We start from the raw sequence: 72,089 nt of genomic DNA on the forward strand, positions 1-72,089 counted from the left end.
TGAAGATTATGACAAAAAATTTTCCTTCACATAAACTTCACTACACCAATTCTCCAGTATTAAAATGAACTGCAAGTACAAATATCTGAAATCAGATCAGTTTAAAGAATAACACAATAGCTAAAAGTACATACATTAGAGACAGACTCCTTGGATTCAAATCCCAGTTAAGACTTTATTATCTGTGTAACTTTTAACAAATAATGTAATTTCCCTATTCCTTAATTTCTTTATATATAAAATGGTAAAAAAATATAGAATCTATCTTAATTGCTGTGAGAATTTAATTCATTAATTAGATACTTAAAGTTTTTCCTACCACTGAATGTTAGCTTTTATCAGCATCACATTCAACATTGTTATTTTTTTTTATTGAAGTTTAAAAAATAAAAATGGACATTTAAATTCTCATTTTTAAAAATGTAAAATTTTGACATGACCATTACATTCAAATTTTTGCTAATATAAAAGTAATTAACAAACTATGACCTGGATCACTTTGCATTTTATTTTTTTATTTTGCATTTTAATTACTTCAGTATTAATAAAACATATATTTCTATTGTTCATTTTAATTTGAGAAAGACAAAAATCATAGTCTCCTTCATATCAACAAGAATATAAACCACAAATTAATATTCCAGACCAAAATGGTTTATGGTCATTCAGTTTACAGGATTTTGTCCAAGTGTGCATGAAATAGAGAGAACAGAGTATTTGAATAGTGAGTGACCAAACCTTACAGTATTTTCTGAATTAACTTTGTCACTTAGCATTGCTAAGAGGACACAGCTCTCAAACTGCGCTGATAAAAATAATATCAAAACTTAAGGATAATTTTTGTATCTGCTGAAAAGTGTTACCCGAGATATATCCTAATCCCTGGAACCTATGATTATTACTGTACCTGGCAACAGAATGAATTTAAATGATATTGTAAAAGAAGTGATTAAGTTAAAGATCTTGAGAGGACAGTTTATTCTAGATTTTCTAGGTAGGTCCTAAAGACAATGACATGCATTTTATAAAAAAAAAAAAAAAAAAAAAAGGACGCTGAGTGAGCTTTGGAGAGAGTAGAGGAGAGGCAATGTAGCCATGGGAACAGAGGTTTCAGTGATGTGGCCACAAGGCAAGAAATACCTATACACAACAGATGCTAGAAGATCGGAAATTGCCTCTTGGAGTCTATGGAGGGAGTATGGCTCTCCTGGCACCTTGATCCCAGACATCCAGGATCCAGAACTATGAAAGAATGGTTCTGTTGTTTTAAGGCATCTGGTTTATGGTTATTTGCCACAGCAGCCTCAGGAAACCAATGGACCGTTCTTCAACAATAGTGATCGCTGTTAACATTATAGATGTGAAAGTAGCGTGATTACAGACAGAATCCAACCTTACTTTAACATACCTAGATTTATTCTTTGATAGAAGGTATGCATGCAACCATTGCCACTATCATAGTTTATTTATATGTAAAATCTACCTTTGCACTAAAATATCATATTTTAAGCTGATAACGTTTAATGATGCACTCACTATGGGATGCATTGTTTTGTAGAGCTGTTTTGGTAACAAGGGAGACAGACTACTAAAATAACCAAAATTAACAGGGCATTTATTGAAAAGATACACACTGATATACTGAAAAATGGAATCTTAACACATGGGGACAGGCATAAAGTGAAAAACTGAACCACTAGATCCTTGTGGAGATTACAACACTGCTTCTAGCATTGCAACTAGAAAACAATTCACCAGCAAGGCCAGTTCTAGTGAACAACACTGGTGCGAATTAGTCATTTACATTGGCTCCTTTGTCTCTTTTTAGTATGTTTCTGTCTCAAAATCTGAGAACTCAAACTTGCACTCAAATTCTCTTTAAAAAATAGTTTTATTTATAGTTAAAGTTTACTTTAGAGTCAAATAATAGTTGTTTTTTCTTCCATAATACCTTCAATTAACCAGCCACTATATATTGTGAGTAGTAGTCAATCATTCAGAAAAAACAATTAATGACACTTTTATGTAATTATTTTTTTTTTTAAATCTTATTTCAGGGGGCACTGTGGTGGCACAGTCTATTAAATATGTAGGACTCTTGATTTTGGCTCATGACCTCAGGGTCATGGGATCAAGTCCCGTATTGGCTCTGTGCTCAGTGCAGAGTCTGCTTGATATTCTCTTTCCCTCTACCTCTTCCCCCTTTCTCTAAAATAAATAAAAAAAGAATTTCCTCATAAAAAAGGCTTATCATGAAATTAGTATATTGCCAAGTTATGTAGACTAACTTATCATTATATTTTTCCATAAAATAATATTTTTGAAAAATACTGTTGGAAAAGATGGTAATTATATTCTAAGTATCTTCAAAACAAAATTTGGAGGCAAATAAATTGACAATATGTAAGGCATAATTTTCTAAAATCTGTTATAATAATAATTTGCCTAAAAAGGAAAAAAGAACAGAAGAGCAAGTGTAAGATATTTTATAGTAAGGACATGATTTTTAAAATTTTGAAGCCTTGGAGCACCTGGGTGGCTCAGTGGGTTAAGCCTCTGCCTTCGTCTCAGGTCATGATCTCAGGGTCCTGGGATCCAGCTCCGCATCAGACTCTCTACTCAGCGGGGAGCCTGCTTCCCTCTCTCTCTCTGCCTGCCTCTCTGCCTACTTGTGATCTTTCTCTGTCAAATAAATAAATAAAATCTTTAAAATTTTGAAGCCTTATTAGTTAATATAGTGCCTGGTGATCTCCAGACTCCTGCAGTCTATGTGTTGTATGGTTGAGCTAAAAAACAAAAGCTGAAAGTGGACATGATCAAAGTATATGAAGTGAAAAATGGTAAGATATATGTACACATATTTCATAAAGGAGTCTAGATTGAAACTGGAGAGTGGAAAGTTTAAGAAAGAGGGGATATTAATCTATACAAAACTTAGCAACATAATAAAAGTTACTATCCATAAAATTTCTTCAGCCATAAAACAGCTACACTTTTTATCTGAGATGGGATCATGAAAGAATGATTATTTAACAGCCTGTTCCCTGGTGGCCAAATCAGATAGAGGTCTGTTTATACTAGACTACATGCCTCCTCCAGCATGAATAAATCTAACTGACTATGAGCCAATGCATTCACTCATTTATTCACATGCAGTTATCTTACAGAGCTCCCTTATGTACCAGGTGTGATGTTACTAACTACCCTATGGAACTGGAGAGGTGGTGAGAGTGGCAGATGGGTAAATAAAGAATTAGCTATTAATCAAAGTGGGAGATGTAAAGGCTAGCGAGCCTCTAAATCAGCCTGGAGGACATGGAGTACAAACATTACTCACTGGTCATAATGCCTTCAGGTTATTAATTTGTGTAGCTGAGCCTGAGTCTGGAGGAAGTATATTACATAGTGCAGAACATGGGCTTGGAGTGTAATCTACAGTTTTGGATGATTTAAATACTGTTTGAGATTCCTTAAATATTGTGAAGGATTTCTTTTAGTTTTGAATCCTGGCTCCAACAGCTGGAAGACATGTCCTCAGGCAAGCTATTTAAATAGCTGGAGATTATTTTGCCTGTAAATTGAATATAATAATTATATCACCTATTTCGTGGAGTCATTTAATTGAGAAAACGGATGTGAAGCACAACACTGTACCTGTTACATGGTCCTTATTGCAGGCTGGGCTCCCAGAAAGCCAGCTCTGAGAGAGATTAGCATTTAGGAAGCACATTAGGAACTGTTTTTAGGATGAAAACCTGTGGGAGAAACAAAAGATGGGTAATAGAGAAGGTCCTCAACCTACCACATGAGCAGGGAGTTGGCATTTGATATGCCAATATCAGCTTTTCACCAGATGCAGGCTACTCCTGTGACATAGACACACCAGCTCATTGGGCAAATGGGTCTCCTGCCACCAACGATTCCCTGAATGGATTAATAGCTACAAGGTCTTGCTGGCAATATTCCCAGCAGCTGGGGACTTAGTCCTGGAGGGAAGTCCTGGAGAGAAAATCTGAGAGGCTCCACATGGGACCCACCACAGAATTCAGTGGATGTTAATTATTGAGCATTAGGTATTGCTATTATACTACGAGTTTAAGTGGACTTCAACTAGATGAGAGTAAGTAAAAATGATGATAGAAATGTAGGTCACGCTCAAATTTTACCAATAATATCAGCAACTGAAAAGTTAAAAAGAAGTCCTGAAAACATTGATTCACTTTTACTCAACAATTACATTCCTATGAATGTATCCTAAGGAAATAATATGGAGGCACAAAAATCTTTAACTTTAAAATTGCTTGTAAAAACATTATAGTAGAAATTTAAAAAAATACAACAGTAGTGAATGCATAAATCGTACATCCATTTTTTGATATATTATGGCAAATTCAAGGTCATTAAGATAATACTTTATCAAATGCTTATTGACATAGTATAGGGAAAAACCTAAGGGTTGCTGGAGGGGCAGTGGATGGGGGGATGGGATAAATGGGTAATGGGCGTTAAGGAGGGCATGTGATGTAATAAGCACTGGGTGTTATAAGCAAGTGATCAATCACTAAATTCTACCCCTGAAACTAACATTACATTATGTGTTTACTATTTTGAATTTAAAGAAAATCTTGGAAGAAAAAAAGAAAAAAGAACAGTTTCATGTCATGCAAGGTGGGAAAAAAATCAATTTACAAAGTCTATATACTACATAATATTTTTTATGTACACCCAAAGATTTATTCCAAGTGTCTGTGAGGATTATCTCTGAAAACAGGGGTTGTGGAAAATTTTATTTTCTTTGTTTTACTGATTTGCATTTTATTTTCTTTCCTTTATTATGAAACATAGTATTCACATGAGAGAGCATTTATAATGTATGTATACAGTCTACAAGAAATTGATAAAAGGAAAACACACACACTTATATCCAAACAAATATAAAAATAATAATAACATAATATGATATATTCTACATAACATACTAGAGTAGCAGAATAATGATTATAATATAAAATAAAACTATTATAATCACATTATACTTAAAATGCCTAGATTGTCTCATCAAAATAAGAAATATGATCATGGAAGAATACAAGCAAAAATTTTAGGAAAGCTCCTAGATCAGTCCAGAGGTGATTTAGTTAAGGTTATATCCACTAAAGGTATAGATTTGGATGGTTCAAATTTAGAGGCAGTATGATCTAGTGTTGAGAATGCAGGCTCTAAAGTCACTATTGTAATTTTAGATTTTATTCCTTCCAAACTGAAGGGGTATTCCATAAGTGCTCTGAGTAGAAGTATATAAAGAGAGAAGTGTTCTTTAATATGAATGTTACATTGTTATAAAGCAGGGTAAATTTGTAATCCAGATGTTGGCATCCAGTACTTATACAGGATTTTGTTTTGTTTTATATTCTGCAATTAAACTAACTTATTTTTGCAATTTAGCTTTTCAAATGATGTATTACACTTTGCATTCACATTTATTAATTTCCCTCTTACTGTTTTTAGCAGCTAACTATAAAGATAATCATTTTTTGTATTAGTATCTAGACTGCCTTTGATTGATTGATTGATTAATTGATTATCTGAACTCTTTGCAATCTGAACTTTTTACAAATGAGGTGCTGGAAAAAGGCCAGGACAGAGCCATGGAGACCATATGGAGGATGTTGTGAGACTGTCTCTACTAGCTGCTCCTTAAAATCTCTTCCATCAAGGGTGCCTGGGTGGCTCAGTGGGTTAAGCCTCTGCCTTCGGCTCAGGTCATGATCTCAGGGTCCTGGGATTGAGCCCTGCATTGGGCTCTTTGCTCAGTGGGGAGCCTGCTTCCTCCTCTCTGCCTGCCTCTCTGCCTACTTGTGATCTCTGTCAAATAAATAAATAAAATATTTTAAAAAAAATTAAAAAAAAAATCTCTTCCATCAAACCCCAGAGTCTCACCTTCCAAGGTTCCAGAGGTTCTCACCTTCCAGAGGTTCAGAGGGAGCTGAGTCTGTATCTACGAATTACCTTTGTCTAATGGAGCTGCTGGTCCCAAGGTTACGACCTCTTCTCTGAAGCAGCCCACAACTATGACTGGTTGAAGTGGGATTAAAAAGCCCTGACCCCCTTGTCTCAATTCAGACCAGCCCTGAATAGCCATCCTAGATGCAGAACTCCTAGTGGAATCAGCCAGAGGCCTTGAATGCAACTGTATCACAGGAGTTCTATTTCCTCCTCTACTCAACCCAGCTACCCTCACTCCTTACAGCTGTCATTCCCCCTACATAATCTCCAGAAAATTACCTTCACCGAAATGTGTCTCAGATTGCTTCTCAGATGATCCAACCAAAGACAACCCTATCTATCAGTCTACTCATAGGCTCACATTTTTCATTTATAAAGATAACAGTCTTTAATTACTTTTGTTAAATACATCCATAAAATTAAGATATGCACTGCTTATAGCATCTCTCAAAACTTTTTGTTTAATAACTCCATTACATGGTTCATTTAGCATGGCTTGTTCTTACTCAACCCTTGCTATTGCCTAGGAATCATAATTTTCCCTTTCAAAAGCCTATAACTGCTGTGCATCACCAATATGCTTCCCAGGGTGTAGTTAATGAGATCCAAATGTTTTTGTTTTAATTTTTTTTTCTGAATATCAATAAAATATTTGCATTAGTGGCTTACAACATTACCATTTTTTAAAACTCTCAGAAATCACCCAAATGAATTCTGTAACCATAAAGTTACTCGAACTGCTACTCTATTATTACTACTTTTAAAATTCTAAAATAATACCAGATCTGAAATATTTTTTAGAGCATTTATTTACCAGACATTGTGTTGAGAGCTTTATGTAAATATTTCATTTAATTCTCCAACAATTCATGAGGCACAGTCATTGTTCCCATTTTGGAACTGAGAAAAAACAAAACAAAGAAAAATTAAAGTACTTACGCATGGTCATACATCTACCAGTTACATGCCTGGGATATCAAAGTTTGTAATCTTGACCACCAGTGCAGCTCTGCCACTTCAAATTTCTTCTTGTTTCCTGGTATCCATTTGGACCCCAAAAGTGGCACTTTGGAAAACAAATAGGTGTTCCCTTTTGTAAAAGCTTAAGCATATTAAATTGTCCATTCTTTTGAAATTCCCAAATCAGTAACTGGCATAAGAGCATAATCACTAGTCAGCCCTGTGTTCTATTTTGCCCGTTTTCATTCTAGTCTAGCCACAGGAATTTTCTAGCTGATCCGTGGACACACCACCCATGTTTATGCTTGAGAATTTGATATTTTTCTGTTTCTCTCTATCTGGAATACTCTTTGCCAAGTTATCACTATGGATCAATCTATTTCATATCTGTCAACTTCTTAGTGATTTCATCACACCTTGCAAAACGATTCTTCCTTGAAATCTGTTCCCAGCACTCCCTTTCTCTAATTTATTTTTCTTCCTAGATAGAGCATCACTGTGTTCTGTTTTGTTTTGTTTTTGTCTGTGCTCCTGAAATAGATTTTAAACGCTATGAGGTGCTTGTCGATTTAAATCAGCATTAAATCTCCAGGAATGACAATTGTGTGTTACATAAAGTGAAGACTCAATATATTTGCTTAAAAATGCATGAATGGAAGGGGAAAAAAGTAATGGGTCTAAAGTCATTTGGTTAGAATCACTTTTAGAAGAAGATGTATCAAGTAGTATTAATCAAGAATATACTTGAATGCATCGTTTCAAAGAAATAATAAACCAGTCGCATTTATTTGGCACTTATTATATTTAAGGCAGTATTTTAGATATTAGGGGTACCACAATGCAAAAACTAGGTAAAGTCCCTGCTCTCACAGTGAAGGCATTTAAGCTCACTTTCCTGCACAGGCTTTTATCACTCTGATGTCTAAACAGGTTTTGGGGACGGGAATGAAGCAGATAATATACAAACATCACTACAAAAGAAAATCTTTATTGCAGCTATTTTTTCTTTAAAACTATTTCTTCTTGGCAATAAGTTTGGTACAGGAAACCCACATTACCAGTTACTTTCAAGACTTAAATGATAATATTTATTGACCATCTAAACTACACAACTGCAAAAGAAAACAATTATATTGTGGATATATTATTACTATTTGAAAATGCCTCCAAATCTGAGAAACTTTCCCTTATGCCTTGTGATAAAATATAACATTAAATGAAGCATTTAGTATATGTATGTAATATATTCCTGCATTATCTCAAAATAACAATATTAAATGGAGTATTCTTAGAGGAATATGCCTGCTGATGAAATGAACATTTCAAAGGAAATATTTTAAAAATTATTATTTTAACTAGCAATATTCATATTTGCATAAACTTAGCATAATAGCTTAATTTAAAAATGTCTTGCATTTTTCACCCCATTTAACAATTTCTCATATTTTTAAAGGATAGTGTGGTGAATTAATGTGGGAATATTTGCATTATCTTATAAATAACATAAGCATTGTTAAACAGGAAGGAAGCCAAGTTCTTTAAAAATTTTGCACATATCTATTAATCATTTGATTATGTGTCTTTTCATGCTCTTGCTGCATTGCTTCTTTGTACTTGTAGAAAATGACTACTACATGGATACATATTAAATTATTGCTACCAAAAATGAAATATGAATTTTCTTAACACAATGTTTTTATTATCATATTTAATAACACTTTAAATTTTTAAAGCATTAAGAATGCACTCTAATCTTGATATATTTAATAAATAGATATATAACATTATATATATGCATATATTTTATATACTCATACACTTTGGAATCACTGAGTTGAATGAAAACTACTATTAAAAAACATGTAATCCAATATGTACAAAATTGAAAAAATTGTGGTAGATATAAAAATATTAGAAAAATTTGTAGTGAGGGTCACCTGGGTGGCTCAGTTGGGTAAGCAGCTGCCTTGAGCTCTGGTATTGTTCTTGGAGTCCCAGGATCAAGTCCCACGTCTGGGTCCTTCCTTGCTCAGTGAAAAGCCTGGTTCTTCCTCTGCCCTGTACCTTACTCATTCTCTCTCTCTCTCAAGTAAAAAAACTTAAAACAAAAAAGAAAAAAATAATGAAAATGATCTATAAAATATTTAGATGGAATTTTTCAGTAATATATAAAAGGTGAAATCATATTATCAATATCATAGAGCAATGTCATAGAAAATAAATATACACTAAATTTTATATTATCAATAATTTGGAGAAAATTGTCATTTGTCCAAGGAAGTTGCAATTTAAGTGGACAAAACTAAGACTGATAAACTTATTCTGGAAATAGAGGAAAGAGTAAATCACCTGATGGATCATATGCACAGTTATGAATTAATAAAACTGGTGGTACTTTCTTATGATTCCAGTAAAGATCTGAAGCTCATTAGGAAAAGCAGTGCATAGTGAAAAGTGTTGAAATATTAGCATATAGTTGACAAACAGATATGAGTTTAAATTTTGAAAGTTAACCTTAAGTTTGAACAAGTAACTCAATATCTGCAAATGTTGTGAAATGGGGATTATGATCACAGCCTCACAGTTTTCTATGATATTAAATTAACTAATGCATGTAAGTGTACCTAACTCAGAGCCAAATAAAGATTAACTACTAACTAAACTTAGCATTACTATCATTATATCCGCTCGATGGATAAGAATCCCTGTTCTTGCCGCCTGTCTGGAAAACCACAGAAGAACACAACCTATGCTAATCCTCAAAGTCCTTCCCTCTGATTAATAAATACCAGTTGCAAACAATGATAATTTGCTTGCTAATGCACACTTTATTGAATACATTCCATTTTGTCCCACTTTTCATTCTCTGCTGTTGTTTCATTGATCACTTCCCAAATATTGCACTACAATCTTTACTATAAAGTTTTCTTCTGATTAAACCAAATAAGAAAAATTGGAAATAGAGTTTTAATAAAAGTTACATAAATGAGAGGCTGGACTTCATTTAATGTTGAAGTATAAAGGAATTTTATATTCTTTGGGGTGATATAATACGAGTAGCATTGGAAAAGGTGAACTAGGGGATAGACTGGTAGGTGGAATGAAAATATGAAATACTAGAGAAAGGAAGGTCACTTAGGAATTCAGTATAAGTGGGTAAAATTATTAGGATAAGGATTTGAATAAAACTTTAAATAACAAGAGTAAAGAAAGGAAAAATAAGAAAAAAAATAGCTAATAGGAAAGAATAAAAAATTAGTGGTAAGATGGTAGGGTAAGGGATCAGGCAATAGTTACTATTCAAGGATTGAGTATATTAATATATGTTTAAAAAATGACAGAAGAGAGAAGAGTCATATTTTATGATGACTCATGTGTCTGAATTATTTATTTCTAAGAAAACAGTGAAGGCATTTTTTACTGGATTAAAAAATGGAGAAAGAAAAAAAAAATACCAGCATACAAATTTTCAAAATTACATAAAAGAGCAGGAAATTAATGGGTGTAAAACTTCTCAGTCATATGTGATCACATAAAATAAATTATTTTGCCTTTATTCTGCTACATCGTTTGAGGTTTTAAAGTCTTCCTCTACTCATTAACTGCTTTCATGCAATTCTGTTCAAACATTCTGTCATTTCTAAGTAATTTATGTTATGGTATTAAGTGCATTAAAAGGCACAGATAAGTTTGTAATAATTACATTAAGATAAATGAGAAAGAGAAAAATAAATGCCGTGATAGTTGAAGCCTGGTCAATATATCTGATTTTGCCTGAAATAATACTCATATATAGGAAACAAAGAAGCAGATATTTATCATATGGCATAATTTCAGTGATACAAAGGATTTATTATTCAAAGTATCTTTCAAAATTAGAGATAGCAGTGAAAATTTTAAAACCCAGTTGTTAATAATTAATCTCTTTGGTTATTATTTTTTTACTTTATTGTTTAAAAACTGAGTACCTTATTATAAGTGTACATGTCATCAACTGCTGGACTTTGCAGTGGGCAGGGGAACACAGGAATAAAAATAGTACTGTAAATTGCATTCTAGACAAACTAACATAGGAAGATAATCTGAAGCCCAACTGCAGGGTTCTATAGCATTAAAAAACTGTAACAGAATGAGATAAATATAGCAGCATGTGGCAGGGGAAGAGCTCACATTTATGAAAGAGACATAAAATTTGCCAGAATGTTTTGGAACAAAAAATAAATAGCAAATGAAAAGATGAGAAAATAATATCTCAAAATCTCCCTGTGTCTTAGAACCTGATAGCTTTTTCTTTCTCATGCGAAGAGCAGCGTTTTCTATATTTTGTGCGTTCTCCGAAAGTCAAGGAAGGACCCTGTGTTTCCCCTTTTCTAGGCCACTCTTTATCTCCTGCTTCTAAGCAAAGATAACTCATGCCCCTAAAATTGTAAAGGATTGGTGCTACTTTCTTTTATTGTTAATAAGAAAGAAAAAAGAGAAAAATGTTAGGTTTGGGGGAGGTGGAGAGATAAACCAAAGCAAGAGAAAAAGAGGATGAGGAAAGAATAAAGCAGTGAGGAGAAAAAATAATGGGCAACAAAAAAGAACATTTAACACTGTTTTGTTAGCTAAAACATAGAATATAGGATGTAGCAGAGACATTAGAACTCTTTGAATTGACCACCTCACTTTAGAAAAGGAGATGGAAGGCTTGAAATGTTAACCATTGTGGTTGGTATCCATGAGTCCTTTCACTAGGATTTATTTAGTGCTTAATACCAGCTAGCTTTTGGTCTAAGTGCTATGACAGAGCAGCTAATTAAAAAAAAAAAAAAAATCCCTGTTTTCAGGAATCATCTTTACAGAAGTAACATTCCAGTGCAGACCTTCCTATTCCCAAATATCCCATTTAACTCATTATACTCCTGCCCTCATGAAAATAACTTCACTGATGCCATGAGCCTAGGTATATTCTTGGAAGAAGTGGCTGTATTTAGTATCTCTTCATGCTAAGAATGGCTGGTCCTAAAAGTAGTTGTTAAAAGCATCAAAGTATTAACTAGATATGTATACATTTTGGTTCATAATGTATATTGAAGGTGTGATTTACTCATCAAAAAAAGGATAGATGACTTGTGGTTGTTGGATCACAATAGCAAAGGCATCATTCTTAGGAAGTTATATTCTTCCTTGTTTATTCTTTCAATCTTTTAGAGTGTCCTCATTATTCTGAAACACACACAAAAAATGCCCTTAAAATAGTTACAACATATAAAAAGTGCTAGGATAAGATAAAGGCCAAATGAGAGAGCACTTCAGAATACTTGGAAATAATGTATATGCAAAAGAGATGGGAGGGTTGCAGAAGATGCTGCGTTTTTACCTGTCTTGATGGGCATACATGGAGGAAAGCAAGTTGCTTGGGGCTCATCCAACCATGGTGTGCAACTCAAAGGTATTCCAAGTGTTATTCTATAAGCTAGACATCTTGTCACTAGAAACCTCTGTTAATTGTTGAGTATGTCTGTTTAAGATTACATTTTTGAAATATCACTTTTTATAATGCATTAATTTAGTACATTTTTTGGGGTGAACAAATCATTCTGGGGAAAAAAAAAAGATAATCATTGCCTGCAAAGAGATTAAAAGCAAAAGACATAGGAGCAGTTTAGCAAAAAAGCATGAACTGCACAGACATATGTCAAGGAAGTCCAATCATTCTCTTGATTTCACTTTTGTTTTCTTTTTTTAACCAGTGTTCCTACATATTCCTTCCTCTTCGACCTTGAGTGAGTGTCTGTCTATTCATCAAGGTCAAATTCAAATGCTTGCATATTGTGAGGCTGCTCTTATTTTCAATTCTGCCTTACATTGAAACTCTTCCTCTCCTGCCTCCCAAATCTTTCATGTTTATGTTTTTGTTTTATTTATTTATTTATTTATTTCATTTATTTTTTACAGTTCTTAAGAAGATGTGTTTTTGAAAGTCTAGTCTTGGCAAGTATGCGTTATTGATTGGATCAAAGTGGTGAGGTGGGGAGGCAGGGACACTAGGTTAAAAATCTGATTGTATAATCCAAGCAAGAAATGACAAAATCCTGACATAAAGTAAAACAGTTGAGATGGACAGAGAGAAAAATGATAGGTATTAGGAAATATAAAATAAAACAAGTAAAACTAAAAAGTTAAATAAACAAAACAAAACAAACAAACAAAAAAAACAGCAAGCCAAATCAAACAGGAAAACTTTTTTCATCAGACTGAAGAAAAATAGAAAAATTTGGATGGATATATAATATCATCATCCAAACTAGGAAACATTTTAAAGGTGTGATAAAAAGAAAAGAGAGAGAGAGAGACAATAGGCCCCAAATGGACTTAGTTGGTCTAAGCCCCACATTAGCAAACCACACTTTCAGCCTCTCCTGGGAACATATAACCTTTACCAGTCAGTCTGGAATTACCTCGTCAGCACTAGTGAGGTAATCCACTCAATAGTTTCCTTCTAACCCCAAAGGAAGGTGACTATGGCTAAACCATTTCACTCTTTTCCTTTTCTTACTCCCTTTCTGCTTATAAACATTTTCCATTTTCTACAGCTCTTCAGATCTGCTTTCTATTTGCTAGAAGGGATGCTGCCCAATACATGAATTGTTGAATAAAGCCAATAAAATTTTCAAAATTTTCCAGCTGAATTTTGCTGTTTAATAGGAGATACTACTGATAATTAAATCAGAATAAGAAGCTGCTGACCATGGCAAGTTCAAGCAAACCAGGGCATCTAATCACCCCAAGTGCAGTGGAATAAGTGCTAAGTTATGTGTTGAAATGTATATAAATCGTAATCTAAATGCAATGCTACTCATCTGGGAAACTTTTGGAAAATTAGCTAAGTGATTTGGGGCTTTGTTTCAATTTGTCAAAATTGGTTTAGATATATTGATGGGAGAAGATAAGAAGGACTGAAATACAGATATCTTGCTACTTTTTAAAAATTATATGAAAACAAAAAAGACAAAAATTCATTTTTCTCCCCTCTTTGCTCTCCACTGCCCAATCCCCAGATACAAATAAACAGTCAAACCTCATCCAAAGAAGCCAGGTGCTTTTCATGATCTGATTGCCAATACACATGAAGATATTGCTCTTTGCTAATGAAAATTATTCTCTAATAGATTCAGTCCCAAATCTTTAGCACCATACTTTTACTGATATCTTCAAAATGTATATCTCCCATGTCAATTTCTTTACTGAACTCAGACTTAATATATCCTATAGTCTACTCAACTAAAGTCTTTAAACTCATGTGTATTTTACACATAAAAGACATCTCAATCAGATACTAAATGTTAATTACTTCATTTGCATTTTATTTCCATAAAATTTATAGTTAAAAATGTAGACGCACAAACCAAGTTCATCTAAACATACCTAAAAGTTTGTTTTTATTATTATTAATGAATTGATTAGCAGTTTTTAAAGTTAAATTTAGTGCAGGCTACCACAATAGACAGTTCAGGAATAACAGGTGTTTCAAATTCAAAAAGTCCCAAATTAAACGTTTACCCTATCTCGTAATCTGCTCCTCCCCTACCTAGGCTCTTCCCCCATAGCACCTATCACCTATCACAGTAATCTGCTTGTGGGCCAAGATAAAAGCAAACAAACAAAAACCTCAAAATTGGAAGTCAGCCTGGATTCCATGCTATCTCCACTCCTCATATCTAAGGGAACCCTTAGTTTGTATACTTAAGTATCTGACCACCATTGACCACTTCTATTGTCAAAACCCTAGGTATCCTTTCACATCTTTGTTGGTTCTTATTTCATTTTTGGTGCCATTATGTTATTTTATAGACTATTAGTCCAACTAATCCTTTTAATCTAAATGTGTCATTTCTTTGCTCAAATTTTCTCCAAGGTTTTTCATCGCACATAAAAAATACATTAAAATCCATAATCCAACCGACCTTGTTTTCACCCATTCTGTTAACTCATCAACCATTTGCCTCTCACTGCAGATCATTCCGGTTGTTTTCTTTATTGTTCTCTAAACCCAGGAAGCACAGCCCTGATTCAAGGCTTTATTTTTCCCGATCCCTCAAAGTTCTTTCTTATCTGATTGCATAGCTAGCCCCCTCACTTTCTTATTGAGGCTCTCTCTGATCCCCTTAATGAAAATATCCCCCTGTACATATTCACCACTATTTTCTATTAACAAGTTCTGCTTTTATGCTTTTCAGAACTCTTATCACACCAAGAACTACCATGGCATTGTGATCAAGAATACAAATTTCGGAGCCATATTTCCTAAGTATCATTATTTACTAGTTGTGTGACCTTGAACAATTTTATCTTACCTTTGTTCCCTCCATCATAAAAATAATAATAGTACCTGATAGTAATGATGTTACTTTATTTACAGTATTTGGAATAGCACCTGGCTCATTAAGAATGCCTAACATTGTTATATATTTATTGGTTATTATTTATTTTTCTTAGGGTAAAAGATGCATGAGAAAGAATAATTTGTCAATTTACTCTTATCTTCCTAAGTCTTAGAACAACGTCTGACCTATATATTTTTTAAATTAGTACAGGAATAGAAAGAACAAAGTTAAAGAAATAGAAATAGACACAAGAGGAACAATTCGAATTAAGTAAGGTAACACTGAGAGGAAATATGGAAATAAAATTGCGAGAAGTGTAGATTAGAGAACATTCACCTGCACTGTTTTGAGTTAAATGAAATTGATCTTTGAGTGTCACTCCTTTTGTATCACATTTATGCATCCAGTGCTTCATTTAGTATTTCACTTGGTTAAGGCTAATTTGCTTTGTCTTATCAACAAGGCGAAACAACAGACAACCAAGATACTCTGTTTGAAAGCATGCCATATAATGCAATGTAGACAGGACCATATCAATACTTAAGAACCAGGATTGATTTCTTGGCCTTACTAGTAACAGTTAATGACATCACGACCTTTCTCATCCTTAGTCTTCTCATGAATGGAATAAGGGAATTGTGGTAAGTGGTTCTTATTAATTTTCTAGTTTGATAAATTGCATTTTTGTGATATGCTCTGGTTTTCCTTTGAATATTTTTTAGGTACCTCTGTCTTCTCTCTGTCCTCAACTGCACAGGCAGAAGGGATCTAAATGATGTTAATATTGTGGTAAATATACCATAATAGCAAAGATAAATATAATTCACAAAATTGTATGCCATACATGTGTATTCAAAGGATAGTTGAATTTTCTGCTATTTGGCTTAGAGTTGGTAGTTATTTGTTATCTTGTACAACCAAATACGGTGATATAAATTCCTGTATTTGATAGGAAAGACAAATGGCATGAAAATGAAGCAATAAAAGTAAATGAAGTAAAGAAAAGAAGGGTACAAGATAAGATTAAAAATGGGCAAACAAGAGAAAGGAAACACTATACCCATAATTTATATATAACATACAGCTTCAAAGTCTTTCTGATTTTATGGATAAATAAGAGCTGCTTCCAATGGAATGAGGGAATGGAGGATAACAAACTTAATCTTGAACTGACTTAAAGTGGACAGCTGATTCAGTTAAGATGTACAGATGTATAAGTTACAATATATCTGAATAATGTTGGCTTAAATAGTAGGCAGTTGTATGTTTTCCTTAACAGAAATTCTAGAAGTGGGAAATAATACAAAGGGTGCTCCAGTGATGTAGTGAAGACTTCTCAATAATTCTGCCCAGTACGCTGGCTATTCTCCTGTTCATAAAACATCATCAGAGTTTCAACATTTTGTCCTCAACATCTGAGAGCAGCAAGGAAGAAATACTAGGAGATTTTTTTTTTTCCTACCTTCTATTTTCATCAGGAGGGATATTTTTTTCCTACCTTCTATTTTCATCAGGAGGGATATTACTTCTCAAGGCCTATAGTATTTTCTAAGCCAATCACTGGCAAAGTAAGCAATTTTGATGAGTAGGCTTCACTCACTGTGTTTAGGATGTCATCCTCCCTAAGCACATTGGTACTCCTTATTACAATATTTGGGGCTTTCTTAGCAGAGAACTGGGGTGAGAGACAGGATGTTGGGAGATAGTCCAAGTGTTTTTATTTGCTTTTGTTTTCCATACATCCTTAAAAGCTCTAAATAAGGCCTGTATTACCCTTGGTTTTCACGTGAGATTATGGTCTATTTCTAATCATCTTCACCACTCATTTTTATACTATTTTTTCCCAGTCCTCTCTCCTTGCAGGGGTTGGGGTTGGGAAGATAGAGCCCTTTCTCTGGAATGGTTTTGCTTCAGGTTTTTGTATGAATAAATCTGATGACCACACACAGAAACTCATTTTTGGACTCACTGTGTAGTTGTGTACTTAATGATTTTTATGACTTTTAATTACTATAACTGGTGAGTTTTGTTGGTCAGGACAAAATAAAGAACAAGAACAAGTGCTTAAAAATCACTTATAGAGGGGCACCTGGGTGGCTCAGTGGGTTAAAGCCTCTGCCTTCAGCTCAGGTCATGATCCCAGGATCCTGGGATTGAGCCCGGATTGGGCTTTCTGCTCAGCAGGGAGCCTGCTTCCTCCTCTCTCTCTGCCTGCTTCTCTGCCTACTTGTGATCTCTGTCTGTCAAATAAATAAATAAAATATTTTTTAAAAATCACTTACAGAGAATTTTAGGGGGAAAAAAGTCCTGCTTTTTAGCCATAGGTTTATCAATCATTTTCCTTATGAAAGTGTTTGGGGTAAATATGGGGCCTTCATTGCCTTTGGTCCAACAGTGATACTCATCACTTCCTCCAAAGAATATCATTAGCATTTAATAAGATGATTTTATACACACACACAAACACACACATACACACAGAGTTATATATAGCATATACATACAGCAAAAAATATAGCTCTGTAGTGGTCTATGGTGAGTCCTACAATATTTTACATGCCATATTATTATTGTGATGTTTTATTAATGTAAGCTAAATGTTTTCTACATTTTAACATCTCTCCAATTGGGATGTTTCCTTTACTTGATAATGTTTTACAACAGTTCTTGCTTATTAAAAATTATTGATGTCATTCCTTATCACCTGTGCATGGGTAAATCAAGTTGTTATTTCTAGTGTTACGAGTGGACATCTACAACTGTTCCAAGTTTCATGAACAAACAAACTGCTTAAAGACCATTTGAGAAAGAAATATGACTCCTGGTTGTTTTTATCTGAAAATCCTACACTGATGCTCTTTGGTAAAATACAGAAATTTTCAGCATCAATACTAGAAGAATGAGAGTCATCACAGTTTAAGAAAATGTGGAGACACCTTCCTGATGGAACTGAGGAACATATCATGAGGAAAAAAAAAAAAAAAACCTGAACCTAGGCCATTCTTCATCAAAAAGAGCTCAACTAGTTGAGCTTTGAATATGAAGAACATTTAGGAATACTTTAACCAATGTGCTCTTCTTGTATTTTTATTTTGTGTGCACATATGAATAATATATGACATCACTAAATACATCTAAAGAATTCTTTTGCACGTGTTGTGATGAGCATTGGGTGTTATAAGTAACTAATGAATTGTTGAACACTACCTCAAATACTAATGATGTACTATAAGTTGGCTAAGTGACATAAAAAAAAGAAAATATTAAAAAGAATTCTTTCAACAAATATAAAAAAGTGTGGTGAGATTTCTTAGTTTTTTTTAAATGTCTTTTTATTTAAAACAGTTTATAGAAAATAACTATTAAATTATTGAATATCAAGAACAGTTATAAGCCCTGAAGTTAGCATAGAGAACAAGACAGATAATAGAAAATTCATACTCTTATGGAACTTACACTGTAATAAAGAACATAAAAAATTAAAAAAATATATGTAATATAATTACTGGAAGTCATAAATGTAAAATATAAGAGCATGTGGATAAAAACTGATGAAAGTAATATAAAAATGTAGTTTGGGAAGGTCTTTCTGAAGAGGTGACATTTGTACCAAGAGCTTAAATGAAGATGTGTATTAACATGAATGTTAAAATTCAGATTTACCAGATTTTTTAAGGCCAAGGATCCCTTCTTAATTTTTTCTTAGTTAATTATTAAGTGTATGAATTTAGTCAGATTTACACTATTTTTAAAATAAACTCATAGAAGATTTGATTTTTAAACTAAAGAATCGATAGTGAAATCTTTTTGAAATTCTTCTCTTATGCTGAAATCAAACTTTTGAAAGACTGAAACAGTTTAAATTTAAGGTAACACAATGTTAATTTGTTGATAATGTTGTTCTACTTCTCTAATATTTTACATTAATTGGAATATATGCTAATGTCAATCATAATATAAATGTACAAATAATGATGTATTTCTAGATATGCCATTTTCTTTTTAAGGAGTACTTAATGGTGCCAAATTTGTTTTGTTTCATGTGTATGTGTGTGTCTGTTGTGTGTGGGGGCTAAATTATTAAATATCTGGGACTATTTTTAACTATTAGAATTATGTATACTACTAATAATACAGAAGTATTCTAAAAGTAAAATATTAATTATATTTTTTATTAAAGCATAATAATTTATCAGATAAATAATATAACAACTAGATATTCTGTTAACTACATAATTTCTTATAACTATATAACCATACTATATAATTTATTAACAATTTTATTTTTTAGATTTAAATTTTAAATAATTTTTAAAAGTTTTGTTTGAAATATAGAAAGATTATTTAGAAGTTAATAAATTTATTATATATGTAATATATAAATATATTAATAAATTAATATAGAAAGATATTTGGAAAAGGCACATAAGGGTAAAAAAATTAATTCTTAACTATGAAGTAGTACACAAATTGCTTGCTGTCATGGTAACCCAGAATATCAGAGATACTGGAATATCTTACAGAATGGCAGACACAGCTTTAATACATATGTTTTAGGATTTTTTGCTTTATGTGTTGATATTTTATGGATTCAACTACAATATCATTCCTGTCTTACTAATGAGTGATGCAGATGATTGATAATGAATCAAATAATTTATAGTCATATAATCTCTATCAGTATTCTAATAGTTTTTGTTTTGTTTTGTCTTTTGTTTGTTTTTTGTTTTGTTTTGTTTTGTTTTGTTTTTACAGCAGTGGAAAAAAGCCTCCTAAAATTTATATGGAAACACGGAAAGCCCTGAGTACCCAAGAAAATCATAATTTTAAGACATGAAATAAAACTGTATATTATATTACTACCATAAATGCAGACTTCCTGTCATCACATATTAAATAATCATTCTAAAAATTCCATCAGTACAGTGATTTTAAAACAGAAAAACTCATATTCAGCTCTTAAAATCACCCTCATATGGGAATGGTATCTTATTTATTGTACAATTTCCAGATAAGTGATCATTTCTTCCTTTACTTATAGTTGTCAGTCAGGAACATATTTGAAATGTATAGCCTAAACCGTCAAGAGTTCTTCAAATCAACAGCCCACTGAAACTAAAACAGACAAACAAAAATAATGATCACTGACCTGCTTTTTTTTAAAGAAAATCAGTACAAAATATGTGAAATTATTTAATTCTAAAGATACCGTTAAATATAATTTTGGTGTTTCAAAAGTTAAATAATGGCTCAATTTCAATTTTCTCGTATGCCCTTAGTTAAGCTTTTTAATCTATGTACATTTAACTAAAATGACAATTATAATGGATAACAAACAATCCTCTTTCTCATGATTATTAGTTTGTGCTACCATTGTTTGAAAAACAGTATTTTATTAATATTTTCTAAATAACCAAAAAGAATGCCAAATAAATGCAAGGTATTCTTTTTACTACTATGTTTTCTATCTCATAAATGTTATGTTCCCTGTGAGAGCAAAATTCTTTTTGAAATCTACTATACAATTTCAGTATTATTGAAAGCTTCATATTGATTCTAGATACCTGTGATTTTTTTTTTTAAGATTTTATTTATTTATTTGACAGACAGAGATCAGAAGCAGGCAGAGAAGTAGACAGAGAAGCAGGCAGAGAGAGCGGAGGAAGCAGGCTTCCTCCTGAGCAGTGAGCCTGATGATGCGGGGCTCAATCCCAGGACCCTGGGATCATGACCTGAGCCGAAGGCAGAGGCTTTAACACACTGAGCCACCCAGGCACCCCTAGATACCTGTGATTTTAAATCAATCTGATACATGCCTGTGGGGGGAGGAAAATAAGCATATCTCCCTTTCAAGGTCCTCAGGGTGACTATAATTGCTAAGATGACAAAAAGCAGAACTCATTGTCCTAGATGAACATACCAGTAATTTGCTATATGACAATCTGTTTTGAACCACTTGTTTGGGATATTGAGACTGAATGGTACTGCATTTCTACATGAATAGAATTTTATTAACTTTTATTCTCTATCCCCCATATTCACAAACAAATGACAGAGAAAATACTGAATCAATCAGTGGTTATAGATTATCTCATTTATATTGCATTAATGGATTTCAAAAAAACACATAATTCTGATACTCCTTGCAATTAAGTCCTGATAAATGTTATATCCTTGGCCACACTCTGGAAAAAAAAAAATTACCAAATTATTGTGAGACAAATCATTGGTATTTACTCAGACTTGTTTTGCTTTGCAATTTGTAGCCTAAATGTCAGTGTTTGTATTTTTATACCAGTTTATAAGCTGTAAGGCCTTAAGAAATATCCTAAAATTTAAGTTTCATAATTTGTAAAATGGTTAATTTATTTGTCCTCAACTACGCAAATATGTGCCCATGAATCTTTCAACTTTATCTCAGAATTAGAGAATCTTACCTTTCAACCTAATTAAATATGATTTTTAAAAATAACAAAAAGTAAGTTTTTAGGTTTATCCAATTTTCTATAACTCATAGGTTATTAAATGTGGGTTATTTTGGAGAAGTATAAAAGTTATTTCATCTGGGTTATTTATATCTATTCAAGAAATGTGCCATTAACCCTTTAAAATAATAGCAACATTTTAGAGAGCCCAAAAGTAAACCCATGCTTATATGATCGCTTAACCTACAACAAAAGAGGAAAGACAAGACAGTCCCTTCAATAAATGATGCTGGGAACACTGGACATCTGCATGCCGAAGAATGAAATGGGACCACTAACACCATACACACACACACACACCACATGCATACACACATATACACAAAATTCAAAATGGAGTAAAGACCTAAATATGAGATAGGAAAATATAAAGCTCCTAGAAGACAACAGACAGTAATCTCTTAGAGTTTGGCCTTAACAAAGTTTTTCTAGCTATGTTTCCTCAGGCACAGGAAATAAACACAAAAATAAACTAGTGGAACTACATCAAAATTTAAAGCTGCCTTTTATTTTTTTTAAGATTTTATTTATTTATTTATTTGATAGAGATCACAAGTAGGCAGAGAAGCAGACAAAGAGAGAGGAAGCAGGCTGCTTGCTGAGCAGAGAGCACTATGCGGGGGCTTATTCCCAGGACCCTGGGATCATGACCCCAGCCCAAGGCAGAGGCTTTAACCTACTGAGCCACCCAGGTGCCCCAAAATTAAAAGCTTTTACATGGCACAAAAAAACATCAACAAAACAGAAAGGGCACCAACTAAATGGGAGAAAATATTTGAATGTTATATCCAATCAGAAGTTAATTTCCAAAATATATTAATAACTTAGATAATTCAACATGAAAAACACAACCATATTGAGAAATGGGCAGAAGACCTATATAGACATTTTTCCAAAGAAGACATACTCAGATGGCCAAAAGACATATGAAAAGATGCTCTGTATCACTGATCATCAGGGAACTGCAAATCAAAACCACAATGAAGTATCACCTTACATCTGTCAGAATGGCTAGAATGAAGTGTTGGCGAGATTGTGGAGAAAAAGAAACCCTTATGCACTGTTCATAGAAATGTAAACTCTTATAGTCACTGTGGAAAACAATACAGAGGTTCTTCAAAAAATTTAAAAATAGAAATGCCATGTGTTCCACTAATTTCACTACTGGGTATTTACCCAAAGGAAATGAAAACACTAATTAGAAAAGATAAATGTATCTCTATATTTATTATAGCAATATTTACATTAATCAGGACATGGAAGCAACCCAAGTGACCATTGATAGATGAATGAATGAAGGAATGGTGTGCATGTGTGTGTGTGTGTGTGTGTACCACCCCCCCACACAAATAAGATTTATTTATATACATAATTAAATATTACTCAGCTATTAAAAGGATGAATTCTCTTTGTGATAACATGGATAAACCTAAAGGATATTATCCTAAGTGAAATAAGTCAGAAAAAGACAAATATTTTATGATTTCAGTCATTTGTGGAATCTAAAAGAAATAAAGCAAATGAATATGCAAATAAACAGCAGAAACAAACACATAAATATAGACAACTGTTGATTGCCAGAGGGCAGGGGGCTAGGAGGAATGAGTAAAAATATGTGAAAAGGAGTAGGAGATATAGGCTTCCAGTTATGGAATTAATGTCATAAGAATAAAAGGTACAGCATAACCAATGATATTGTAATTATAATAGTGTTGTATGCTGACCAATGGTAGACACACTTTTGAGGAGCATAGCATAGACTTGTTGAAGCACTGTTGTACATCTGGAAAAAATGTATGTCAACCGTACTTCAATTAAAAACAGAAATGAAAGGATCACAAAATTTTAGTCTTTATGTTCAAAAGACAACTAAAATAAGCATTAGAAATAAAAAAGAGACTATGGTAATAACTGAAGTTGTATGTCAAGAAGTGAAGATAATAATCACTTTTAAGTACTAACTTTAAAACAATTTTGATGACGTTAAGAATATAAAAAAGTATAGTATGAAATTCTAAAGACATTCCTAATAATTTTATATATTTTATCTTGTTAAGATTTCCTAGTAATCCTATGAGCTAGGTATGATTATTGACCTAATTTTGCCACCAAGGACACAGACATTGAGAAGTTAAGCTATCTTCCTAAGGTCATGCCACCTGTAAGTGGCAGACATGGAATCAAAGGAACCCTGCCTTTCTACACTCTGTTGATACTTACTTCTTGTGTCTTTCGATAGGTCTCTAAACATCATAACACTCTCTCTCTGCTCTTTAATTTCCACATTGCTTTTACCCCTCATCCTTTGAATATTCACGAACCAGAGCTTAGTTCTAAGATATTATATTCTTGCCTTGCACCTAGTTTACATGTTAACTCTTAGACATAGTAATGTGTTTCGAAGGACCACAGTCTTTTATAGATTAAGATATTTCTTCTGCCTATTATTCTGGAGATGCTGGAGAAGACTTCTTACTCATGGGATCAGATCTTAAACAAGATTGAGTTCTGAAGTCACCACTTAAGAAAATGCAGGCAGACTTAAGTTTGCATGTTGTTGAGCCTAAGCCTATTTGGAATCATGCAATCTTTCTGCTCTGTTATTAAGTAAAATCTGATATAAATCAAACCCTTCTCAAACTTTGTCCAAAGAAATTTAAAAATGACTGGTATATAGAGTTTTTCTCTTTAATGAAACAGGCTTGTAAGTATCCTGGGAATGTGCCTGATGGCAAACTGTTTTTCAAGGCAGGGATAACTTCTTTGATGAGGAAATTTATTTTCCAAAAAGCATACAACAACAAAAAAAGTCACTTTATGTTAACTTTATGTTAACTTTAACAAAAATATTAAAAAAAATAAAGCTTTTCCTTAATGTTTTCCTCTGCTGAATGTGGATAAACCGCATCACATCTCTTTGCAGGAACCAGCAGGATGAGCTTTTATTCTTTAATTTACTAGTGCTTGCCGTCTACTTTTCCCTACCAACACACATACTCTACTTTCCCCTTCAGAAGACAGTAGTAGAAAGAATGGTCTGTATCTAGCGATAATAGATCATGGAATAATAGTCTTATTTCCAAAAAAATCGATAATCACTTAGGCTCTCACGTATGGATATATGTAACACAGCTTTTCTTAGATGCATAATGTGTTTTAAAAATAGGATACCACTACCATAGCTTCCATGTGAAAAAGAGAAGCTTTATATATAAACTGGTAAATATGTATAATGGATGTTTTGCATGTTTGTGTGTGTGGACATAAAAATAAGTACGTCTGTATATATACATTTATATACACATACATTATATACACACACATATATGTACTTAGTTATGTTCCAGATGGTAGACTATTACCAACATTTTTAAGGCATATTCTAGGTCCAAGATACACTACTAAGTATATTAAGAACACTGGTTCAAGGATAATATTCCCAGATACAGAAAGAAAACTTACTTATTTGCTTACATTCATCTTTTTTGACATGGAGGGCTGCTTCTTAGTGTCAGATATTGCTACAATTTGGTCCATTATGATAGGCCAATTTATTTCCATTAATAAATATTCCCAGCACCCTGGTCAACTCTTCAGATAGTTACCTTGTAATCATAATTGTCGACCACAAGGGAACACTGAGAACTTACTTCATTGTGCATTGTTAATCAAAGAATGACTAGTTGAAGGGTTTTGTGATTTACATAATCAAAATCTGTGATTTCTGTTGTCTTAGGTAATATACACACAATCACAAAAAAGCCTTCCGAAATACAGATAGGAAATGCTAAATAAAATAAGTATGTTGGATAGGTACCAGAACTGTATAAAACAGATATCCAGGTAGCCTTTCATTTAGGATACTTTAGGGAAGAATGAGAAGAGATTTAAAAGATTTAGAAAAATTAGGAAAGTTTGGTGGGAATTACATGTATTTTAAAAAATGGAGATTGACTTAGAAATGGATCAAGATCTATGTCATTACATGATTTAATAGACTTTTCAGTATTGCTTCTTTCATGGCTTGATAAAATTACCAGAACACCAGTATCCAGCAACTTTGGTTAAGTCACTGAGGAACCTTATTCTAATTCAACTATTAGTTCATATATGAGTTATCAGTTAATACTCAATAACCCAGCCAATCACCTATGAGAGTTATTGGTCATTATATATTAATCTGGTAAATAAAGAACAAAGAGGATAGCACCCAAGATAAATTGTGTAAAACATATATCAAGATTATCCTGCTTGAGGGTCAAGGGAATTGAGGTGTTTGCTTGCCCAGAATTTCCATCTCAGTATATTGATACAAACACTGGCAGTTAGAAGTTGGTCAGATCACACTGAAAATTCTAAAGGCCATGGGTGAGTTACTGACAATATCAGCTCCAAATTATAAAATGAAAAATGAGCAAAGCATAGCATTATGTATGATATTTAATTATAATAAGCAAAAAAGATTCCAAAAACATTTCGGGGGTGTGGTTATGTCCTTAGTGAAGGTTTCTTGTCCCTATTTTGTGTTTTCATTTATGTGCATATAATGTTCTTGTAATGGATATGTTTGGCTTTTAGTAAGAAAGATACATTTTTCTCATCCAATGATTAGTGTTTCTAATTATCATCTCGCACTGTACTTCATTATTCAGCAAATGGATATTTGTTGATTCATATTATGTATCAGGTACTATTAAGGTACTGGGATTCAACCATGAACATTACAGGAAAAAATGTATTGTTATTGACAAGAGCTATGAAGAAACTAAACAGGGAGATGTAATAGAAAGAGACATGAATGGTCCAAAAAGGTCTCTTGAAAGAGTAGCATTAATGTGACCTTTAGAGGATTAGGAGAAAGAGCATGCCAAGCAAAGATCTGGTAAAATTTTATCCCAGATGAGGATGTGGCATTCTCTTAGCAAGTTTTATAGTTTGAACAAAGACAGTATCATTTGTGCTGCTGGCTAACAATTTGAAGGTTTCTGGTCACAACAGCAGATACTAAATTAAATACGTGGAAATGGAAAATATCTGCATTTTTCAAGACACTTTCAATATAATTTTCACCTGTGCTGAAAATCTAAAACAACCTGGTTGATTATTTCAGAAATTATCTTCTAAAAACATTTATATTTCATAGAATACAGTTATAACATTTTTAAAATAAGTGCTACATAAGAAGACTTAGTGTATTAATAAATTAGTCAGATTTTACACTATGTTTTTGTGAAAGGAGGTAAACTGTATTCAGTACAGAGGACTTTATTGAAATTATCAAAATTTATTGTGATTTCTGTGAAATGTACAAATTTTGTTTTGATAAAAAATTGATTATTTTTGTTCTACAGGTCTTGGAATACACATCTTTTGAAAAAGAAAATTGAACCACTATTTAATGTGCTTACCACATTTTTCATAATATGAATAATACCAAAGCAATCAAACCTAAAAAACCCAAATTTCTAACCATTTTTGTTATAAGTAGCTTTTACCTGCTAATGTCATGAATCATATGTAATATTCAATGCAAATAATGAAGAGCAATACAGCCAGGGGCCATTTTGTTTTTACTACAAAGAGGGTTGATACCTTTGTTTTGTAGAGAGTTAAAAAAAAAGTCAAATGAGCTTCAAAATATTTTCCTTTTTGCCCAACCTCATGGGTATCATTGTCCTTCTTTCTGACTACTATAAGAATAAAACACATAAAATGCTATTTAGGGATTAGGGAATTTTATACTATATATATATATATTTTTTCAAGGTTTGATAATGAATAGACATCATATATAAGAATGAAATCTCACCGATGAGATATTCCATGTGTTTCCACCTATACACTCTGTAGTCAGCCATGTCGCCATGATGATTCTGCCCTGGCTTCAGTCAGGCAATTAGTTTAAAAGTAACAGCCCCATCTTCTTTTATTCTTGGCTCCTGGATCTGCCTGAAGTTATTTTGGCTCCATTTCAAAGTATGTCTTTCCTGGTACACGTATCTGTAGTAATTGGAGGAGGGGGCACAATTTAAGGCTAACAGGCTCTTATTGTAGAATTTGGTCCATTATCTCAGGAGAAATTGGAATACTTTTCAAGGTACATATAGGAGAAAGTTAAAACAAAATCTTTGAGTGCTGAATCTTAGTCCAGTATTACTAGGAGTCTCCATTCTTTTTTATTCTATGTTTTCTTACAAAGAGACATTAATTAGCACTCACTTTTATGTATCACTACTATCCCTTTACTCCTTAAAGGCAAATAAATGATACTTTTGGTAATTTGGGATCAGGTCATGAGTATACATCCTCAACCCCTTTTCTTCCTTGTTTTGGATTATGATTGACTGTAGAGAACACACACTTCTTGTTGTAAAGTTAATTTAAAATGTGAAGGTCTTACTTCCCTAGATGGGTCTGTCATTATCCTTGTTTACCTGTGATCAGACACATACTGTTTCATTCAGTACCATGAAGCCAATTAATGCCACATATTCACAAAACATTCCTTGGTTCTGTGCTTTCTATAGTAAAGATTCCATTTCCATTTAGCTTTTTCTGAATCCTGAGTGCATCTCAATTAGTTTCAAGTTTGGTGGGAAATAGAAGTGACATTTATTAGACTGCCTCAAATCCCAGCTATAGATGATATTAAAAAATTCTTTCTGGGGGGACTCTAAATAAAACCAGAATCTAAAGAGGAGAAACTACAACTGAAAGCACAGAAATACAAAAGATTATAAAAAAATTAATGCCAACAAACTGGAATGTCTAGAAGAAATAAATTTCTAGAAACATACAATCTTCTCAAGCTGAATCTATTTCTATAGAAAACTTGAACAGACCAATTGCTAGTAATAAAACTGAATCATTATCAAAAAACTACCAAAAAATAGAAGTCAGAGCCAGATGAATTCATAGGTAAGTACTACAAAACTTTAAGGAAAAGTTAATACCTATTCTCCTCAAACCATTAAAAAAATGAAGAAAAAAGAAAGCTTCCAAACACATTCTGAAAAGCCAGCATTACACTGTAACAAAAACCAGACAAAAACACTACAAAAAAAGAAAGCTATAAGCCAATATCACTGATGAACATAGATGAAAAATCCTCAATAAAATATTAGCAAACTTCATTCAAAAATACACTAAAAAATCATTCACCACAATCAAATGGAATTTATTTCAGAGATGCAAGGATGCAGGGGAGTGAAAGATACAGTTATGGAATGAATATGTCATGGGAATGAAAGTTACAGCCTAGGAAACATAGTCAATAATATTGTAATAGTGTTGTATAGTGACAGATCCTAGTTACATTTGTGGTGAGCATAGCATAGTGTATAGAGATGTTGAATGTCCTTAGGACTTGAAATTAGACCTAGAAGAATTTCAGTTGATCTGCTTATCATCTGGGAGCATTGTTTAACTGCTAATTGGGTTGAACATTAGGACTTGAGGTGCACCTGGATGGCTCAGTTGGTTAAGCATCTGCCTTTGATTTGGGTCATAATCCCAAAGTCCCAAGATCAAGCCCCATGTTGAACTGCCCACCCTAACTTTTCATTTAGCTGCTTCTTAGACCTATTTGTGTTTTTTGTATGGACAGCTAATATCAGGGATAGTTTAGGTAAATCATCCTCAACTAAAGAAATAATTTTACAACTATTTACATGTTATAATCTACAAAATATGTTCATTCTTACATTTGAGTCTCAAAGCAATGTAGTGCATTAGGAAGGACATGGTATCTTTTTTCCCCATTTTGAAGCTAGGAAAAGTAAGATGGAATCTTGAATCAAACATACTTGGTTTCAAATTTCTAGCTACATAATTTACTAATAATATGAATTTCAGTGAGTTACTCAGTATCCCTATTTATAAAATGTTTTGAGCAGTTAAATAAAGCATGGTAGTTAAAACTGTTAGCAGTTTAGCAATTAATAATTACTTAAATGATAGTTATTTTGTTTTAAATTTAACTCCAACATTTCTCTACCTTATCAAGTTGAGGACTAAATCTCAGCCATTCATATATTTTAGAATTTCTGTATGCTGGACAGTGTGTTCATAAATATTCATGTAATTTAACTTATTAAACCCTAAGCCATATGTTTGGTGAAAACTATTCCCTACGTAATAACAAAGTCATGCGAACCTATTCATCAAACATAGATAAGGCAGAAAGTGGAAATGCCACTGATAAATAATTTCATGCAGTTTTTATGATCCACAAATGTTTAAGTAGAGGTGTATTAATAATTTCATAATTCATAATAAGTTAATTTATTGCAGGTTTCCACCTCCAACGGTTTTATAAATCAAAGTGCTATATTGTATTTAATAAATCATTCTCATTCTCTGAGAATATGTAAAAAATTAGCTGTCATATCAATCTATATTGTAGGTCCACAAAGGAAGTTTTTATGAAATCTAACTTTATAATAAGAAATTTAATATATCAAAAAACAGTTTTTCAAAATATTTGTACAATGCTATTAGATAATATATTTAAAATAAATTTCATCTTTTCCACTTTATGAGTCTGATCAAGTTTGTCCAAATATTGGCCAAAAGAAGATTCTTGGTTTGCTATCTTTTTACAGCCTCCAGGCCCTGCCAAAGTTTTAGTTTATTTTCTTTGGAGAACTCTGTCGAAGGTACATATTTCTTTTCAATAATCTTCTTCCTTCTGTCTATATAGTCTCTTCTCTTATATTTTATGATTATAGATTTCTTATTATTTTTCAAAAATATTATGAACAGATTATTCAAAATGAATTTACAATCAGTAAGTTAATAATTTATATTTGAGTCTGACTGGAAGCAAATCTAAAAACTAGAAATGCTGTTAAACAACTGATTCCTTGTCTTAAGTGACTTGTTCAAACTGTGATTGTTAATTTTGTTGGAAGTTTCAATTAGATCTCCACTTAGATAATATGTAGTTATTCCAGTAGTTTCTTCTCTCTCCCTCTTAATTTTTAAAATGATTTTCTAAACATATAATTCACTAACTTTTTCTATCAATTCCTTTCATTTCTCTGGACTTTTTATCTCAGTCCTCATCCCTCCTTCCCCATCTCCATCTATTTTTGGGCTGAATTGTGTCTTCCTAAAATTCATATGAAGTCCTAACCCCCTTAACATCCCTGTATTTGTAGATAGGACCTTAACCGAGATAATTAGGTTCAATGAACTCCTAAGTGTGAAACCTTATCCCACAGGACTGGTGTTTTAAAAGAACAGGAAAAGATACCAGGTCTCTCTCTCCATGCATGCACAAAGAGGCTTGTGTCTGATGTTTAGACTGTCCAATCTGTAGTGTGGTATTATAACAGCCTGATCAGACTAACACACTATCATTTTTCTCCTGCTCTTTTAGAATTCTTTGTTGTCACCTCTAGAAGCCCCTTCTATCCCATCCAGTTTCATCACCACCTACTAGAATAGGTGTGTTCTTATAGGTTCTTTTATCTCATACTGTTTTCAATTTCTATTGCCCTGATTGGATTAGGAGGTTTCTTAATTTACAGACTGTTTACTGTCAACTCAACATTCTGAAGATCACAGGGAGTGGTGCATGCTAGGATATAAGAAATGCTTACTGAAGTACATTTTTAAAGATAGATTATAGTACATGGGAGACCATGTACTATAACCATAAAGATGTCCAATAATTTTATACTTTCAATTTAATTTGAATTGAAATTCCTAAGTGTTCTCTTATGCAATAAAATTGTGGCTATATTTTCTTCAGCAGAGTAAAATATTCTATCAAGGAGGGGTTAAATATAAAATGATGCATCAACTGGATGGACATTTATGCAGCCTCTAAAAATAATGAACTCTGTGTGGAATTATGGAAAAATTATAACAAAACCTATGTAAATTTCATGTAGCATTATGGAAAATTATAATAAAATGTAAAATTAAAAAGTCAGGAAATAGATTTGTTCATGTACTATGATTACAAGTGTTTTTACAGATTACAGTATATGAGAATATTTAGCAAATAATAGTTATAACATAGTGTTAATATGATTATTTTCCCCATTTTCCAAATTTCTTCCATTCTTTATTTTCATTATTAAAATGCTAAATGTATTTTAAAAACACAAAGATGCATACAAACAGCATGGGCATATGTATTGGAAGGGTTCACACTGAAGAGGCAAAAGAGCATGGCAGCCAAACACATGAGTATGTGCAAACTGTGTTCACATCTCACTTTTAACACTCACTAACTTGGTGGCCTTGGGAAAAAAAAAAAAAAAAAAAAGAGTAATTTGCATGCTTAAGGTTTAGTTTCCTTATCTTTCAAATGGAATTAATATTTACCATAATGTCCATCAAAGCACTTAGAATCCAGGAATCTAATAAGTACTCCTAAAGGCTAACTACTAATTTCCAACAGAAAATGAGGCTAGGGACTTGCTTAATTCTGTAGGTAAGTATCTGGCATTTGGTAGTTTTATAATAAACATCTATTAATGAATGAATGTGTGAATGGGAGAGCATAATAAAGCTAAAAAAAGCCTAGGAAATTTAAAGAAAAGAACAGGACTATATATAATGAAAAAAATAAATTACATAAATTTCACTATTTGGAAAATATCTAAGCAAGTAACTATTACATAATTACAAATTAACTATTACATAATAACAAATTACAAATTTCTATATGTCCCGAAGAAAACTAATCCACATCTCCTACTATATAAGTTGTTTTCTGGATACTTTATTTCAGAAACTACTTTGATCCATACCTTATAGCAATTTACTGAGTCTCTGTTGAAAATTATTTCCTTATAGATAATTAGCTCAAGCTCCCGCAGAATAAGTCACAATAAATAAGTGAAATAAAATTACTGCAAGAATGGTGAATAACATTTGATAAGATCCTTCAATGTTTTGGATGAGAAAAAGCAGAAAGTGCCCAAAGCTGAGAATGCCTCTATTGAAAAAACTGTAGTCCCAGTTTTCAGAATTCATCTTTCTACCTCTGCTCAGTGATGTCACTGAAATTAACTGATACCTCCCTTTCCACACACACTTTTTTTTCCCCAATTTCATGTCATATCTTATATCCCCACAATACATCCCAGGGCATTGTTTATCTCTCTGATTTAAATTAAAAAATATATATAACTGGCTTGGAAAGCAATGAACCAAGTGGTGGGCAGTTTTCTGTATCATTTTTTGTATGAGAGCACAGCAGCTTTGTTAACATTTTTTAGGAAAAAGGAGATCCAAGTGAGCCATTTAGTGATGTGATAATAAACTTCATTTCCACACACGCAGAGGAGTGGACAACTGACTTAGATGTGTTCTGGGAGCTAAATCACTCACTCATTCTGTGAGAAATAAATGTAAATGAAGTGAATCAGGGAGTCTCCCTATTCTCACTTCAGTCTGTACAAATGTGTTCATTAAAAGATTAGTATTCAAATATATGTAAGTATGTACATATTCTTGAGCATTTACTCTATACCAAAGGGCTGGGGATTTTGCTTTCTAAGAACTTGTATTCTAGTTGGTAGAGAGACACTTTTAAATAAAAGGCAGTAAGTAAGGTAATTTCAGAATATGAAGAAATACCAATTAAGAATTATTAGGCAGTAGGATAGTGAGTGTCTTGAGAAAATTTTCTACTTTAGAATATGTTTTCTGAATGGCTTCTCTTAAGGTTCCATTTTTAATCTGAGATGTTACTAATAAACAGTCAGTCATGACCATAAGGGAAGGACACTACAGGTTTAGAGGAAATATTGCACAAATTTCAAGAGGCTAATGGCTTGAAGTTTTCAAAGGATTGAAGAAAGAAGAAAGAAGAAAGAAAGAAAGAAAGAAAGAAAGAAAGAAAGAAAGAAAGAAAGAAAGAATAGAAAGAGGAAAGAAGGAATGAAGGAAGAAAGGAAGGAAGGAAAAAGAAAGAAAGAAAAAATGAGAGGGGGAGGGAGGAGGGAAGGCAAGGAAGGAAGAAAGCAGGAAGGCAGAAAAAGAAGAGGAAAATATTAATGATACTGCAGAAAACAATGAAGGGTTTTATGGGAGACAGTGAGGAGGAGGGAATGATATGGGATCAACTTGTCCATGAGAAGGAAGAGTCTGGGTTTTCTACTAACCTCAACTGGTGGCCAGTGGAACATTTTCTCAAAGGCAGTGATATTACCTGCCAGATAATTTCTACCCACATACACACTAGTCAGTATCCTACATCTTAAGGAAAAGTTTAACATAGTGTCTGGACACAGAGATATAACACTAAGTCCCTCTTGGGGTCAGAGAAAGATGTAGATGAATCAATGTGGGAACTGAATTTTGAGAGCTTTAATGAGATAAAGGAGTGGAAAGGGGGTAGTTCCATTCCAAATGAGCAAGGGGAAAAAAAAAAAATCACTGAAGCATGGGATTCTTGTCACAAGGACATAGATTTTAATGATTTGCAATCATTTAATTGCTACACTGAAGTAATATCTTCTTAGAGTCAGTGACCAATCCTTTTATCTCTTTACCATTACATCTGGCCTACTTTAACAATTGTCTCTGTAACTGAGAGGGTGTAGAACAATCTTTCATTCACTTTCTAGGAGTATTTACAACATGTCTGGCAAAAACAGAGTGTACACTGAGCTGAAAAATTAATCTGAGTAGTTTATGCTTAAAGATTGACTTAAAAATATACCAAATTAATCTATAATTTAAAGTTTCCTAAGATCAGATGCTATAATATTAAAATTAGAGATATATCAATACATATCAAGTATTCTTAATATCTCTATACACTGCAATTCTTGGCTTCATTTCCTTCATCATGCTATGAAAGGAATTATTAAATAGTTACCATGTGAATCATAAAAGTAGTTTGTGCAAGAAGATCTAACAATTTTAAATATCTATGCCCCTAACATGGGAGCAGCCAACTATATAAACCAATTAATAACAAAATCAAAGAAACACATCAACAGTAATACAATAATAGTGGGGGACTTTAACACTCCCCTCACTGAAATGGACAGATCATCCAAGCAAAAGATCAACAAGGAAATAAAGGCCTTAAATGACACACTGGACCAGATGGACATCAGAGATATATTCAGAACATTTCATCCCAAAGCAACAGAATACACATTCTTCTCTAGTGCCCATGGAACATTCTCCAGAATAGATCACATCCTCGGTCCTAAATCAGGTCTCAACCAGTATCAAAAGATTGGGATCATTCCCTGCATATTTTCAGACCACAATGCTCTGAAGCTAGAACTCAATCACAAGAGGAAATTTGGAAAGAACCCAAATACATGGAGACTAAACAGCATCCTTCTAAAGAATGAATGGGTCAACCAGGAAATTAAAGAAGAATTGAAAAAATTCATGGAAAATAATGATAATGAAAATACAACGGTTCAAAATCTGTGGGACACAACAAAGGCAGTCCTGAGAGGAAAATATATAGCGGTACAAGCCTTTCTCAAGAAATAAGAAAGGTCTCAGGTACACAACCTAACCCTACACCTAAAGGAGTTGGAGAAAGAACAAGAAAGAAACCCTAAACCCAGCAGGAGAAGAGAAATCATAAAGATCAGAGCAGAAATCAATGAAATAGAAACCAAAAAAACAATAGAACAAATCAACGAAACCAGGAGCTGGTTCTTCGAAAGAATTAATAAGATTGATAAACCCCTGGCCAGACTTATCAAAAAGAAAAGAGAAAGGACCCAAATAAATAAAATCATGAATGAAAGAGGAGAGATCATAACTAACACCAAAGAAATACAGACAATCATAAGAACATATTATGAGCAACTCTATGCCAACAAATTTGACAATCTGGAAGAAATGGATGCATTCCTAGAGACATATAAACTACCACAACTGAACCAGGAAGAATAGAAAGCCTGAACAGACCCATAACCAGTAAGGAGATTGAAACAGTCATCAAAAATCTCCAAACAAACAAAAGCCCAGGGCCAGACGGCTTCCCGGGGGAATTCTACCAAACATTTAAGGAAGAACTAATTCCTATTCTCCTGAAACTGTTCCAAAAAATAGAAATGAAAGGAAAACTTCCAAACTCATTTTATGAGGCCAGCATCACCTTGATCCCAAAACCGGACAAGGATCCCATCAAAAAAGAGAACTACAGACCAATATCCTTGATGAACACAGATGCAAAAATTCTCACCAAAATACTAGCCAATAGGATTCAACAGTACATTAAAAGGATTATTCACCACGACCAAGTGGGATTTATTCCAGGGCTGCAAGGTTGGTTCAACATCGGCAAATCAATCCATGTGATACAACACATTAATAAAAGAAAGAACAGGAACCATATGATACTCTCAATAGATGCTGAAAAAGCATTTGACAAAGTACAGTATCCCTTCCTGATCAAAACTCTTCAAAGTGTAGGGATAGAGGGCACATACCTCAATATTATCAAAGCCATCTATGAAAAACCCATCGCAAATATCATTCTCAATGGAGAAAAACTGAAAGCTTTTCCGCTAAGGTCAGGAACACGGCAGGGATGTCCGTTATCACCACTGCTATTCAACATAGTACTAGAAGTCCTAGCCTCAGCAATCAGACAACAAAAAGAAATTAAAGGCATCCAAATCGGCAAAGAAGAAGTCAAACTATCACTCTTCACAGATGATATGATACTATATGTGGAAAACCCAAAAGACTCCACTCCAAAACTGCTAGAACTGGTACAGGAATTCAGTAAAGTGTCAGGATATAAAATCAATGCACAGAAATCAGTTGCATTTCTCTACATCAACAACAAGACAGAAGAAAGAGAAATTAAGGAGTCCATCCCATTTACAATTGCACCCAAAACTATAAGATACCTAGGAATAAACCTAACCAAGAGACTAAGAATCTATACCCAGAAAACTATAAAGTACTCATGAAAGAAATTGAGGAAGACACAAAGAAATGGAAAAATGATCCATGCTCCTGGATTGGAAGAATAAATATTGTGAAAATGTCTGTGCTACCTAAAGCAATCTACACATTTAATGCAATTCCTATCAAAGTACCATCCATTTTTTTCAAAGAAATGGAATAAATAATCCTAAAATTTATATGGAACCAGAAAAGACCGTGAATAGCCAAAGGAATATTGAAAAAGAAAGCCAAAGTTGGTGGCATCACAATTCCAGACTTCAAGCTCTACTACAAAGCTGTCATCATCAAGACAGCATGGTACAGGCACAAAAACAGACACATAGATCAATGGAACAGAATAGAGAGCCCAGAAATAGACCCTCAACCTTATGGTCAACTAATCTTCGACAAAGCAGGAAAGAATGTCCAATGGAAAAAAGACAGCCTCTTCAATAAATGGTGTTGGGAAAATTGGACAGCCACATGCAGAAAAATGAAACTGGATCATTTCCTCACACCACACACGAAAATAGACTCAAAATGGATGAAGGACCTCAATGTGAGAAAGGAATCCATCCAAATCTTTGAGGAGAACACAGGCAGCAACCTCTTCGACCCCAGCCGCAGCAACATCTTCCTAGGAACATCGCCAAAGGCAAGGGAAGCAAGGGCAAAAATGAACTATTGGGATTTTATCAAGATCAAAAGCTTTTGCACAGCAAAGGAAACAGTTAACAAAACCAAAAGACAACTGACAGAATGGGAGAAGATATTTGCAAACGACATATCAGATGAAGGGCTAGTGTCCAGAATCTATAAAGAACTTAGCAAACTCAACACCCAAAGAACAAATAATCCAATCAAGAAATGGGCAGAAGACATGAACATACATTTCTACAAAGAAGACATCCAGATGGCCAACAGACACATGAAAAAGTGCTCCATATCACTCGGCATCAGGGAAATACAAATCAAAACCACAATGAGATACCACCTCACACCAGTCAGAATGGCTAAAATTAACAAGTCAGGAAATGACAGATGCTGGCGAGGATGCGGAGAAAGGGGAACCCTCCTACACTGTTGGTGGGAATGCAAGCTGGTGCAACCACTCTGGAAAACAGCATGGAGGTTCCTCAAAATGTTGAAAATAGAACTACCCTATGACCCAGCAATTGCACTGCTGGGTATTTACCCTAAAGATATAAACGCAGTGATCCGAAGGGGCACGTGCACCCGAATGTTTATAGCAGCAATGTCTACAATAGCCAAACTATGGAAAGAACCTAGATGTCCATCAACAGATGAATGGATAAAGAAGAAGTGGTATATATACACAATGGAATACTATGCAGCCATCAAAAGAAATGAAATCTTGCCATTTGTGACGACGTGGATGGAACTAGAGGGTATCATGCTTAGCGAAATATGTCAATCGGAGAAAGACAACTATCATATGATCTCCCTGATATGAGGGAGAGGAGATGCAACATGGGGGTTAAGGTGATAGGAGAAGAGTAAATGAAGCAAGATGGGATTGGGAGGGAGATAAACCATAAGTGACTCTTAATCTCACAAAACAAACTGAGGGTTGCTGGGGGGAGGGGCGTTGGGGGGGTGGGGTTATTATGGACTTTGGGGAGGGTATGTGCTATGGTGAGTGCTGTGAAGTGTGTAAACCTGGCGATTCACAGACCTGTACCCCTGGGGAAAAAAATATATGTTTATAAAAAAATTTAAAAAAAAAAAAGTAGTTTGTGTTGTTATCAGTAATACTGATTACCCTTTTAATTATTTTTATTCATTGTTTCAACCTTGCCTTAATGTTTTTAAATTCTTGATATTGCCACAAATATATAAATATGAGTAAAATGAAACCAAAATTCATTAGTATCTCTGTAGTTTTGTTCTGGGTTTTTTGTTGTTGTTTTTCTGAAGACTTTATTTGTTTATTTGACAGAGAGAGAAGTCACAAGTAGAGATAGAGAAAGGCAGAGAGGGGGAAACAGGCTCCCTGCAGAGCAGAGAGCCCAATACAGGGATCGATCCAGGATCCTGAGATCATGATCTAAGCCAAAGGCAGAGGCTTAACCCACTGAGCCAATCAGGCATCACAGCATCTCTGTACTTTTAAACAAAGCTATAGTTGCTTAAAGAAAACACCTGAGCTACTGATTTTCTTATGTATCTACCAGGCATGTATTTTATTAACCACTTATATAAAAATATCATGTATACTAGAGATAGCATAGAAGGTGGTTCACCAGTTTACAGAAAAATATTATTGTATATGTGTAAATCATCTACCATTTATTGGACTATTGTACTGTTCAGAACTTTAATTTTCAAGAAAATAAAATTTGACGTTGACAGGTAGCTTTTATCATGTCCAATTTACTGTTGAAGAAAATGAGTATCAGGCATTTAAACCTTTGAGTCTTGGTTTTGGCTCAGGTCATGATTTCAGGGTCATGAGATGGAACCCCAAGTCAGGGTCTGCACTCAATGTGGAGTCTGCTTGGGATTCTTTCCCTCCCCCTCTGCCCCTCTCATCATTATTTCTCTTTCTCTCTCTCTCAAATAAAATACGTTTTATAAATCTTAAAAAAAAAAAAAAAAAAGTAAAGAAAGAAAGAAATGAATATCATTGATTACCCAGCTCATCTCAGATGGTAAATGTGGGGTAGGGACAAATCTGAGCTCAAGTCCAGCTAATTATGTTGTACTCCCCAAATTTAAACCATGGCTAATTTCAGAGCATGCTTGAGGGTCCAGGAACAGAATATAAATTATTCTTATTCTTATAGCAACTTACTCTGGAAAGAGTAAAAGCAAATAAAACTATGAAAGAAGGGGAAAGAAAATTCAGACATGGCCACTTTGTTATTTTTATATACTACCCTATGCCATTCTTCTCTTAATCCTCTTTTCTACTGTCCTTTGTTTGTTTGTTTGTTTTTTAAGATTTTATTAGTATTTGACAGACAGAGATCACAAGGAGGCAGAGAGGCAGGCAGAGAGAGAGAGGGGAAGCTGGCTCCTGGCTGAGCAGAGAGCCCGATGTGGGGCTCGATGACCTGAGCCACAGGCAGGGGCTTAACCCACTGAGCCACCCAGGTGCCCCTGTCCTACCCAGGTGCCCCTGTCCTTTGTTTTAATGGTATGTCTTTCTCTTTGATCCACAGCCTTGTAACTCTAGCACTTTTCTAAATACATCTTCAAGAGAAAAGTGTATAATATATGATTGTAGAATAGCAAACAATATGTCTATAATTTTATACATTTTGGTCATTTTAAAACTTATCAGCTTAAAAATAGTATGCCTACAAATATGCAGATACCACACACAAAATGATGTCATTCTGATTTTTTGTTTATCTTAAAAGCTACGGAAATAAGCCAGAAGCAAAGTGCTTATAATTGGTGACATGGCAGAAAGTTATGTAGTTAACATAGCCTCAGAGCCTCAGTTGTCTGAATATGAACCAAAAACATTTTTTTTCAAAGATCCTGGGCATATTAATTCAACTACAATTCCCTCTAAAAGGAAACAAATCTATAGATGACTGTTAAAATAAGCTATGTAAGAGTACATAGTAAAATATTCATTTAATTTCATAAAAAGAAATTCTACCATCAGAAAACAATCAAGGACTGTGGGGTAGGGGTTAATGGAGGGAAAAAAATAAGTATAGAAAAGATCAGTAGTCAATTCCCCAAGAAACAAGAAAAGAAACACTTTTCCAGGGTTTGCATCTAATTGTGCCTGCTTTTCAAAGAAATTAATTTATAAACATTGTACAATATTAAATTATAAATTCCATAGCTCCAGCATTCCAAGATCTGCTAAAATTAAGGGTATTTTTCCATCTGAAAAACACCAAGGTTAATTATTTTTAACTGCAAAATGAGTGAAATAAAAAAACAACTGTGTTAAGTCACAAACGTCTAAGTATTTTCTTGCCTCTCATCACCTATCAAGAGATGAAATCTGTACCTGAATTTGTTGAAACTCGGCTTGTCTGTGACTTGCTTTGACCAAGAGAATCAGACAAAGTAATTTGGATATTTTTACCTTTGGATTCAAGACATCTCGCAGATTTCTATTCTTGCATGTAAACAAACATTAGCTGAATTGTTGAATAATTAGAGATGTGTGCCCATTTGTTCCTGTCCCTCCAACTTAGAGCCAGCTAACCCCCCAAAGAGGAACTAGCTGACCTGCAAAAGACCAGAAATGAGTGACCCTCATGTATAAATGAGTCCCACTGACACCACTAGAAAAATCATGCCACTGAGTGCAGCCCAAATATTCAACCCACAGAAACTGAGCTAAATAAATGTTATCCTTTCATTAAATTTCTGGGTGGATCTTTTATCTCAGCACAAAATAAATAACACCAATAAATAGGGATTGGACACAATTTTTTCAATATCCTTTCTCTAACAAAATAAAAATCAAGTAATATGTGGGTATTGATTTCAATACCTGTGCCTTCTGCCTGAATGTGGATTTCTTCACTTGTCTGGAAATTTTGGAGACCCAGAGTTGTAGTTAACTTCTATCGCCATGCAGATGGATGAAAGTGGATTAGCTTGCTTGTGGACATGGCTCTCTATCAGGAACATATGGAGGTGGCTGATGACTCCTGTCTAGGTAGGTTTATGTATGGTTCCTATTTATTATTTTCTCTAAGGCAGAAACTTGGAACCTATGGGGACAGGTGATCACATTTCTCAAGCATCATTAGGCTCCGTGAAGGATATACAATCACAGTCTTTTAAATAGATGTAAAATGTAAATATATGCATGACTTGTTAACAAAGGAGAATCCTTCACAGGCACTGATCTCCTAGCTTCAAAGATGAAACAAAGAGATATTAGAGGAGGTCTTGAGAGGATTTGACCTCCAGTTGACCCTCCAGCTGGACCTAGGCAGTTAGAGGCTCTTCACACTCTTCCCTGTCCTTGGGATGTGGATTTGTCTCACCATTCCCACAGGTAGAGCCACTCTCAAGGACACAACCTTGATAGAGTAAGGTGTTGTTGAGACTATCTGGACAGTGTATGTGACAGAAACCAGTTAAGGCATCTATACAAATTTTTAAGATTCTGGCCAGATGGCTGTGGAAATCTACCCCTCTTGTGCCACATAAGTAAATTCTCTTACTTATTACACCTGCCATCTCTCAATCTGGAGTGACTTGTCTCATTCTGGGGTCCCTCTTTGAGCCAATTTGTGAGCCAACAAGAGCACATTTATTTATTTAATTATGTGTCTATTAACAGAAAACACAGATTAAATAAAGAAACATTTACCTCAGGTCCCTGGGTGGCTGTCTGTTAACCGTCTGCCTTCTGCTCAGGTCATGATCGCAGGATCCTGGGATCAAGCCCCACTTTGAGCAGGGAGCCTACTTCTCTCTCTTCCTCTGCCTGCTGCTCTCCCTGCTTGTGCTTTCTCTCTCTCTCTCTGTCAAATCAATAAATAAAATCTTAAAAAAAAAAAAAAAAAAGGAAAAGAAAGAAAGAAAATGTTATTACCTCCATCTTCCTTGGGGGTAAGAGAAGTAGATAAAGGATAAAATTTTCTTTTTTTCTTAATATTTAGCTATTATTTATTTTTCTTGTTCAAGTTTTTACTTAAATTCCAGTTAGTTTACATACAAGATAATATTAAATTCAGGTGTAGAATTTAGTGACTCTTCACTTATATCACCCTGTGCTCATCACAAGTGCCCTCCTTAATCTCCATCACCCATTTAATCCATCCACCCCCATTTCCAGCCTACCTCTTCTCCAATAACCCTCAGTTTGTTCTCTATGGTTAAGAGTCTGATTTCTGGTACTTTTTACCATATTAACTGTTTGCTGTGTCAGTTCATCAGTGATATTCAATTTTTCCCCTGCTTTCATTTATCAGTTTCATACATTGTTAGGGCGTTGGCCATTCATACAGTCCTTTTAAAACTTTAATTTAGAAAACTTGTATTCAATTTCAACACAATGAATTTACAGCTTGTCACATTAGTATAAAATTCTATTTATGCTTATTGGTTTTATTCAAGATCTGTCAGTTATTTTTAAGAATGGGTGACCATGCATGTAACACCTATAAAATAAAAATACCCATGGAAACTTACTCTAATCTTTAGCATGTGGTATTTACCCCAAAGATACAGATGTAGTGAAAAGAAGGGCCACCTGTACCCCAATGTTTATAGCAGCAATGGCCATGGTCGCCAAACTGTGGAAAGAACCAAGATGCCCTTCAACGGATGAATGGGTAAGGAAGATGTGGTCCATATACACTATGGAGTATTATGCCTCCATCAGAAAGGATGAACACCCAACTTTTGTAGCAACATGGACAGGACTGGAAGAGATTATGCTGAGTGAAATAAGTCAAGCAGAGAGAGTCAACTATCATATGGTTTTACTTATTTGTGGAGCATAACAAATAATATGAAGGACAAGGGGAGATGGAGAGGAGAAGGGAGTTGATGGAAATTGGAAAGGGAGGTGAACCATGAGAGACTATGGACTCTGAAAAACAACCTGAGGGTTTTGAAGGGGCGGGGGGTGGGAGGTTGGGGGAAGCAGGTGGTGGGTCTTAGGGAGGGCACAGATTGCATGGAGCACTGGGTGTGGTGCAAAAACAATGAATACGGTTATGCTGAAAAGAAGTAAATAATTTTTAAAAAAATTTAAAAAAAGAAGACTATAACTTTAACACTTATCACATTTTTAAAAAAGTGAAAAAAAGTTGTCTGTCAATACTGAATAAATTTAATAGTATGTACTGGCAATTTTGACAGAAGATAAAAAATAAGGATAAAATTTTCTTGACTTGAGTCCCATGATTTTTTTTTTTTAACTGTGTTCAGTGAGCCAGCGTATAGTACATCATAAGTTTTTGTTGTCGTGTTCAATGATTCATTGAATGTGTATAACACCCAGTGCTTATCCCAACACAGGCCTTCCTTAATACCCATCACCTAGTTTAGTTACCCCATCCCACTACACCCCTCCCTTCTGTAACCCTCAGTTTGTTTCCCCAGTCCAGAGTCTCTCATGGTTTGTCTTCCTCTCTGATTTCTTCCCATTCAGTTTTCCCTGCCTTCCCCTGTGGTCCTCCGAGTCCAATGATTTTTGTAGGGAAGAAGCTTTGGTCACTGCTTTGTAGTGAGTTCCTGGACAGAGAAGCATAGCTTAGTTACTTTAGAGAAAGCCAGCAATTTCAGGAGCCTCCAGCATGACAATAGCCTTGGCACAGGGTAAGAAAGCATGCACTGTTTCCACAAGGCTTGCAAGAGCAAGAACCTGAGGGCATATCCTTTCTAAATGGCTAGCTGGATTGTTCAGGGAGTTTTTAAAATAGTGGTTCTCAACCTGGAGAATTTCTCTGCTGGGATATTTGGAACTACCTTGAAAAAATCTTGACCATCCTACCAGGGGTGAAGCAGTATTGGCAGCCAGGGATGTCACTAAATATCCCAACATATACAGGCCAGCATCCCCCTTACCCTGTAATTCCATCCAAAATTCAATAGTGTCAAGGTTGAGAAGCTCTCCTTCATTGGATTCAAGACTTCACAGAATGAGGGAAAACTCAGATACTTCTTACTTTCAGCCTTTCAAATTGTGTCCTTAAAGTCTGACAACACTTTTTTAATTGAAACAGAACTGTTGTGCTTAAATTTAAACTACTCTTTTATAACAAAATCATGCTATCCCATTTATAATTTACAGACTTAAGATTTCAAATGATTTAGGGAAGAATCTTTTATTTAAAAGGAAATCATAGGCACCAGTCACCAATGTGGGATACCATGAATCAATTTATCATAATAAACTTAACAATTTACCATAATAAATCTTCCCTGATTATACAATTTTAGTTTTATAAAAGAAACTTTTGTGCAACTTGCTATTAACAATAGCCAAAATCGCTGTTTATGAATTCCATCTGTTACCAAGGCCAAAAATGAATCATTTCAAGATAGTGTCAGGGGTCTTGGGACCTACAAAGATATTTTCCTAAGTATCTTCTCTAGCACACCGTGAAAAAAATACCATTAAACATATGAAAATCAACACAGTGTCCTTGCATTTTGAGAAGTGTTAGAGGGAAATACTTTTCCATGAAATCCTCACTGAATATTATACTAAGATATAAATAGCTTAATTAGGATTGCGCTTAATCTGTTTTTTTAATGTTTATAACTTAAATCATGTTTGTATATAATTTTTTCTGAATCTATAGCATGTTTATAAAACTTACAGAATTAGAGGGACATTTTATTATATAAAATGTATTCCCTTCATTCTTTCTAAAATATAATCAAATTAAGAGTTATCATTTGAAAGTTAAAACTCAAACTATAGTTGATTATTTTGTTCCTCCTCATGCTGTTTATTCCTTTCCTTTCTCCACTGTGAATTTTCAAATATAGACAGCAGTTAACTTAGAAGTCTTTTCCATCATCTCATGGAGAGAGTAAAAAGAAATATAAGTGGGATAGGAGAAGCTGACCTAAAGCACAGATTTTGAGAAGAAATAAATGACAAACTTGTAGAAAAACTATAGTTGGATAAGTACTGCATGAAATGACAGAAAACCAATCTTTGAGGAATTTCAGTATCATAAAATGTATACTTTGATTTTTTTTTAATTATTGCATTTTGTTATTATTTATGGATAAAAGTTTAAAATTAAAATATGAGTGATTTTCTTTATTTTCTCTTCTGTGAAAGCCATTCTGATGGTTAGTACACTTATTACAGTGTTCCTTGATTTTTAAGTTATTTCAGGCTTCTTCATTATCTTGATTACATTATCTTATACAGTGACCCCCCAAAATATTTTTACTTCTTCTATTTATGACTACAATGGCGAATATGCTTAACAGAATTTTGTAGAAAATAGTGTCCTGACACATAATGTATATGGAAGAGAAAAATAGTTTAATTTTTATTTATCTCAGAAGTAAAGCCCAACATTTATGCTGTCATTCACAATTAAACAATGCCTTCCAAATTATTCTAGTTATTCAACAAACACTGAATACATAACAACATTTCAAAATGCCAAAGTGAGCTAATGATTAAAAGTGAAATGTAGTTGCCTTCATAGAGCTTGCATTATAACTTGCTTATTCTAGTTTATTCTCCCTCTATTCCTTCAATTATGATGTGTCTCTTGATTACTTTTCAATCTATGCATTCATCTTATTTAACAAATATTTATAGGGCTCCTATTTGCTTGGCTTTGTGCCACACTCCTGGTACATAGTGGTGAGATAATTACCCTCTTCATGGTTCTTAAATTATAATGGGGGAATAAATATTATATAATAAAGGTAGAAATGAATACAAATTAATGAAATTTTTTTAAGTGCTAAGAAAGAGACAAATACAGTTCTCTGTAAGAAAACAGCTATGTGAAAGTGGATTTCAGTACAGATCAGGCAGGCCAGTATCACCCTTAGAGAACCAAAATTAAGCTGACAGCTGAATGAAGAGAAGGAGCTAGCTATGCCCAAGAATTCAAATTTGTGTTTTCTGATAGAACGGCATTATGCATAAGTACCGAAGTGGGTATGAGGCATAGTGTTGAATACATGAGAGAGTCCAGTGCAGCTGAAAATTCAGTGAATGAAAGGAGAAAGAAATACTTAAGCAGAGATGTCAGGTAGATAGTTGGGTATAAGTCAAACCTCAGAGGAAGCAATCAAATTGGAGTCAGACATGTAACTAGAGGAGTCTCAGGCTGCAACTGAAAGTCATAGAACCAGACTAGCCTCACTCAAAGAGAGTGCAGAGAAAACAATTCCTGTCTAAATGCAACAGTAGAATTTGGGAAAGGACTAAAATCTGGGAGCAGGTACTCTGTGTAGGAATCCAGAAGAAACAGACAAAGCTCTTCATCTTAGAGGATGAAGGCCAAGTTGGAGAGAGAAACAGGTATCTGGATAGTTACATGATAGAAGGATGTGCTAGGTGCCAATGGAGTACAATGGAGCAAACATTTAATTCTGTTTGTGGGCAGTTCAGAAGAGACTGAAAGAAGGATGATGTTGAGCTTTTCTAAAATTCTTCAAAATACTTCAGTAACAAGTGAATAGGTTATAGAGAAGATCATTCCGGGGAAGGGATATGAGATAAGAAAAAAATCAAAGCATTTGAGCAACTGTAAGTAGTTCAACTTAATTACATGGTTATAGCTTCTTTTGAAATTTAAGATTTAGGTTAACCTTCACTGATGTACTTTTTCTCCTTTATTTTACATTCTTATAGTAATTAAGAAATCATATTGCTTTTGTCCTTTAATTGTCTGCATTAATATGTTCTCCCTTGACCTACCCTTAATCTACACAGGGAGAAGAAGATAATCATTCATGTTATATAAGCTGAACCATCAGGCAGTTCTATGCACAGAGCAATTGGTCATCAGATGTATTATTTCCTGAATGACTGGATTCTTGTCCCTCTAGCCTTGGTGGAGATGGAAATAAACCTTTTAACTAGTGTGAAAACCAAAATAACTGTATTCAAAACATTAAAACATATCATTCCAACTGTCTGTGATTCCCTGATGTAAGTAAGGCAATTCAGTGACCTGAAATTAGCCTATAATTAAAGTGTCAAGAATCATTCTGTACGATTTAGTTTTCATTAAATTCAAACACACTCAAAATTGAATCAATTTATTAAACTTACTTATTTCTGAATCCCCAACAGACACAGTAATACCGACATGTAACAATTTCAGACATATAAACAGTTTTCCTATCTCACTTGCTGAAGTGAGACTACCACTTCCCAGCTAGACCATGATACACTCTAAATGCAAATTAAAAGCAAAACAAGACTCTCCAAATTTAAGAACTGCTGGCTGTTGGTTAGAACATCTTGAGGTATTGTTCTTGATCTCTGTACAAACATACCCTTATAAAACAAGAATACAGAGTTCAGTCCGGCTATCTTGTCCTGGTTTTCCCATTGTAAAATGAGTAGAGCATTACATCAGGAATTCAACAGTAATATCTTAACTCAAAAACAACAAAAATACTTGTTGGCAAGACAAACAAACAACCAAAAAACACCAGAAAGTGATGCCTCCTCCTCTCCAACTTTGATAAACAGATTCTCTCACCTAGACTTGGAGTAACTCTCCTAGAATTATGAATTATGAAAATGAATTATGCATAAAACTACTAGCATCCAAGATTCTGGAGTTTTTCAAATGATAGTTTCATGACAACATTTAACTAAATGCAACCATTGTGCAAGTAGAAAGTAATTGTCAATATAGATAGTTCAGTAGACTATAAGTAGTCATTTTTTTTTTTTTTACATTCAATCATCCATTCTCTGTTATATAAGAAAGACTAATCTATCAATTATTTGTTAACAGCAACAATTAAAGTTTGTTAGGTTTTCTGTTGTACCACTACCATAACAACCAGTGGATTTTAATACACAATGCATTAGAGGATCTCTTTCCCAAAACTACAGAATTCTTTGACAGGTGAAGAAAAATGCATATTGAGCACATTATATGACAAAGATCTCATGAAGTTAGTATTAATAAATATCTACAAAACTATTGCAGTTCATTGTGAAATTTAATATTCAGTTGAAAGTATTTCATTGGTTACATATCTCCCTGAAGTGATGGAAAGAATACTCAGTGACTTTTAAGAAATGATGGACAACCTGAATTAAATAGCCAATTAACTTAAAATCAAAACTATAATAAATTACATAGCTTATAAAAATAATCTGTTAAATGAGTGCTTGTCATATTAATATATGTAGAATGAGATGGCCAAAATCGTGGGTGACTAGGGCCTAATAAGGTGATAAAACGGTCCTGCCAGCTGGTAAATTAAATAAGTAACATCAGGCAGGGATAAGATAGAAGTAAGAAGAGGTGGGAGGGAGGAAGGAAGAGATGGAAAAAAAAGGAAGGAAAAACCCAAGAAGGAAAATAGGAGTGGGAGGGGGATTTGCAAACTGTTATATGCCAGGCATTTGACTAATTTCTTTTTCCTTTTTTCCTTAATTCTCCAATACTGGTTCCACTAGTGTTTAGTTCCCAGAATCTGGTTTATTTTTTTTCAGGGTGAAGATACCAAAGTTGAGAAAGGTTAAATAAATTTTCCAATGAACACATAAAGAATAAAGGAAGAATCAGAATTTTAGCCATTGACATTTGATTATTGCTGGATAAGACTTCACTTAAACATAGACTGACTAAGCAAATATGCACTGCTATTTATTTTTATCATTTACCTACTTCCCTGATAAATACTATAATCACCAGGAAAGATTCAGTATGCAGTGCCTCTTTACTTCTCATTTCTAATAGGAGAGATTGAAAAAAAATAATGTCTATAAAAATATTTTATTTGGGGATGTTTTCTACTCAGCATGCTGAATAAAAATTCAATTAATGGTAGTTAAAATTAATAAGGAAGAAATCAAATGGGACAGAGGACCTAATTGTTCCTTAAAATGTTTATTTCATAGCCTATTCTAGATGTCACTTTTTTTTTTTTCCATCACATCTTGTTGGAACATCTCTTAATAATAAACAGTTATTTTTTGGATATATTTTTGAAAAGCTGTGATAATATAATATAAATAGGATAATGCTATTTTTACTAACTTGCACACAGGCAAATTCTAAATCGCAAACATGAGGTCAGCTTTGTTTCTCAATAACAAATTAAACTATACTAAATTAAACCATACTAAAGGGAAGTGCTGGGCTAAGGAAGTTTACCTATCTCAATAAATGACTATCATTTATGCAGTTTGCTCATTTCCCTGCAATGCTTTTGCATGTTCAATAAAAATTGATATGAGTGAAAGGATATGAAATCTCTACCAACAAAGTAGAAAGAAAAAAAGAACACACTAATTTAAAATATACTTCAGCGACCTGTCATGAGCAAATTAAAAAGCCTTTAATGGAAGGAAGTGCAGCACTTAGCAGCATCATGACTTGCTTCTAGAGATGATTCAGCTTATTCAAGTCTTAAAATGGATACAGAAATCTTCATATCTTCATATTGGAATGCTGTGTAGTTTGTAGAACATTCTCTTGAGTTTTTCAGTCTAAAACTCTCAAAGTGAAGAGTGAGATATTACCATATTTAAAATAGCATCTTTTGGCACAGTTTGACCTCATATTTTGCTTTTATTTATGTTGTTTTAAAATTTGAGTCATCTTTTGCAAATATTTTTGCACAGATATTTCTTGTGAATACCTAAAGTGAATCAAGCACAGGCATTGTATTTGACTTATTCAGGGTTGAGAATTGAAACGGGGCAAGTGTTAATAAATTCTAGCATTTTGCCAGGGATTACTCTGCACGGCTGACTATAGAAGATTTTCAATTGGTTTACCCATGCAAGATTTTATCAGTAATCTGACAACTTCAACTGCCTTTATTTACTGGTTCCTGTTATTAAACATCAATAAACTCATTGACTAAATCCATGGGTTTTTAAAAGCTGCCACATAGCCAAGACCCTAAGTACTCCTATAGGGAGTATCTTTGAGAAATCAGATCAAAGACTTTGAGAAATCAGATCAAAGACTAAGAACTTGTACTTTTGAGGGTAGGATTCATTTACATTCTTTATGTCTCCTTAGGCAAGCGTAACAGATGACTGTCACATAACGACTATGTACTCACACTCAATGTTATTTGTTAAGAAAGTACATGCCTAATGGGAGGCTGGCAAAAATAATGACCAAAGAGGGTAAAAAATTGGTTATCTCATCACTTTTAATCCAGTCAATTCTCTATTTAACCATGTATCAATTGACTGTGGGAATATTTTGTATATCTACTATGGAAATAGAATGTATTACTAGTAAGTCAAACAAAAACTATTTGCCCACCATAATAATTCATATGTACCGAGATATAGTCACATACTCTAGAATACATCATTTTAAGGTGTGCAGTTCAGTGGTTTTTATTATAGTCAAAAAGCTAAGCAACAATTACCAGAACGTTTTCATCACTCAAAAAGAAACCTTGTGGTCTTCATTATCATACCTCCCTCCTCTTCGCCCCTGATAGTCACTGTTCTGTTTTCCATCTCTATTGATTTAGCTGTTCTGGAGATTTCATAAAATGGAATAATACAATATATGGCTTTTTGTGTATGGCTTCTTTCTCTTAGTATAATGCTGTTAAGGTTTACCCACACTGTAGCATGAATTGATACCTCATTCCTTTTTATGGCTGCATAATATTTTATTCTATGGCTATGTCACATTTTGTTTATGCATTAATTAGTTGGTAGAGTTAGGTTTGTTTCCATTTTGAAGCAATATTTAAAAAATAATGTTGCCAAGGGGCGCCTGGGTAGCTCAGTGGGTTAAAGCCTCTACCTTCAGCTCAGGTCATGATCCCAGGGTCCTGGGATTGAGCCCTGCATCAGGCTCTCTGCTCAGGAGGGAGCCTGCTTCCTCCTCTCTCTCTGCCTGCCTCTCTGCCTACTTGTGATCTCTGTCTGTTAAGTAAATAAATAAAACCTTTAAAAAAAAATAATGTTGCTAAGAACATTTGCATATAACTTTCTGTACATATTTTTAAAGTCATCTTGGGTATATACCTAAGAATGAAATGGATGGATCATATGGCAACGCTTTAATTTTTTGAGGAAATGTTTTACAAATTAACTTCAGTGTTTTATATTCATCCCACCACTATATGAGGGTTCCAATTTTTTAACATCTTTGCCAACAGTTGTTATTGACTTTCTTATTATAGCCATTTAGGTATTCACAATACCTCATTATAGTAGGTGTGAAGTGGTATCTCAATATGAATTAATTTTCTTAGCATGTACAAATTGTGATGTATGGATAGGTATGAAAATAGATTCATGGAGAAATAATCAGATGATAGACAAAAATATGTTAAGGTATATTTATAGATATAACACAGGAAGGAAGGAATGAAGATTCCAAACAAATTACTGTAACTTTTTTTTTTTTTCCCCCTGAAAACCAGCATACTCAAGGTTAGATACTCTTTTGCAGAAGTAGAGACTCCTTCAAAGTCACTAGCATTGACTGGCTTTCAAAGGATGAGCACTATTCATAGGAAATGAGAAGAGAGAGAAAACATTTCAAACAGAGTACTTATATATTTCTGGAAGTTAAATTATACAAGGTATCATTGCAAAGCATTGAGTAGATCAATTTTGCTTGAGTATGCAGTTGAACAATAATCAATGAGATTAGGAAAATATACAACTATTATAACTGAAATAGAGAAATAGACATAATTAGGATGATTATACATACAATATTTTGAAACAATGCAAGATGATAATAGCTTTAAATGCCATAATGAGTGGTACATTGTAATTAATGAGACCATGCTCTGAAATGTCCATGAAAAGCTTCATAAAGAGATGGTATTTGAGTGGACAAGGACACTGATGTCATGTTGGTACAATGTCAGAAGGAATATATTAAAATTAGATTAGAGTTGGAGAAATCTCTACCTCCTATTTGGCTCCTGCCACAAGCTTTGTGCTGCACTGTGGTATCCCCCTGGATCCTGGCTTTCTGGGGACTCTGGAGTGGTGATTGCTTCTAGACTCTTTGTTCTTTTTTCCATTATTTTGAACCTAGCTGGACTACCAGCTACATCACATTTACTTAAAAAACAACAACAATGACAACAACAAAAAAAACAAACAAACCAAAAAACACATTTCACATGAAGGTATTAATTAGCTGTATGATAATCAGAATCAAATGTTATTTGTTGACTAAAGAATTAGGGTGTGTAACATTGGAATCCCCATACTCTTTATGGTGACAATTTTTTTTTTTTCTCACTGAAGGAGCAAAACCCTGTCCCCAGATTCCTGCTGAAATTAAAGTTTTAAGGAAGTATCTGATGAAGATTTCCTGTAACAGGAAATCAGGAGAATAGTTAAGATGAAAGAAAATGGCAACAAGCAGACAAAATGATGAGGAAGGGATTAATGAATTCAAGGCAGAATATGTGAAAGAAAAGAGATAGGAATTGGCTAATTTGATCTTGGTCTCTTAGAATAATAAAGCCAATAACAGAAAACAAAAGTGAGAATGTGAGTATTTCTTCTTCTAACAGCAGGAGATCACTAAAAAGGAACTCATAAGTTGGGCTTGGAATGTGGGTGTCATCATCCTTAGCATTATTGGTGATGTAATGAGATACATGGAGTTCTCTAGTGAGGGGACACAGGGCTCAGGTCATGATGCCAAGTCCCATGTCAGGCTTCATGTCCAGTGGGAAATCTGCTTCTCTGTCTCCTTCTACCCCTCTCTCCTGCTCTTGTGCTCTCTCTCTCAAATAAATAAAATAAAAATCTTTAAAAACTTCTAAAAAATATTCTGAAAGAACAAGATAACCCCTTTTTGTTTTACAAAATACAATTTAACCATCAAGTCTAATTGACAAGCATGCTAGAAAATCATCCTTGAACCTGTAAGTGTTATTTCTACCCAGAAAGATGACAATCAATGGACATAGGGTAAGAGATAATGCCAGAGTCTTTTTCACATCTTTGATAAAGAATCAATGTATATCCTCTTACAAACCTGGAGTTCTGTGACTCTCAACTCTTGTCTCACAGAGAAGAAAACTGAGTTTCCTAACAAGGAGTAGCATTTTTATTCCTGTCTTATGTTGCCTATTTCTCTTACTCTGAAAAAGTCAACAGCTCATGACAATGAGAAAGTATTTCTCAGATGTCAGATGCAAAGGTGATTTATTGTAAAGAAGTGAGATGTGTTCTATAGAAATTTCTAGCTCACCACTAGACACTGAAGGTCCTCAAGATGTTCTGTGATTATTATAAACATTTCTGGTTCTTTTGGGGCACTGTGCTCAGAGTGTGGGATATATAGTTACATTTAAATTTTAAGTATACTTACATAATGCTATTCACTGAATATTTATTGAACTAAATTTATGTCAAGAATTGTATTAGTCTTGATAAATCCTTTAACAGAGAACAAATACAGAGGCTCCTGGGTGGCTCAGTTCTTTAAGCATCTGCCTTCAGCTTGGGTCCTGATCTCTGGGTCCTGGATTAGAGCCCTGTGTCGGGTTCCCTGCTCAGTGGAGAGTCTGCTTCTGCTTCTCTCTCTCTCCCTCTGTGTTCTCTCTGTCTCTCAAATAAATAAATAAAATCTTAAAAAAATATAAGAGAACAGTATAGGTATAATGAATGGATGACAGCTGTATCAACAACAAGGGAATATTGCAACGTGAACAGTGTCACCACACACACAAAAATGCACACACATACCACTATTGTATCACATCATATCATTTCATATCATATATAGTATTATATATTATATTGTTACATTACCTTATATGGTATTATATGTTAGAATAGAGATAAGCAATATATTCTTCCCATTTTCCAAGAGATAAATCTTTAGTAACGTGCACTTAAAGGGAATATAGAGGAAGAATAGAGAGTTGTTTGTAGAGTTAGGTTTGTTTCCATTTTGAAGCATTATTTAAAAATAATGTTGCCATTATTCTTTGTTTTGGAACAAAGAAGAGATGTAAGTAGTTTCAATCAAAAAAAAAATTAAGGCTTGAGGGTAACTTCTTTTATTATTCCTCAATAAGTGTAAGGATGTCTGCCGTTTTGATCACTAATATGTACACCTTACAATGATGCACTATGGCATACTCAACTGGAGAATTATGTCCCTTGCCAGAATGACAAGTTAAGGGAGATTGTTTTTCTAGACCATTAACAACATTTAATTTTCCCTTTCATATGTGAAAAATCGAAGCTATGCTTGTTACACGCAGCACACTTACCAGAGTAAGGAGAGGAGCATTTCCACACTATTAAGGATAGCTGCAGATGGCCTGATAAAGCTGGGGAGTGTGATATGATAGGTTGGGTGTCACTCTTCTTGCAACATATACCCCAAAATGATAACATAAGCTACAATGCAACACATGTCCTTAATTATTTAGTTTGATTAAATAAAACCTTTGGATAAATTTTGCATTGGTATAGCCTATCAGACCTACCAGTGTTGCAGATGAAGCGAATATAAATTCGACACATTTCAATGCACCATATTAGGGTAAACGGGGCACTTTAAGATGAGAAACTGCACAATTTCAAAAATTTGATATTAATCTTGAAGTGGCATGTCTGCTTTCAGGTTTTGGAACTAAATACCTAAGACTTTTGTGATTGAAACACAATTGTGGTTTCCCATTTACTGCATTTCACCATTTTCATTACACACTTCTAATTTAATCAATCATTCTTTTTAGAGTTTTCTCATTTAAGAAAGGATATAAAATTACATTCTATTGAATTACAAATATGAGTACAATAGCTATTAATATTACTCGAGGTCTGGTGTCCATGTGCCAGAATGAGACTGTGGCTATTTTATTAAATTCTAAAACATTTCTGTTTTCACTGCCTTCTTGGTTTTGCATATTCTTTGTTTCCAAAGTTGTTCATAAAAGTTTTTTAGGATTTGTTACCATCATCATTATTCAACAAATATTTTTACAGTAATACACTCCTTTAATATTTTAAGAAAAAAATGTGTAGTATTTCAGATAGGTTTCTAGCAATACTTATTATGCTCTAGCAATCAGAATATATGCAATTCTGCATGCTCTAAATTTCCATAAATGCTTTAGAGCTACCACAGATAATTTTGAAATGGAGGAACTAAGACTTTGAATACAATGAAATAGGTCAGATAAAAAGTATATATATCTAAAATATAATATTTTGAAAAAAGAAAGCATTTTTGGCAAACCTAATCATTTAATTTTCATAACATTCTGGTACAGCAATACTACTGTGTACAATTTAGAAGTCAGCGGAATAACTGCCAAACAGGTCAATAAATTCGCTCAAAGTTACAATTTAGGGATGTGAGATCCAGGACCACCCAGTGGATCTTGTGAATCCAATCTGTTGCTCATCCTACAATACCAATTTCCATGCAGAAATGGAATTTTTCCAGACAGGCGAGGTCTGCCTCCATGGGACTCTTTTTCAAAAGCAACTTCAAGGCCAAATTAAATCAAACACCAAAACACCTATCTTTTCTTGTGTTTATTAAGAGAACAAACACCCTCTTCTTCTTCTTTTTTTTTTTTTTTAAGATTTTTATTTATTTATTTGACAGATCACAAGTAGACAGAGAGGCAGGCAGAGAGAGACAGGGAGAGAGAGGAGGAAGCAGGCTCCCCGATGAGCAGAGAGCCCAATGCGGGGCTCGATTCCAGGACCCTGGGATCATGACCTGAGCCGAAGGCAGAAGCTTTAGCCCACTGAGCCACCCAGGCGCCCCAAGAACAAACACCCTCTTCTAACTGCTGTTTTATTTTTGTCCTTCACTTCATATACAAGTGCCTTTTTAAAGAAGAGCTCTTGGGTGCTAGGCTGGCTCAAAGCCTACCTAAAAAAGAAAAAAAAGAAAAAAAAATTAAATTCATTCTCTTTTGTTTAGCATTTAAACTAGATAAATTTCAAGCTTCTACCTCTACCACCAATTGAAACTGGTTAGTAAAAATGACTTTCTTAGTGGTCACATTTAAAATACACTTTTAATCTGCTCTCTAAATGGATTGCATGATTTTTTTTTTCTTAATTTGAAATCTGCCTTTTCTAAAATCTTGCTATGGATTGAATTGTGTCCCTCTAAAATTCATATGTTGAAGACCTAATCTCAACCACTTTACTTGGAATAAGGTTGCTCTGTTCTGCTCATTCAGAACCTCATTCTGTTTTGCTAGGCTTCTAACTTGAGTGGTGTCCTTACAGAAAGGGGACATTTAGGCATACTCTAACATGGACCCAGGGGGAATGCCATGTGAAAATGAAGGCAGAGATTGGGATGATTTTTCTATATGCTAAGGAATGCCAAGGATTGCCGGAATACCATAAGCTAGAAGAGAAACATGGAAGACATTTTCCCTTACAGCTATGGGAAGGAACCAGCTTTGCTAACACTTGATCTCAGACTCCTAGCCTCCAGAACTAAGACAATAGATTTCCTGTTTTGTAAGCGGCTCAGTTTATGGTAGCCCTAAGCCAACAAATACACAAGTTTTTCTTTCCCTTTAGAAAATAAATGTTCTTTCCAGGCCTTACCATTTCTTTTTAAAGATTCCTTTGAAGTCCTCAATAATGTGGGTTTACCATCCTTTGTCAATGAGTAAAATGCTCTTCTTCTACCATGGTGTGTTCTTATGTATTATTCTTCACACATTTTTTTTAATAATATCAAAATTTGTGGTTTCAGCTATCACCCATTTATATATCCAAACCATACCTATGTTTAAAATTCAGATACAACTTACTCAATGTATCTAAAACTAAGTTTATTACATTTGTTACATTTCTCTAGCCACTCCTTTAACTCAGTTACATAAGCAGAAAAACAACAACAACAACAACAACAAAACAAAACAAAAAAAACAAATGAAGGTCAATCTGTATTCATCACTTAACTTCATAGCCTACATTTAAATAGCAAGTAAGTTCAGTCAATTCTATCTCTTTAATAGTTTTGAATAATTCTGTCTTTTGTAACCATTTAAATGCCCTTCTAGTCAATTGCGGTAGTTTTGCAACTTGTCTTCCTGCCTCTCCCCTTGTATACTCTCCCAATTCATTCCTTGAAGACTGATAAATCCAAGACACAAATCAAAACTTGCCTGAAGTGGTTGGTCTTAAAGTCCATTATTCAGGAAAACAGTTATTTCTGGAGTGGTATTATACCATATTCTGTTCTATATCATATAGCATACTGTGACTTAAAAAAGAGTTTCTTTAACTTTGTTGAGGAATAATTGACAAATGGAATTGGGATTCTTAGTACCTGTTAATGAGATTAACAGTTATTAAATAGAGTTTCTTTATGTAATATGTCTATACTTTTAAACATCTAAGTAAGTCTATTTAACCTAAAATAATGCATTTCTATTTCTGTTCTTTTGTAATGAAGAAATGTTACAGTTTTCTTGTTTGTTTGAGAGAGAGAGAGGGAGTGAAAGTGGAGAGGGGTAGGGACAGAGGGGAGAGAAAGAGTCTTCAGCAGGCTTCATGCCCAGCGAGGATCCTGGTACGGAGCTCCATCTCAGGACACTGGTAACATGACCTGAGCCAGAATATCAAGAGTAGGAGGCTCAACAGACTAAGCCACCCAAAGGAACCCCTAAAATGTTGTAGCGTTAAATGAATTTACATCAGCATTTATATCATCTGATAAGCTTGAAACGCCCAAAACAAAGACTCTTGGTTCTATGTCTACTTCACCTTCTAATTTGCCCCTCCCCAAACACACACATAGAGTCCTCTCTCTCTTTTTCTGTCTCTGTCAATCTCTCTCTCTCTCTAAATAGGACCATCAATATGCCACAAATATAACGAGCATATTTCTTGATGGGTCATTTTGTGAGTCTGGATGAAGTTCTTATTTATCTTTAGGTAATTAATTAAAAAGAGAAACTTTGATGTTATAGGAGAAATGGTAGAATGCTTTTTGAAAGATTTTTTTTTTTCCTTAAATAACATTTCTAAAGTTGAAATGGAATTTAGATATTTTGTCATTTGGCATTTTATATCTTATACAATCATTAAGCAAGTTAACATGCTTTTGTTGCCTGGCATTTTCTATCCTATTCAAAGACGTCTGGATGGTACAAATTTTTTCCACAAAGTTCATAATGGCAGGGAGATTAGTTGTATTCTTGATATTTAGTTCTGTAACTTTTTTTGTATAATATATATATATATATGTTTTCATATATTAGACAATTTTGCCATATATATTTGCTGTTCTGTCTAATATATGTCATATATGTAATATATATATTATTTATATGTGTACATATATAATATTTATATATGTGTATATATATATTTGCAGTTTTCTGGGAGAGGGGAGAACAAAAAATAATTTGTATCATTATAAATCAGATGCTACCCTCTTTTTCAACTGATTTATTAACTCTTCCATAAATTAAATTTTCTAAATTCATTGTCCACCATTAAAATCCCCAATTTTTAAAGGTTAGCAAAATTTCCTTTGGTGACTGATTCTCAGAAATTGGAAAATATATTTTCTCAGGCTTCTGAGGCTTTACTACATCAGCGTATTTCTGCCATGCTTCTACAGTTATTAATCTGACAACTTTTGGGAAGATTTTAATTAATTACAAAATGTCAATTAATGAATAGATTAAAATGAGAAGAGATAACATGGAAGAGGTTTAGGTATAGGAGAGATATTAGGATATCTTTAGTCCATGCTTGATACAAAGTTACAATTTTCTTAAATCAAGAAAAAAAGACACTGGACTTAGATGTCTGATGCAAATTCTGCTGCTAAGGAGATTTGGACCTAGGTCCATTTAACCCGATGCAGCATCTGTTTTCTAATAATAATAATAACAACAACAACAACAACAACAACAGGACAGAATTAGGTAATGTCTAAAATCTCTTCTTGCCTTAATACTCTATATTTCTATGCATATTAACATCAGCCGTCAAAATCTCTCAGACTTCGTGGTACATGTTGCCAAGGGCTAGTGATACAGAGAATAATATTGATGATGATAATGATGACTCGTATTATTGAGAGTCATATGCTTATGATAATTACCTCACAACTCCCTAACTGTTCTAGTGGGGGAGGTGAGGTGGATGTGGAGTCAAGGGGAGCAAGAACTATCTGGAATCCACCTATGTCTTTTCATTTGTAATTCATGGCCTCTGATACAAGAGATTTCAGAGTAAAGACTGGTCCTTCATTTTTACCTTCTAAAACTTTATCTTCTAAAAATTTATTTATCTTCTAAAAATTTATCTTTTGGTCCAATTAACAAAGTAAAGTACAGGACAGAGGCTTCTAGGAAACAATTCCAGATTAAACAAGTAGACAATGCGGAAAAAAAAAAAAAAAAGATTCTCTACGTTTTTGGTTTTTTTTTCCTGTATTTTAGTTTCCTTATTTCTAAGATGTTGATTTTGCTTCAGCAACTTAATGTTATAGTTGTGGGGATAATATGTGAATATACACTGAAAACCAAAATAATGATAAAAATTACTTTTGTTTCCAAAATAATTATGACAACATTTCTTTAAATGGTTCCCCTAAACAAATCAACCTATGAAAATATTTTATGCCATTTAAAAGTAGTGGCCTCTTAAAACAAAGTGTGCTTACCTTGTCAATTCTGTGTCTTTGTGTTCTATAGGCAATGATTATAGATTTCAGATTTATATAGTACAGTACACACATTTGAAAGTTCAATAATCATCTGTTACCTAACTCCTTACTGACGATGGCTAAAACAGGGTGTCATTTATTTAATATTTATGACGTATATACAGAAAGAGATGAATAGCTTACAAATTCTATTAAATAGAACTTCAAAGTGTATATGACATCAATACAACTCAAGATGTGGCTTTGAATCTTATATAGGTAATGCTCTGATAGAATTAGTTGGGAAAAAATCAGTGCTTCGAGTTTCTAATAGTCATTGTTTTAAATATTTCTTTACTTCAATTTTAACTAATGAATACTGAAAACTAGCATTCTTTTTTTTTTTTTTGAAGATTTATTTATTAATTTGAGAGAGAGAGAGAGACCTGAACAGCGTGGGGGGGGTGAGTGGAGGGGAGGGAGAGAATTCTTCAAGCAGACTCCCCACTTAGCACGGAGCCTGATGCAAGGCTGAATCCCAGGGCCCAGAGATCATGACCTGAGACAAAACCAAAAGTTGGACACTTGACTAACTGAGCCACCCAGATGTTCCTAAAAACTAACACATATTTAGACTTGTAATTTTGACTTGAGATCAAAAGCATGAAAGAAATTACTATAAAAACTAAAAATGCTATTTTGTATAGATTTTTAAAATTTTACTATATTTCTCTTGGAAGTGGAGAGAACTTTCAAAATAATTTTTCTCAGTCCCATCATATAATAGATGAAAAAAGGAAGCTATTCAGTTAAAATAAGATGAATTACATAGGTCATAAATAAAGCATCTGCATCACTTACCGAACTATTCATGTATTTATTTTATTGTGTTATCATTTTTTTCCAGTTCAGTTGAATACTTACCCCCCAATATAGCACATATTTTGCCAATTGTACATATTTCTATGATTCAAATGATAAAAATATTGATTATAGTGTGTTCAGAATCCATTGGGGGAAAAAAGTTTGCAACCCTAATCGTAGCTAAAGCAAACTGAGAAATTACAAATTCACTTCAGACAAAAATCAATGGGCACTTGGGAAGAGACTATTCCAATGAAATCTATGGGTTTATTTCAGGAAACAAGTTTTAAACAAATCTGAGTTAGGCCTTGTGATGGACGTTATACATAGACCAAGATTAAAAACATAGGTCCTGACTTTGGGAATATATGGTCTTCTTAAGATAGTGAAAGACACATAATCAGTCATTACAGAGCAGTGTAAGAATGTGATAATGATTATTCCTAAGGAGAGGCAGTGAGGGAAGCATTTTATGATTTCATCAGATATATAGAGATCAGAACAGTGACTTTGGTCCTAAACTTAAGAGATATTATAAACCTAAAATAAATAGTGGTAAGAAGGGATAAAGAGGGATATGTAGCTGTAGTGTATTTGTGTGTGTATGTGTGTGTGTGTGTGTGCGCACGCACGTGCACGCATGCACTTATATTACCATGCATGTGTTGTGGGAAAGATATGTATTATTGGAAGAATTAGCTCATTTAGCTGACACTAAAAAACTGGGACATCAATCCCAAGTCACTTTGAGTTCTTTACTAATAATAACTATGGATAAAATCATTGGCAAAATGCGTTGAAGCTACAGACTGTTTCAAAGTTATTAAATCCAAAGTCTTACTTATTTTTTCAAACCACTTTTATTCTCAATGAAGGGGAATAACAGATTCTGCTTTATACTAAAATGAAGGAATAAAGTGGATTTATGATGTGACCTTTCGTTAAAACACGAAGTTTGCCTTCCTAAAGTCCTCAAAAATGAGCTATTCTATCCTGAACAAAAATAGTCCTCTGGGCATTGACTCATATGGGATGATTTAATAGGATTTCACATTGTATAATTGAAACTGTATATTCATCTAATAATACCAGATTCATTAAAAAAAAAAGCAAAACTCAATCCTCAAATCTCAATCCCCTGCCATGATTATTCATACCTCTCAGCTGATTAGTGATCCCAAAATGACAACACAAATCAAAGCAAATTTTCATGTTATGTTTATGCCATTAATGCAAATCTAATTAAATAATAATTAATGCAACTTCATCCAAGAGAGTTAATACAGTGGAGAATGTTCATGGAAGATAAGTGAGTGAGAATTATCTTCACTGTTGCTTTTCAGTGAGCCTGATATATGTATATTTCTGATATATGTATATGTATATGCATATACATATATATGCATATATGTATATGCATATACATATATACACACACATATATGTATATATATGTAAATGTGTGGATTTTTTTTTCTAGGTATAAGAATATGTTTCTTTTGGTTGAACATGATTATGTTGGTAGCATATATATGTGTCCTATACCATGTCACCCATCTAACCAGTCAGTAAATGTTGTAGAATGCCTAATATGTGGTCAGCACTATGCTAGAAGCCAGTGATACAAAGTGTTAATACACAGACTCTGCAGTCAAAAGATGATTTTTAAAAAAATTAATCGCCATTATAATTCATTTAAGCCTCTAATTTTCAGTGGGACCTTTTGAGTAGAACTCAGAAAACATGGTTATTATGTGCTACGGTGTACATGAGAATGTTATTTGATATTTTATTTCCACATGAGGAATACTTTTACCTTTTCCTTATCTTTGAACTTGTCACTTGCTCTAGCCAATGGCATTATCAGTAGATGCAAGCAGAGGCTTGACCCGTGCGTATGCACTAGGCTCTCTCTTGCACTCTGCCTTTACCATGAAGACATGCTGAGCAGCCTGATAGTACCAGAAAAATAAAAGGCACTTACAGTAGACCTCAACTGAACTCATGACTAATGGTTCCATGACTAATGGAACTAATCCTAACCAAGGCCATCAGAGGTAAACTGAGCTGGGCCAGTCTATGAGCAGTTTGAAGTGGAAAACCCAGTTTAATGAATAATTGGAAACTGAGTAAGAGTAAATACTCATCTTTTCAAAGCTCTCAGTTTGGGGGTGATGTATTATAGACCAACAATTGACAGACTCAAAGGAATTCGTGCTTTATAATGATTCTAATGCCAGATTCATTCTTTTTAGATCTAGTAGTGAAAAATACTTATTTACAACATTTTAATATGTGTTCTTTTTTAAGGAAACACATAAAGAGTAGTATGGCTGTAGGTTTTGCCATCATTTAACTTTGATTTAAGAACCAGGTGGCAAAGGCAGAAACACAGCAAAGACATCAATGGTAAATGTAATGAGATAAATGATTTTATTTAGCAAGATTTATCTCTGCCGATTTCTCAAGTGATCATAAAAGTTAGAGGCAAGTTGTTCTCCTCAGAAGTCTCTTTAAGCTCCCCTGTTTGGTTAGTCTAATTACATAAACATGTAAGACAGTGATAAAATGATTAAAAAAAAAAAAGTGAGGTGCCTGGGTGGTGCAGTCTGTTAAGCGTTTGACTCTTGATTTTGGCTCAGGCCATAATCTCAGGGTCCTGAGATCAAGTCCTATATCAGGCTCCAATTTCAATGTGGAATCTGCTTGAGGTTCTCTCTCTCCTTCTCCCTCTACCCCTCCCCCTATTCACTCTCACTCTCTCAAATAAATAATAAATAGGTCAATATAAATAAAATCTTTTTAAAAATATGTGTCTGTATATATGGGTATTTATTTAGAATTGTATTTGTTTTTCATGTTGAATTGACTCCAAGAATCATAAATAGGCAACATTCATATAGAAATTCAAGACAATTGAGAGAGAAATATACCCTAGTAGTAAAACCATTAACATGCAATTATTAACTCCTTAAAATAAAACATACTTACTCATTTTGTATAACTATAGTGCATACAGCAATGCCATACACAATGTTGCTACATCATTAATAAACAGTAAGTACTGTTATGTGTTGGTACACCTGGGTGGCTCAGTCAGTTAAGTGTCTGCCTTTGGCTCAGGTCATGATCCCAGGGTCCTGGGATTGCTTGCTCAGTGGAGCATCTGCTTCTCCCTCTGCCTGCTGCTCCCCCTATTGTGCAATCACTCTTTCTCTCTGACAAATAAATAAATGAAATCTTCCAAAAAGTTGTAATGTTATGTGATTGAAACAATGATGATGACACAAATGTATTACCAATAAAAAATAAAATGTTCAGGAATGTCCTCATCTGCCCTGAAGGACAATGATAGAACCAATAGCTCACACATTAGAATTTGCTAAATCAATGGCTCACACAGTGATACATATGTCCTTCATTTCTCTTGTTTTTATTTTAATTCTACTTAGCTAACATACAATGTTATATTAATTTCAGGTGTACAATAGAGTAATTCAACACTTCCATATATCACCCTGTGTTCATCACAACAAGTGTACTTCTTAATCCCTATCACCTATTTAACCCGTCCCCCTACTCACCTCCCCTCTGATAACCATCAATTTGTTCTCTGTAGTTAAGAGCTGTTCGTTCTTTCTCTCTTTCTTTCTTTCTTTCTTTCTTTCTTTCTTTCTTTCTTTCTCTTTCTTTCTTTCTTTCTTTTTCTTTCTTCTTTCTTTCTTTTTCTTTCTTTCTTTCTTTCTTTCTTTCTTTCTTTCTTTCTTTTTTCTTTCTCTCTATCTCTTCTTTCTTTCTTTTTCTTTTGAGTCTATTCCTTGATTTATCTCTCTTTCTTACTTTTTTTCCCCTTTGCTAGTTTGTTTCTTAAATTCCACCTATGAGTGAAATCATATGGTATTTGTCTTTGACTGACTTATTTAGATTAGCATTATACCCTCTAGCTCCACCCATGTTGTTTCATGCCTTTGTTTCTGAATGTTGAAATCACAGACCTAATTTGAAGGTTAAGATGACCTGGACAAACATGCAGAGAGTAAATCAATCACAATGAAGGGAAATAGCTTGATTAAATTTTAGTGAATGTACTGAAGACAAATGTGAGCTAATGCTGTGGTGGGTAAATATTTATAAGTCATTATCATCAAATCTTTGTCCCAGAAAAAATGTCACATGTACCATGGGAAACTGTGTGTAAATGCTTAACTGACTGCATCACCCAGATGTCCCTTTACCAAATTTAGACTGGCGTCCACCTGTACTAGGTCTCTATCCCTAAAGATGATCCCAGCTCTAGTGCTAAGTTTTTGTTTAAAAAAAAATGCAATGCTACCAAACCATAAGATGTACATTGTCCCAACCCACAATACCGAAACATTTTCACTAATGTCCCACTTGTTGCTCTTTTGCACTTTGCCATTTTTCCTATACATTCTTTTGTTTCCTCTATGTTTTCCCTTAGTCACCTTTTCTTAGTTGAGCTATATCAGGGTATAGTGGTTTCTCTTTCTCTGATGGTAGTACTCTGAATAAAATCTTCATTCACACCTTTAACAAGTGTCCAGTGTAGTTTTTCTTTGTTGTTGTTTTTGCTTTTGTTTTGTTTTTTGACATCAGACATGTACCTGGTTGAGTGACACTCCTTGCATTCCTTTCTGTGCACAATATGCCTACTTTTGTATTTAGATTCATGATGTGTCAACTGTTTGGGAAAACCTTTTCACAAACTCCACATATCCAAATTCTTGTTCACCATTTAAGTTAAAATCAAATGCAGCTCCTTACAGTTGTATTACTGCTGAGTTAACTAAGATTAATTATTTAATCCTGTTGACTGTTGGGGCCCATGCAAGCCTGAATGTTCTACTGTGCTTTTTCTATAGTTGGGAGGATCCCTGTGACTATTTATGGGCCATTGCCACAAAACAGAATTGTGTTTCTTCTGGGTCAGCTCATTTAGTACCAATTCAATAAGTACCAGTTTCATAGTTTTATTTTTCTTCTGCTATGATAGGCAAATGGGCTAAAAGTGTCTTTTCTATCAGCCCGGGTCTTAGAGTTGGAACAAAAATAGGAGAGCTCCTAGCTGTTCTTCAGGGAGCATGGAAACCTTTGTTGTTTTACATGACTGAGATTTTAAGTATTTTGTCATGACAAAACAAGCCAGAGCAACACAATTATTTATTTTACTGTACCTAATTTCTAAAATAAATTATAATTATTTACATATTTATAAGGTTTTTTTTTTTTCCCTACTAGATTGGAAAGCTTTAATAATAGGATTTGTTTTTGAGGATAACTTAGAATAAGCACTTATTGGATATATTTTTCTTATGGCTGCAAAAATAAACTAATTAGTATACAACTAGATGAATGCTTTCTTCTATTGTTTTTTTCAATCTAGAATTATACTTTTTAAATGAGTATCTTGGATTAAATAATCTTATGTGTTCTCACTGAAGCAACTGTACATTTTGCCTCCTAAGGGATTCTTTGTACTATAAAGGGCACGGGCAAATCATTATCGATATACCCGTAAGTTTTTTGTACAACATTTCCGAGATGTGTTGGCTGGTACAGGATTGGCCTTGATTATACTTGGAATGAAATCACCAAGTATAGATTTAGAAAGTGCTGACACAGTATCACTGGCTTATATATCTATAACCAGTCTGTTTCCAATTTTACAAGAAGGTCTAGCTGGCAGTGTTAGCATTTTTCAAAAGTTGAAAGCCATGGGAAATAACCTTAGGTTTAATAGGCTTGTTTTGCTAACAATGATATTTTTTTCTATGAAAATTATTGATTCATTTCAACATTCCACCATAGATAGTATTGTCAAAATTGTTTACTGTTTGAAAATAGAATCAACGCTCAATAATTGACAGTAAAGTAGAAGGGTTTGCTATGGATAATTCAAATATCCAGAGAATTATCAAATCAACTGCTCCTTATTTGTGAAAGTATATTTTTACTTCTGCATTACATAAATATATATTTTAATCCAAACCCTTTTCAAGAAAATGACCTGATTACAATAACAATATGACTTTTTTTCCCCCCATACTAGATTTAGACGATTTGGCTGTTGGAAATAGAAATTCATTAAAGCTAAACTCACATAAGTTAGGGTTTGGAGGAAATCTTTATTTAAGTCTTACCATGGGATGGTAATAGAACTTAGCTGTCCCTTGTGGGAAGAAGAGCCTAACTCCAGAAAATGATAAGTGAATGAAGATTGTTCTCTGGGTTTCTCTTTGGGGCCAAGCATACTTCTTTTTCCGGTGTTATTCTTTAGGCCTTCTCCTTTCTCCGGTTCTATCAGAAAATGACTTAATCTCCATTGTTGAGCAGGACTTCTGTAAGCCTTGTCTATGTAACCTCTAGTTAATGTAGTCACAACTTCTTGTCTACTATTTTTCTGTGTGTAGGTACATCAATTAGCTCTTGTCCTCAAGTCATTTTTAATTCTCACAGTCTTCCGATGTTCATCCAAGAGCCAAAAAGTTCTAGCTAGTGAAAGAGATATGGGGGAATAGACATCCTGATATATCAAAACATTTTTCCAGATGCTATGGGTAGAGCAGATTGATTTATTAAGGGAATGAACTGAATCATTTCACTTGTGGGTGTGTGTGCTTTTGTGTTTTAACTTGACTCATAGCTCACATAGTGGAAGGATTCATAACTGATTTTAAAGGAATAAAATATTTCCTACAAAATGGCTGTTAAAGTTAAAAATAAGAGTTAACTAAAATCCCATGAATTTCATCAAAGGTAAATAATATGATATGAAGAGCCAATTAGCATGAGTAAGGTATGATAGAGACTATTCAGCCCATACATTTATAAGTAAATATTGGCTCAAAACATTGAATTAATTTACTTTACTCTTGGGTAACACTAACAAATGTCACCATTATGAAATTATTTTTTAATTTCTCCCAGAAAACTTGGTTTTGTGTGTTTCTTTTTATGTTTACAATAGTACTTTTATTTTATGTACAAACAAATACTAACCTTTTTCAAATGAATTATTAAAAATATTTATTTAATGTTCACAGAAATATTTTTTGAATTTAAATGTGCCAAAATTGGAATTAAGTCCATTGATATACTGAGAGCTCATTTTATTTATAAACAAGTAGGCATACATAGAGAAATTAAACAAATATACTTGTTTGTTTATAAATATATATTTATATAAAATAGTGTGTATGTATTTTCTCTGAAGGAGATTTTATTGGTTTCTGAATATTTATCATTATAGCATGAGTAAATTCTAAATAAACTGAGTATCATGAAATTAATTATCCATAAATCTTTCTTTAGAAATAGATCAGTCCCATATGTGATGCCAAAATTAGGATGCAACTACTCCATTAGCTATCATTTATGGGCAATGATATTTGGGACTCCAAATAAGTTCATATTTCTGAGAAACTAACACAAGAAACATAGTAATAATAATAATGCCTCTAATGTCACAAAGGCACTAGAGAGCATCCAAGATACATTTTTGTTTATGTCTTTTACCAGCTGTAATTTATCATGTTTTGCCAGAGCCAAAGTTAGTGGCTCCCTGACATAAGCACAGAAGGTCTGAAACAAAGCAAATATTTTTGAGACTTCAAAGAAGGAAACTTTACACTATGCAAAGTAGCTTAGGGCGATGTCCTGAACTGTATAATTAGTCAATGAATGTTTATTTTGATAGAATAATGACTGTATCAATTTGCTAGAAAATTTGAAAGCAGTGCTCAGTGAGAAAGTTGTTGAATTCTATTGCAACATGTACTCTATTCTCCTTGATAATGATATCTGAATTAAAACCTCATGAGAAAGTCACTTATTTTTTTTAAGTCTAAGCTTCCTTTGAATTGCAAATTATTACTTTTCTCAACATAACTATGATGGCCGCTTTCAATTTCTGCTGTGAAACAGCAGTTCCCAATGCCAAATTGACATTTAAGAGCATTGTGGGAACCTACCACAGGTCTTACGGAAAAATAGTATAGATTTGTTTGGTAGGGATTTATAGAGGAATTATAAAGATCCCCTCAGAACATTCAAAATTCTTGGCAAATCAGCCCTGTATTGATGAGTATTGACCTTTTACTCTCTTGAATGGCAGGAATGCTGTCCCAGCCATCCATTTTATTTTTTTCTATCCTATAAACTGGAAGTTTACAAGCAAATTCACCAGGCTCAGAATAACTTGCCCTTCCACTGAAAAAAAAAATGCCTACCCAGCCATCACCATTAAATGTAAAGTTTAAACCAATATGACTAAAATCCCTCTCAGACAATTTCAATTGTTTCATCTCAAAGTAGAGATTTTTTTTTGTCCCCACCATATTATTTGACTACTTTCTATAGCACAGTTTCATCAAAATCAGAAATTTTAGCATGCTTAAATAAATAAAGATGGGCAAACTCCTCCCTCCCCTCCACAGTTTTCCAGTGGAATGATCTGCCCTCTTGAAATCAAGCTGGCTAGAGTTTGCTATGTAACATAGCACCCTAATCCTTGTGACTTAAAATAACTACTATTCTAGGTGTTGGCAATTTGAGGGGGAAGATGATGGAACAGCTAGGTATATCTTCTAATCTTTGCTGGGCTGGGTGGACCAGGTGTTGAGTGGTCTAGCTTGGTGTATGTTGGGATGACCCATTTTTTGCTTCAAGGAGACTCTTACCCTCCAACATGTTTGTGTAATTTGTTTCCTTGGAAGCTCCTCAGTTTTCCAAAATACTAAGTGGAAGCAAGTGGATCTTTTCAAGGCCCAGGAAGGAGCACATCACCACTCCCCCCCCCCCCAAATTTATTGTCCAAAGCAAGTCACAAGGCCAACCCAGATTCAAGTGGAGGGAAAATAGATTCTGCATGGGAGAAAATTTAAAGTTACATTCTAAAGAGTGTATATTCAGGAAAGAATAAAAATTGCAGGCCACTATTATAATTTACCACAGCTCTCCTTTCTGCAATGGATACTTTCAATATGGAGAGTACCATAGCACTCAGAGGCAGTATGGAAAGTCACAAATTACTCAGATAAAATATGGAAAGTGCAAAGCACTTAAAAAAGGAAGTGGGGAGAAAAGCTGCCCGGAAAGTTGGTTCAGCATATAAATGGAAGTCCACATGAAATCACCAAAAATTGGACAACTTACTATCTCTCAAAGATTTTGCTTTCTTCTTAAACAAATAGAAAATTGGTACTCGATCCAGTCTAAGTCTGAGTAATTTTGAGTTATGTGAAAATGGATACATTTATACTATCATAAAAATTAGAAGCCCATGACAAGGATACTTTTAGAGGACATGAAGAAACAGAGGAAGTTAAATTTGGAAAATAAATTATTGATGATAAATAATGACTGCTATAGAAAAGCCAGGCAAAAGCAGCTGGCAATGTGGTGGTGAAAGTTGCTTTTTAAAGCGAGGACCAGGTTCTGAGATTTCCTGTCCAGTCAGCTTCCTGTTGTGCACGCTCTATCATTCACCTATCAAACCTCATCTAGATAGATAAAAGCTCATAAATTTCCATTTCACTCCCAGGAATAGCATGACAATGTAAAAATATTTAGTTAGTGATTAAACATTCAATTATGGAAAATTACTACTTTGAAACTGAAATTTAATTTTTGAAGGAGAGGAATTTTTTAACCTTCATGATATTTTCTTAAGCAAATTTTTTTAAATGTGTTAAATATGAAGAAAACCTATAAAAATTTCTGAAGTTAGAGGCATTACTCTTCTATGACACATGTTTTCCAAATGTAAATTGTTTGTAGATTGAGAGAAGATTGAAGAACACCAAAATAAATAAATAAATAAATAAATAAATAAATAAATAAAGAGAGAGAGAGAGAGAGAAACAGGAGAATACTTAGATGTTCACCAACTCTCTTTTTACTGAGAAGGAAATAATGATTCAGAAAAGAAGCTGATTTAGTCAGATACATACAGCTAGTCTGCTGACAGAGCTGATATAAGGGCCTTGGTTTTCTGATCTCCAGCACAGAGCTCTTGGTGCTATTACATTGAATGATCTGCCTGGCAGTTCTTGTGTGCATGTGCTTGCCTATGTGTACCTGTGTTTACCTGTGTTTGCCTGTTTGTGTGATGTGAATCTTTTAAAATAATAGATGTTAGATTTTTGTGTATCATATTTGATTAAATACAGCTCTGACATTCTAACTTCCCCATCTTAAGAAAATGAGAAATTTTGGGAACAGCAACAGTAAAAAGCTGGAAACATCTAATGAAGAAATAAAGGATAACCTAGTATGAACAGCTCCCAGGACACACAGCAGAATGTGTGGAATTGTCTATGTTACTCTATAGTGCAGAATAATACCAAGAAAAGTTGTGTTTTACTTTAAATTCTTACTACATCAAGGCAAGAGGGACATTTAGACACCAGATGATATTCAGGTGATGCTTGATTCATCTCCAATACGTATGCATCATTTTTTACAATAAAAACATCACCATGGTACTGTCTTCCATGTAATTCTGCTTCTTGTTTACACAGATTAATAATTTTCAGGTTACAAGTTTCCTGAGCTACATACATTTCCCATTATTTTCTAATACATTGATGAAAATAAATGCCCTGTGGTTCCAGCATCAGTGGCTTTTTACCAAACAAGATTTCCACTGAGAAAAGTTGCAGTCATTATCTTAAAAGAGATGTGTTATTTTATTTTTCCAACAGGGGAAGGCATCTATAAGTCCAAAGTCCCATACAATTATATACTACAGAGCAGAAGAATAGAACACTGCACTAGGGTAAATTTTGTGCCCACTTAATTGAAACACTTGCCAAGGAACTGGGTGAAAGCAATGTATTTCAATCACTCTAAACAATGGATAAATGAGACACATTCCTTCTAAATGACACATTTTAGCTGTCTGGAAGCCTATTCACAGTTGTGCGTGGTAACATAAGTTTGCCACTCTGTTCCTTACAATCGGTCCATTTCAAGCTGTGCTTTGAAGCTGTTTATTCCAAAGAGCCTTCTTAATATTAACAGAAAAATATGTTTTTAGATGTAACATTAAATGTTTTTAGATGTGGACCAATATTTTTCCACTCCCTCTGAAATATATGTATGTGTATTTGAATCTTGTTTTTTGGTCTCCCTGTTTCTATGTCTCTGTCTCTGTGTATTTGTCTATCTGTCTCTGCCTATCTGTCTCTCTCTATATATATTATATGCATATACATGTATAAATAATT

The sequence above is a fragment of the Lontra canadensis genome, unplaced genomic scaffold (assembly GCF_010015895.1).
Source record: "Lontra canadensis isolate GAN:19392208 unplaced genomic scaffold, GSC_riverotter_1.0 scaffold1, whole genome shotgun sequence".
NCBI classification, from domain to species: domain Eukaryota; kingdom Metazoa; phylum Chordata; class Mammalia; order Carnivora; family Mustelidae; genus Lontra; species Lontra canadensis.